The 51,644-nt window shown below is 50.5% G+C and overlaps 1 protein-coding gene across 1 annotated transcript; it reads left to right on the plus strand.

Moving 5' to 3' along the window:
* Positions 1 to 6,347: 6,347 nt before the first annotated feature.
* On the plus strand, positions 6,348 to 51,077 carry LOC136939648 (protein shisa-9). The gene is made up of 5 exons (XM_067232210.1): positions 6,348 to 6,898; positions 25,515 to 25,630; positions 47,581 to 47,697; positions 50,786 to 50,844; positions 51,054 to 51,077. Exons 1-5 carry the CDS (start codon positions 6,348 to 6,350, stop codon positions 51,075 to 51,077), a joined length of 867 nt encoding a protein of 288 aa, XP_067088311.1.
* Positions 51,078 to 51,644: the final 567 nt, after the last annotated feature.

Consider the following 51,644-nt stretch of genomic DNA (forward strand, 5'->3'; position numbering starts at 1 on the left):
TCTACCCTCCATCACTCCCCGTCTTTCTCCTTTCCACTCTTTTTTTTTTCTCCTTGTCTGTTTTTTTTCCTCCTTCCCCCTCCATCGAGGAGACCAGAGCCCAAACTAATCTATAGTGAGTGACAGTTACTGACTGCTGGACTGCAGGAGATGCCGGAGAAAGACGGGGGGGTAGAGGGAAGGGGGCATGGAGGGTGGGTGGTGGCGGTGTTGGGGCGGGGGGGTAAGAGGGGTAGAGATAGGAGGGAGGGAATAGGAGAGGTGCGTGGGTGGGGGGAGGGGGGGAGTCTTAGAGAGGGAGGGGAATGTATACGGCTGTAATGAATGCAGGCTACAGGCTGCCCGGTGGGTGAGAGAACTAAAGAGCGAGGGATGGAGAAAAGGGATGGGGTTGGCTTTGAGTAAACACGCCACACGTTTACTCCTTCATCTTTTATTCAGCGGGACGAGAGGGGTGGAGTTAGAGAGGGGGAGATAGGAGAGAGGACAGAAGATGGGCAGTGTCATGGCGACCGCCAGTTTGTTCCCCAGTCACTGAATAAACAGGGGAGCTTCTCCCAGCCAGCCAACTGGAGAACCAGGACATAGCAGATCACACACACATCTCACACACACAGCACACTCACAGCACACACACAGCACACACACTGCACACACACAGCACGCCTGACATGATAGAAAAACTTGGTACAACCGAGCTATCCTTTTCTAAGAGGAAGGTAAAAGCAGGATGTTGGCATATCCCTCTCTAAGAGGAAGGTAAGCGATGAGTGCAGCCTGGCGGATGGAAGAGTAAAATGATTAAAGACAGAACTCTCATCTAGCTGCTACCCTCTCTGCCCTCTATTCCTCCCTGGAGAGGCTTCCTATCATCCCCTCATTCTGCTGTTCCATCCATCTCATCCCTCTCTCCCTCCTTCCTCATATCCCCCCCTCCCTCCTTCCTTCCTTTACCCCATCTCCCTCCATTCCTCCCTGCCGGCCTCTAATGGGGAAAACGGAGTGCTCCATGTTGTGAACAGTGTCCTCTATATTTGTCAATATGCCAATATCTCTTTATGGTGAGCGCAATATTTCACAGAACAGCAACTTTGCTGAAAAAGACCATCTACTGTGGAACCTTTTGATATTATCCCAGGGAATGATGGAAATAAGAGATGGAGGAGGAGATTTATGCATGAATATTGGATATGTGAGGGATATGTGATGGGATATGTGTGTGTGTGTTTGTGGGAGTGTCTATGTGTGTGCTTAAGTGTAGTGTGTGCACGTCAGTATGCACATTGACAAAAACTCAAAGGGAATTTGGGCAGGAGAGCGTTGGACAGAGCGAGATATAAGGAGAGAGAGGGAAACAGAAGGAGAGAGAGGGAGAAAGGGTGAAACAGGGTGAGACAGGGTGAGATAGGGTGAGACAGGGTGAGACAGGAGAGATAGGATGAGACATGGTGAGACAGGGTGAGACAGGAGAGACAGGGTGAGACAGGGGAGATAGGGTGAGACAGGGTGAGACAGGAGAGACAGGGTGAGACAGGAGAGACATGGTGAGACAGAGTGAGACAGGAGAGACAGGGTGAGACAGGGTGAGACAGGGTGATACATGGTGAGACATGAGAGACAGGGTGAGAGAGGGGAGACAGGGTGACACAGGGTGAGACATGAGAGACAGGGTGACACAGGGTGAGACAGGGTGAGACATGAGAGACAGGGTGAGACAGGGTGAGACAGGAGAGACAAGGTGAGACAGGAGAGACAGGGGGAGACAAGGGAGACAGGGGGAGACAGGGTGAGACAGGGTGAGACAGAGGGAGACAGGGTGAGACAGAGGAAGACAGAGGGAGACAGGGGGAGACAGGGGGAGACAGAGGAAGACAGAGGGAGACAGGGGGAGACAGAGGAAGACAGAGGGAGACAGGGGGAGACAGGGGGAGACAGAGGAAGACAGAAGGAGACAGGGGGAGACAGAGGAAGACGGAGAAGGGTAGTAATGGAAGAACAACAGTTGCTCAGTTCCTGAGAGCGAGAAGGGGGATGACGACTGAGATAAAAGAATGAAACTGAAAAAGTCAAATGAAACAGGAGAAGCAGAGAACTCAAACAAAAGACTTTTGTCTCTGGCAAGAGAGAGAGAGACAGAGAAGTTAACACAAAACTGAATATTCAACAGGAGTGTAATGTCAATTGCTTTGAAATAGAATGAAATATTTAGCAGCACCCTTTTTTTTGCCGTGTATTCTGATGAGCATGCAGATTTGCCTGGTACACACTGAGACCCAAAGGCACTTCTCCCAAATCTAGTTCAACATTAAATCAGAGATTATTCAAAATTCTAAACATTTTGTCTTTCTCTCGCTCCTCTCTTTCTGTCCTTCTGATTCCCCATTTCTCCTTCTTGCTTTGTAAAACTCTCATCTTCTTGCTGGTTTTCTTCCTTTCCTTCCCTGGTTTATCTAATTTATTTTCTCTTTTCCTTTTCCCCCCACCTGTCCTCCCTTCATCCACCTTTCCTTTCCTCTTTCCACTCATCTGTTCAACCTTCCTTAATCTTCCTTTCCCTCCCTCCTTCTTGAACAATTCCTCTCCCTCCTTCGCTCCACTCGAGTAAAGCCTCCCTATTTAGCGGTCAATGTTATGTTCCCTTACCCCCTCTGACGTAGTCTATGCTCCTTTATTCTCTCTCTCTCTCTCTCTCTCTCTCTCTCTCTCTCTCTCTCTCTCTCTCTCTCTCTCTCTCTCTCTCTCTCTCTCTCTCTCTCTCTCTCTCTCTCTCTCTCTCCCTGCATCTCTCTCCCTGTCTCTCTCTCCCTGCATCTCTCTTCCTGTCTCTCTCTCTCTCTCTCTCTCTCTCTCTCTCTCTCTCTCTCTCTCTCTCTCTATCTCTCCCTGTCTCTCCCTGTCTCTCCCTGTCTCTCTCTCTCTCTCTCTCTCTCTCTCTATCTCTCTCTCCCTGTCTCTCGCTCCCTCTATATCAAAACCTTCTAGACTGCATCACACGTTACAGGCACGCTCACACAAAGACCAGAAGGTTCTGAGGCATTAACGCAATCACGCACACACACACACTACACACTCACACTCTTACACACTTGTACACATTGCACACTCACACACACTTACACACACTATGCACTCACACTCTCAAAAACTCACGCACGCTCGCACACAAACACTCGCACACAAACGCACACTTTGCGGCCAGTTTCCTCCGTCAGCACCATTGCACTCATCTGTTGAACCGAAGGGGGTTTAAGGAGGGAGGGAGGGAGGGAGGGCGAGAGAGAGAGAGAGAGAGAGAGAGAGAGAGAGAGAGAGAGAGAGAGAGAGAGAGAGAGAGAGAGAGAGAGAGAGAAGAGAAACACACAGGGGGAAAAAGAAAAAGAGAGGGAGAGACAGAGAAAACGAGACAGAGAGAGAGAGAAGGAGAGAGGGCGAAAGCTAATGGGATGAAAATGGATAGGGATAGCGGTGGTAGGCTGGCACGGGAAACAGAAAAGGTTAGACAGACGGGAGGTAAAAGAAGACGGGGGTAAAACAGAAGAGAGGACAGGAAGAGTGGGACGGAGAGAGAGGAGGGAGAATACAAAAACAGAACAGAGGGAGGAGGGTGTCAGTGACAGAAAAAAAGAGAGAGAGCGGGAGAGGGAGGGGAGGGAGGGAGAGAGAGAAAAGGGGAACGGGGGGAGTTAGCCAGAGAGGTGCGCTCATTCGCTCACGAGAGAGAGAGCGAGCGAGGGAGAGGGAGGGAGGAGAGCAAACGAGCAAGTGAGTAAGAGAGGGAGGAGAGAGCGAAAGAGGGAGGAGAGGGAGAGTGAGCGTGTGAGAGATTAACATTTAGTCCTGCCAGTGTACAGTAGTGCAGCATCCACGAAGGACTGGATACAGCCGCTCTCTGAGAGAGGGAACACAAACAGGCAGAGAGGAATACACTTCTGAAGACAAACAAAGAGGAGTTGATGGAATTAAAAAAAGCAATCTATTGCTTCTGGTTATCCTGTCTCGTCCAATTTCTGTTGGAGCATTCCACAAGCAAAGAGCATCCGAGAAAACACATACATATGATATATATCTAAAATTCCTATACATATATATCAAATTATGCCTGTTTTCATAGAAGCTGCATTTGGGAAACGACTGTCCCTTGCATAACAATTGGACCACGGCATTAATGTGCAGCATTTACAAAAACTGTTGCATATTAATGTTTTTTTTTTGCTCAATAGAAGAAAAAAAATAGGCATTGATGCAAATGGACATTTTTTAAAAGATCACAAAAACAAAACAGCTTGGCTGCAGTCCTATGTTTCGGAGGCTTCTTGAAAACAGGATTTTTCCCCCACTACCATTGCCACTGGTTGTTGCTTTATTTCCATTTGGGTTGGAGCAGGTTGGGGAGCCTGGGGTGTGTTGAAGGCATGGACCGCATTCCACAGGCACTGTAGCACCTTGTGTCTCTCCAAGCGACGCCACAGTTATCTGCTTCGCAGTTGAGGCTGGCAAAGAGACAGAGAGAGAGAAAAAAGGTAAGTTGAGAGAGAGAGAGAAGGAGAGAGGGAGAGAGAGAAGAGAAAAGAGAGCCAGACGAGTAAAACAAGGACAAGGGGAGCAGACAGACAGAGTAAACAAAGAACCCAAAAAACCTCAAACAAAAACAAGAAAGGGGATGATGGGTAAAAAAAGAGCTTCTTATGTTGAAGAAGTGGGGCAAGCGTACACAGATATGTAATTATCGCCAGCTGGCTCGCTCCTCAGTTAAGATCAGACAGGACAGAGAGGATCTGCTAGGCTCTCCCTGGGTAGGAACATTCATTTCAGCACGTTGTTACCCTCTAACCCTAAATCCTAATGTGTTTACAGGTAGCACTTGTAGGGCTCCAGTAGCCCCCGACACAGGCAGCAGAGGTGTGCTGGTCGTCAACCCACAGACCCCCCCCCCCCTCTAACGCAGGCTGGATGTTAAACTGAGTGGACAGCACCCACCCACCCACCCCACCTCAGAGAGTGACTGGACACCGTCTTTCTCAACCCAGAAAGCTGAACTGACAGTGACGGAACTGTGTTGCCAGTGCTTTTGATTGTGTAGGGCGTGTGTGTCTACACGTGTGAGTGTGCCTGTGTGTGAATGAGAGAAATTGCCCCAGGTGCGGAGGGACTCCTTTTGGACTCTGATCGGCGTGGGATTTCTGTTGGCCACCCCGAGTCTCACGGGATAATAAACAACAACTTCAGGCTGAGCTTTCATTTGAGACAACAGACAGCAGATATATTATCTCCAACTGAATATTTAGTGTTGTCCGTCTGAGCATTAAGAACTAGGCGTTAAGGACACACCTGAAAAAAAGAATAAATAAAAACATTGTTTTCCGGAAGGAGGAGAAAAGATGCCCACAACAAAAATAAAAAAGCTTCAGCTGAACATTCTTCTGGAGAGTCAGAGGTGGAGGGAGGCCAGTTAATCTGAAACAAGGCGGAAGGCGGACAACGACTCATATTATTATTTCAAGATTACGACTAGTGGATTACTCCTAAGCACCAGTGGTCGGCAGTTTCAGCGACATCAGCATTGATTGGTGCTCGACAGGGCATTTATCAGCTAACACACCGCCTGCGTCTCTTTCTGTCACTGTCTCTCCTGAACAAAGACGTTTCTCACCTGATCTCAGCTCGGTGAATCTGCTGCTGTGGCCGGCGCTGTCAGGAGCCCAGATCTCTCATTTCAAGGATTATTACACCCTGTCCACGGGGGTGGGGGTGGGGGTGGGGGGGTGGGGAATGTTTATAAAAATGCCTGCGGCGGGTTCATCCCTTGGTGTCACCTCCTAAACAGGAGGTCACTGCTCATTCCTGGATTTCCTCTCACTTCCAACTGGTGTGGAGAAGGTAAACGAGGTGCGTTTGGCAGTGTGTCGTCCTTCTCAGCCATGCCAAGGACAGTGTGTGTTTTTACCTTGGACTGAACCACTGGGGGATCGTTCCCCAGAAGCATGGTGAGATCTGAGATTGATTTGTTTCCCCTGCTTGCTCATCGCCCCCTTGATGGCAATTTATTTCTGCACTCGGCGGAGCTTCCAGTGACTCGGGGCTCTAATAGGTCCCAGAATGGTAATTGAATGCTCTTTCTTTTTACAGGCAGTTGCTATGAATATAGCCTAATACAAAAAAGCTTCCCCGCTCTTCTTAAATCTCAATTGTGAAAATATACATTTTTTGGAGCGGCAGTATTATTTGCCAAGCAAAAGACAAGCCAATATTCTTGACACAGTATTTGCTTGCCAAGGATTGCAGACTGACTGAAAAACGGAAAAACAACCTCTAACCACCACAACAACAACATTGACACAACAGCCAACATGGCCGTCCGTTCTGTCCTGGTCTGTCTGGCCCTCAGCCTCCTGCTGGGCCTCACGTCTCTGGGCCAGAACTCTGGGGGCACGTGGGCGAACGCTCAGGACACAAACCAGACGGCAGCACCCTCTATCTCCCCGGAGGTGACGCTGGCCACACCTGGCGCCGCCGACGTGGAGGACCAGACCATACCCTCGCTAGGCAGCCGTTGCCGAGGTTACTACGACGTGATGGGCCAGTGGGACCCGCCCTTCAACTGCAACGCCGGCATCTACATGTTCTGCTGCGGCTCCTGCTTCTACCGCTTCTGCTGCCAGTTCAAAGTTCACAGCCTGGATCAGATGGCGTGCTCCAACTACGACACGCCCGTCTGGGCCAACACCGGCAAGCCCGTCGCGCCCGTCACCGAGGTTCAGGAGGAGCCGGACCGGGATCGCACCCACATGATCGTGTACATCATCTGTGGGGTCGTGGCCATCATGGTGCTGGTGGGAATCTTCACCAAGCTGGGCCTGGAGAAGAGCCAAGGGCGCCAGACCGACATGACCAACTCCAGGTGAGTGCTCAGGGATGGGGACGGCCAGGGGTGGGACCCGGGTGGGGGTGTGGGAGGAAGGCCCGTGTGCTAAGGGGCGAGGGTAACGGGTGAGAGAGCAGGCGGAGTGGTCCGAATGGATCACCTGGCGCGAGAGGGGGAGCGGTCAGTCGACGCCAAGGCGATAACGGGTGTGGAGTCTATCTTTGAACACGGGGGAAGGGGAAGGAGTTGATTTGTAGCGTTGCTATTTTTGTTTTGGTGGAGGCAGCCGGCATGGGCAGTAGCTTCTAGCACACTGTGGTCAAACGAGGGAGAGGATGTTTTGGGTGGATATTGACAGCAGCCGGCTGGGGAGCTGCCAGAGGCTGACACGGGTCAGAGCGAGGGAGGGAGAGTGGGGGGTGGGGCGGATGAATGGCTGCTCGACTGGCTGGTTGACGTGATCTGGCTGGCTGGATGAGTGGCTGGATGCCTGGTGGATGTGAGCTGGCTGGATGACTGGTGGGTGGTAGTTGATTTGTTGGCTGGGTGTGACTGGCCATGTTGATTTTTAAGAATCGGAGCGCAACAGCAGTGCTAAAATACGACAAATAACTAGCTTTCACATGAGGTGTGTTTAAGGTGACGGAGGTGTGCTATACGTAGTAGCAGAACCCTAATAACATGGCTGCCGGTCACGCCAATGACAACAAAATCATCTTTTAAAGATTTCAAAAATGCTGTCCTATTTTTACACTCAAAACAAGTGGTCTCCATTACCGACATTTGTGCTCGTTCATTCAGCTATCCGGCCTCTCCCTATCCGGTATCTCTGATCTCGGTGTGTGGGCTGGTGCAGAGGGCACAGCCCCACCCGGGCAGATTGGGCTGTCCTCCCAGAGAGGTGAGCGAGAGGGAAGACAGCGATACCCGAGCTCTCCTCTGGATCTATGATCCGGAGCCCCAATGACACAGGCAGCCTGTGGAAGGGCGAGCTACTGGAGCGCGAGGGCCGCAGCGCTATGATTTACCACAGCGCAGCAGTGCCGACTGGCTCGTTATCTGGCTGGCTGGCTGAGTGAGTGGGTGTGTGGCTGGCCGGCTGACTGACTGGCTGGCTGGCTGGGTGAGTGGGTGTGTGGATGGCCGGCTGACTGACTGGCTGGCTGGCTGGGTGAGTGGGTGTGTGGCTGGCCGGCTGACTGACTGGCTGGCTGGGTGAGTGGCTTATTGGCTAGGTGGTTGGCTGGCTGACTGGGTGTGTGGGTGGGTGGCTGGCTGGCTGGCTGGCTGACTGGTTGGCTGGCTGGTTGGGCTGAGAGGTGTTTACAAACTTTGATGATTGTGAAGAAGAGGGGGCAGGGGGCAGGGGTGAGGGGGGCAGGGGAACACAGTGGTTAGGAACAGGAAGAGAAGTGGTGACTGGGCAGGGGTGGGCACAGGGATGGAGGCAGGTCCGGGAACGGGGCAGGGGCTGAGCGTGGTAGATCCCATCGATCTTGGGGGTAGAAACTCAATCAGTCCAGCCAGCCTTGTTTGTCCCAGTCATCAGAGACATTGATTGACAAAGACCCTCGTTTGAAGGTTATGCCAAAGGGAGGAGATATATGGAGCCGAACACGCACACATGGATATCATAAATCCTGAGGGCACCGCTCCGACAATGTGGATGGGTTGTAGAAGTGTCCCATAAACAGATCACCTCTCAAGTATTACAGCTTTATGTGAGGGGAATTGTCATTTCTATGAAGCCTTATTACATGTCTACCTGAGTCAGAATTACTGAAAACACGGAGAGGGAAAGGACCATGAACATAAATTAGCAGCAGATTGTCGTCATGTTAATAACATGCTGGTGCATGGCTAGTATAGTATTTACCTGTAATATCTGGTTTCTGTTAGAATGCGTATCTGGTCTTTGGCTCTAAAAGTATGCTGCTGGTATGTCTGTGTTGACAACAACAAAGAATTTTACTTGTATGTTTCTCTGGCTGCTTTGGTGGGAGAGATCCCTTAGAGGTGTTGTATCTGGTACAGCGTGCGTGTGTGTGTGCGTGCGTGTGTGTGTGTGTGTGTGTAAGGATAGCAGCCTTGCAGCAAAGCTTCACAGTGTAAGCGTCTGTGTGTGATGACTTTGGATGTGCCTTCTAAAGGCTGTGTTTACACTCTGCCCAAATCCCTGCTATTGAATGTCACTGAATACTGGAAGTAAGCCTCAGAAAGCCAATGAGTGAAAGAGGATGCTCATTGACTTTTCAGGCCGCAGTGTAGTATTTTAGAGTTACGTTATATGTTCAAGGTAAACCGAGAGCCTACTCCTGGAATTGTTTGGGTTCAATCTGATACTACAATGTATTGACATTTATCATCTTTTAGTGGGTCTTTTAGTGTCACTGTCATTGTCTTTGAAGAAACCCTGTCAGCTACTTGTAACAATAGGACAACACGCTGTTTGTTGTGGTCTGATGTTTGTTACAGTGCATGAGGCCAGGCCTCAGTGAAAGTGCCCGGAGACCCAGTTTCCTCAGTTGCAGTGCAAAATACCCAGGTTTCTTCCACGTTGTGTTGAACATCTCCACTCCACTGACGGCTTTGATTGCAAGGCACCGACATCCCATGCATCTGTGCTCGAACGGTTTCAGTGTTTATTGCTAAACTACCACCTCCCCCCCCACACACAGCCCCGTGTTGAAACCGCGTCCCATATCGTCGCTGCTGCCCCGCTCCACCGGCTCCTGAGAGAGTTCTCCGTGTTTGTTTGTTCCGCCAGCGCCAGCCTCATCATCTCCAGCACAATGTTCTCCAAAAACCTTGCCTCACGGCGTCATTAAAAATGTATCATCTCCTTTGATGGAACGATTTGGCTGTGGTTGGCATTGGAAATGATGAATGTGCCAAGTAGAGTTAAACTCAGTTTACTGGATCTCCTGCGTGACTTGGTCGACCTGGACGTGCAGCAGAGAGATAGAAATTGAGATTGAAAGAGAGTGGGAGAGAGAGGGAGAGAGAGAGACCGAAGGACAGAGAGAGGTAGAGAGAGAAAGACAGAGAGAGAGGGACAGAGAGAGAGAAAGAGAGGTACAGAAAGAGAGAGAGAGAGACAGAGAGAGAGACACAGAGAGAGAGACAGACAGAGAGAGAGACAGAGAAAGAGAGAGAGAGAGAGAGATGTGCATGTCTATGAATACAGATTTAGATATTGCCTCCCAACCTGAACCTGCTGGGCCCATTTTTACAATGCCGAGATTGACTCTGGTCTGCGCCATGTTCGAAAGTACATGTTCGAGAACAAATATATGACTTTTCGTATTTTTTATTAACTTTTGTTCACGTCCAACTTGGTGACACAGTGCTGACTGCAGCTTTCACACGTCTCCATTGTCAGCGACGCCTGCGGTGGTGTACATCGAGGCGCGTGTCATCCGCTGTGGGTACCTGCCTTCCTGTCGTGCCCTGGTCCCACGGGAGATGCTGTCCGTCACTCTGTGTCTGTCAGTGAGGCCCTGAGTGGTCTCTGCTGTTTGATAACGTCGAGGCCTTGGACAGTGACTCACTCACTGACAGCTGCAACCGCTGGTCTGATCTGTTCGTCAGTCAGTGTGCACCGGCAAGCCAACAAGGGAAGGGACGGGGGGATGGAAAGACAGAGGGATGGAGGGAGGGATAGAGGAGGGAGGGTGGACTAGTGACATATTGGAATTCAGAAGGATGTGAATGTCCTGCACACTGCTGTCGTTCCTCTGAGGTTTGATGAATGGAAGCTGTAGGGAGGAAGTCAGGCGAGTGCACCACCATTACGGCTCTGCTATGGGTCCAGGCCTCCCAGTTGCAGGCAGGTGAACGGCTCTGAAGGCCAGGCTTTGGAAACTACGTTTAAGCACCGATGCTCCTTAGGCCTTACCCCATACACACGCATAAAATACACAAATACAAACAGTACACACACATGAACACACACCCCCACCCCCCACAGACAAACAATTCAAATACAGCAATACCGTTGTTGGGGAGGTTGTGTATTGGCTCAAGGTTGGGTTTTAGTCACCATGGAGCGTCGGTAAGAACACTACAAGACAAGGCAAAGGTATTCTTAATTTCTTTTACCACAACAACTTTGGGTTTGTATATGTTTGTTGGTCTGTGTGGTTTAGTATTCAGCACACGCATAACATCTGTAACTATGTTAAACGTCTATCCTTTGGTTTTCATCACTCTCTGAACACAATTAACATCTATCGCTCCCATCGCCTCTCGTTATTGCCTTCTGCGACACTATTGGCTAACCCAATGCATGGCTCTCACATGCACAGGGGATGCAAACTCCCCTCCCATAGTTGGCCAAAGTATGCCTCTCATCTACTCTCTTTTACAACCGTTTTATAGTCTAGTAAAATCTAAGCCCAAATTGCGCAATCAAGTGGAAGAGCAATATGCCCATGCTGAAAACCGATTCAACACAATGTATGGTTGTGTGTGTGTGTACGTAGTGTATGTGTGTGTGTGGGAGACAAAACCTGTTATTGAGTGTGACATCACTTAGAACCCCACACCACACCCCGATGCAGTGTAGGGAGAGAGAGGGAAAAAAGAGAGAGCGAGGGAGCGAGAGACCTAGATGGCAAAGAGGGACAGAGAGCGAGACAGAGAGAAAGGGAGAACAGAGCAGAATTGTAAGGTACAAAAACAACCTCTCATCTGTTGTTGCATTGTCCCTGAGACCTAGCGACAGATCTTCGTCGCCACGGCATCCGTGGCGTCACCAACCCACTCAGGGCAACCAAATGTTAGCCTTTTACTGCAGTACAATCAGTTTTTTACAGAATACTGTACAGCTTGGTTGACAAAATCCTAATGAGCAGCTAAGATTTCTCTAGAAGATGTCTTCACTTGAGGCTTATCCCTCCTCCTGAGTACATGACACAACTTTGGATTCAGGAACTTCTGACAGTGTACATTTAGGACCGTAATTTGGTGTGTGTGTGGGTCTGTGTGTGTGTGTGTGTGTAATAGAGAGAAAGAGTCTGTGTACCAGTGCATGTGAGTGTCTGTCCATGCGTCCAGGACATGCAGTCCAGTCCAGCGCTGGTCCTCCTTTCCTCTCCGCCAGGCCTGGTAATGGGCAAGGCCTGGGTAGATTGACGCCGTGCCAGACCCGCAGTGACAGAAAATCAACGACTAACTTGTCGCGATTTGTTGGAGCGAACTCGGCACCAAGCACTATCAGTGGCTGAAGCTATGCCCTCTCTCTCGCTAAGCAGCTCCCCCCTCGCACCCATCAAGCTCTCCTCCCCCTCTCATCCTCCTCCTCCTTCCCTCCATCCCTACCATCCTTCCAGACTCCTCTCCAATCTCTCCCCGGTCTCGGTAATCTTCTTATCGTTATGCGCCATCGGCTCGCCATGGGAAGAAACACAGCCGGCACAGAAGAGAAAACAAAGAGGGAGATGATTATCCGAGCCGGGGAGCTCGGGAGCAGCTCCTCAGCTGGAGGAACGAGCAAAACCCCTAAACGTCGTCCTTCTCCTTTCCTCTCTTACCCCAGCACGTACACTTTCCTCATATTCTCCCCGTTTGCGTCCCTCCCTCCGTCTCCCCTCCTCTCCGCTCGTTGATCCCGCGGTCTTGTGGTGGCGCGGTACAGGAAGGGGGGTGGGGGGTGGGGGGGCGGGGGGTGACTAAAGGGGATCGTGAGTCCAAATAGTGTGTAAGCGGTGGCGCCGGCAGAGCCGGCAGGCCTCATTGGCTGTGGCGGAGGGAGACTGGAGAGCAAGGGGGACTGACCTGTCTGCAGGCCAGGAACGGGACTCTCTCCCAGAAGGGGGGGGGGGGGACCCGATGGCCAGGGCTGGAGCTGGGGAGGGGAGGGGCACTGCTGGATGAGAGCCGGAGCGAGAGAGCTCGTGAGAGAGAGAGGGAGAAAGAGCAAGAGCAAAATCAGGCTTCAACTTCAAGAAGGATGTGTTGATTGTCTCTATCCTCCATGTCTTCCATATCTGCGAGATGAGTTCATTGACTTGTGCTTTTTTTTTTTATAAAATGGCATGTGTTTCACCAGTATTTGTTTTCACCACACTTGACCAGTATGCAGACATATCTCTTCAACTAAGCCTGCCAAAAGGAGAAAGAGTGATGCAAGGGACAAGAGAAAGTGGAAAGTATTTTTGAAAAAGCAAAAACCTCCTCCTCTCAGTCTTCCATCCTAAAACCTCCAGGTACCCTAACCCTAATATCTCCTTCTCCAGCCCTGAGATGTGCTCGTCTGAAGCTGGCGTCTGGCTGCTCTCAGGGGGCCTTGAGGAGCAGCGCACACCTGTCCTGCCCAATCACAGAGCTGGTTTCTAACCTTTTGGGCTGGAAAGCTGCAGTCATTCATCTCGACTCGGCCACATTTCCGCCCACTCCCTCCCTCTCTCTTCTTCTTTCTCCCTCTCTCTCGCTGTCCATCCATCTATCTCTGCCTCTTCCCTGTCTTTGTTGTACTGGTTGCGGGGCTAGGCGTCGCTCCCTGTCCCTGGTGCTGGGTGTGGGCTGGGGGGGAGGGGGGGGGGCTGGGTGCTAGAGGCTGGGTGCTGGAGGTAGGGGCGTGATTGATGGAGGTTGGAGAAACCACGCCTGCTTTAGACAACGCTGTTTATCATCCCCTCCCCAGCTGGACTACAGAGGCTGCGATCACGATACCACAGATGTGGAGCGGAAGGGCCATTCCCGTCGGAGATATCCCTGGAAATATCCCTCAAGATATCTCCTCGATATCTCCTGCATCTCTTCTATCAGATGGAAAGAGAAGGATCCTATTGGTGATTGCAGCTAATCATTCATCCTGTCCGCTCTCCGCTCTCCTCTCTCCTCTCTCTCCTCTCTCCGCTCTCCGCTCTCCTCTCTCCTCTCTCCTCTCTCCTCTCTCCTCTCTCCGCTCTCCGCTCTCCACTCTCCGCTCTCCGCTCTCCTCTCTCCGCTCTCCTCTCTCCTCTCTCCTCCGCTCGCCTCTCTGCTCTCTCCGCTCTCCTCTCTCCTCTCTCTCCTCTCTCCGCTCTCCGCTCTCCTCTCTCCTCTCTCCTCTCTCCTCTCTCCTCTCTCCTCTCTCCTCTCTGCTCTCTCCTCTCTCCTCTCTCCTCTCTCCTCTTCCTCACTTCTCAATTTTTGCTCCTTACTCTTCTCTTCTTCCCTTCTGCATTGACCACTTCAAAAGTGTCATTTGAGAAATACTACCCCTGCCTCATTGGTCGAAAGCCTCCAGCCACCGGACAGTTTTCTCCCCCCGACCCTCCAACCCTAGTCAGGACTCAGCGCCATCCAGCCATGAGAGAGACCAGTTGGCCTTGACACGCGACTATTAAAGAATTCTGTTTAAATGTGGACATACTTCCTACTGATGCACAGCGTCTGATCTGTGCCCCTCAGAGGGTCAGAACCCCGGGTCTTTGATCCGAGCTCCTCCTTTCATCTCATTCCTGCCGTCACACACACCTCTTTAGTCAGACAAGCAGAACACACTGTACGACAGCGTTTTAACACGCACACACACATTATCAATTCTGCTTCTGAATAATTTATCCATTGTAGGAAGAAGTCAGGTCCATGTGGGATAAGACTTTTTATTGAATATAAATTGGAATTGAATTGATTCACATTTCTTCGCAATTCACAGCACTTATTAATATTACACCTAAGCTGTGAATGTGATTAATTCTGACAGTGGCTTACTGGCATTCAAACTACGATGAGTCAATCAAATTCTATTTACTCTATTTTGTCTCAGTGTAAACACAGGTTTGGTTTCACTGGCGTTCTTCGTGTCAAAACAGTTTTGCTTGTTTCGTACGGAAACAATTTGTTCTCTACATACACACATTGACAGTTAGCAAATGCCAGATTGTCAATATGCTAATTATACTGTGGCCATATCAACGGAGCTAATAACATCAATGTCACTGTAATGCACTTTCAATTACAGAATGATCCTGCACTGGTATACAGTGTGTGTGTGTGTGTGTGTGTGTGTGTGTGTGTGTGTGTGTGTGTGTGTTTCTGTGTGTGTGTTTGTGTTGGGAGGAGGGATTGAAACACAGTGCCGTTGAGCTTGATAAAGACCACAATATAATACTCCCACTGGCCTGGTGAACTGATTGTAAGTCAATGAGAAGCAAAATTAACCCAGCCCCCAAGTCCAGCCCCAGCCCCAAGCCCACATCCACAGCCCCAGCCCCAACTCCAGCCCCATCTCCAGCCCCAGCCCCCAACTCCAGCCCCAGCCCTACTGTACATATGTCACTGTTTGATCCAAAAAGAGAGAAGCGCACTGAGATGCTTCTGGGTTACATAACATGTGACTTGTCTTCAGAGAGAAAAAAACAAAAAGGGAGGAATGGCGAGAGAGAGAGAGAGAGAGAGATAGCAGTGGAGAGACATAGAGAAAAAGAAAGGAAACATCAGAGAGGGATAGACAGAGACAGAGGGACAGCAAGGGAGAGAGAGAGTGGGTGACGAGGGAGAAATCACAGGAGAAGTATGAGAGATCAAGCCCTGAGGACGTGTCCTCCTCCTCCCTCTCTTCCTCCTTCTCTCTCCTCCTCCCTCTCTTCCTCCTTCTCCTCTTCTAGCCCTCCTCCTCTCCCTCTCTTCAGCAGAGCCAAAGCACATGCTCTTTGATGAGTCGTAGTGCGTCTTGTGTCCTTTGCTGCCGGCTTTCAATGTGACTAACCCTTCGAATCCCCCCCTCCCCTCCCGCCTTCCTCCTTCCTCCCAATCCCCTACCCCTACCCCTCCATTCCTCACTTATCCTCCCCTCTCCCTTCTTCCCTCCTTCCCTCTTGCGTTTGTGCAGCATCAAACAGAATCTGAGTCACTCTGACATGTTGGGAGGCTTTCCCATTCATGGCACAGAGATCTGGGCAGAAGTGATCATGATAAATCACAAGGACGACTACTTCACTGACACCCTCAACCCCCCCCCCCCCCCTCCTTGCGTCTCTCTACCCCCCTCTGTCTCTGGAAGTGAGGAAGCTTCAAAAGGCTTTCTACACAAGTAACTCTGCGCACTTCTAAGGACTCTCCTCTCTTCTTCTCTCTTTCCCTCCCTCCCTCCCTCCCTCCCTCCCTCCCTCCCTCCCTCCCTCCCTCCCTCCCTCCCTCCCTCCCTCCCTCCCAAGACAATAATTCCAATCCTCCGTTTTGGCAGTCGCAAAGTGTTCGAACTTGTCAACAGGAAGTGGTTATTGAATGACTAAAAGACAAAAGGATTCCTAGTCTGTCCGTCCCCCACTTCACTTATCTGGAAAAAAGAAGCCAAGCAGCCTTTTTACTCCCGTTTGAGGCTGCATGTTGCTCTCCCCTGGGAGTGTGGCGTACTTTTTCCAAAACCTCCATGTGACATCTCCCGCCCTGCAGACTGATGACTGTGTGATGCGTTCACTTAGCTAGACCATGGCTCCCAGGACAACACGCAGGCACAGAGACACAGTGAGGACAGACTAACACTGCACCTGCATGAGTGGGACAAACTCACACCGAAGCACACACACACACACACACAAGCTATAAAAATGCATGCCGGCAAACAAATGCTGTACGCTTTGGCACGATCGGAAACTGTATGCGCGCACGCAATGAACACACACACACAAACTGACAAAACACAAGTACACAAACGCACACACACAGCCTCGTAACAGGTGGATGCTGTGCAACACACATTCCAGCTGGCGAGCAGACGGATTGGCTAACAGACCCCGCCCTTTTCCCCTCACCCCTCCCTGTTCAACCCACTGAAGCATGATTTGACCACAAATCTATACCACATCCATAGCTGGCATGTGACGCACGAATACTTGACATTTGTATGGGTGTGTGTGTGTGTGTGTGTGTGTGTGTGTGTGTGTGTGTATGTGTGTGTGTATGTGTGTGTATGTGTGTGTGTGTGTGTGTGTGTGTATGTGTGTGTGTATGTGTGTGTGTGCTGTTGTAAGACGGTCTGGAGGCTGACGTGCTGGCTTGTTCTGAATCAGCTCGAGGGACGTTTGGCCAAGTGAGTCAGCATGGGCCCTGTGTGGTACCTCTGACGCTCACACTGTCTCTGTGTTTGGGTGACACAGTTTGTGTTTATGTGTGTGTGTGTGTGTGTGGTATGCGGGTTTGCACGTGTCTGTGAAGGTGTCTGTGAAGAGTTTGAGCATTCCGGTATGTGCATGTCTGTGTATATGTGTGTTTGAATGTGCGTGTGTGTGTGGGTGGGTAAATGTGTCCACATACATGGTGTGCGTGACCCTGGATGTGCTGAGCGGGGCAAGACAAACCGAGCAGGCTCCTAGGGATGAAGGCCTTCATTAACAACCATTGATTTGGAGTCTGCATGCTTGGTCCAGAAGAACCCAGCCATATTCATCTTAATGATAGGAAACTAAGCAAACTGGTGGGTAGGAGGAGGGGAGAAGGGGGAGAGAGAGATAAAGAGAGGGGGAGAGAGAGAGAGAGAGAGAGAGAGAGAGAGAGAGAGAGAGAGAGAGAGAGAGAGAGAGAGAGAGAGAGAGAGAGAGACAGGGGGAGAGAGACAGGGGGAGGGAAGGAATCATAGCCACATAGTCAAAAGTTTGAAAAGATAAAAGAGCATTAAGAGCCTTAAGAGGAGAGATAAAGTGACAGATGAAAAGGTAGATGGATTTAAAGTTAGGTGTTCTCTAGGGATGGACGCACACATGAGCGCACACAAACTTTTTCATTTTAATACATGTAAAAGTTTCAATTTTTAACCATTTCTATTTAATACGTACATGTTTTACAGAATGTTGTTAATACACCATTGTACTAAACATTCTGTGGGGAAAATACAAATAGGTTTACTGTGAACACCTACTTTGAATAAAGTACCTTCAATGAAAGCTCTGTCTATCCATATCAACCCAAATCATGTCTGTGTGTGCCTCCATGGAAACTTCTGGGCTATCTTTAAGTAAGCGTGTGTGTTTCTCGATGTGTTCCTTTGTGTTAACCACGTCCTGCGTGTGTTCGTGTGTGTGTAGTGTGTGAGTGAATCAGAGGCCAGTTTGTCATGTTGTTGCTCCAGAGCCCTGATTCAAGCTGACAGGTGAAGCTGAGCGCGGCTAAACAGCACATGTAACACGGAGGGGATGAGCGAGAGGGATGGAGGGAAATGGAAAGAGAGAGAGAGATGGAGAGACAGAAGAAGGAAAGATGGAGGGAGAGTGAGAGATATGGAGAGGTCGGGTAAAGGGGATGAGGAAATAAAAAACAGAGAGGAATAGATGGAAAGAGAGACAGTTATAGAGCGAGAGAGGTGGAGGAGGGAGAAGGAGAGAAAACGAGAGAGGGCAGTGGCAGAAAAAAATGGGAGCGAGAGAACAAGAGAAAGAGCATGAGAGAGACGGGGGGGAAGAAAGGAGATTAACTATAAACGGAGATTGGGGTTAATTGGCATTTTATCAGAGGTGGCTGGTGGAAAGGAAATTTCTCCTGCTTCTCCCCCACCACCCACGGCGTCCCAGTATTGTCTGTTTCTAGTCATCTGTCAAGACGGCAGTATTAGTGCCATGCCAATCAGTCACTGTGACTGGAGCCAAGTCACTTAGAGGGCAAAACAGAGGAAGGGAGGGAGGGATGTTGGATTAGATAGAGGGAGGGAGGATGATAGAACGAAGGGACGTGGTAAGACTAGAGAAATGGAGAGACTAAAGAGGGAATAAAGGAGAGAGACTGGTCAATGAAAAACAATGAAAGTAAGATGATGGAATTGGAGTGGATGCCATTAGTGATTTGGTTCTTGTATGCTTGCAAGGACCGCATTGAAAAAAAGAATGGAGGGAACGAGGTAAAGATACAAACACAGGGAGCATGGCTGGAATTAAAAGCATGAGGGTTGGACAGGCTGATAAATTACAGTCATTGATGTAACCCACCCAGTAGATATGCACTCACTCATGTGTAAAGAATAGTGACAAACAGAAACGTGTGTGTGTGTGTGTTGGCTAGCATGATAAATGAGATACAACAATTGAGCGTGAGAGGGCCAGTCGATTAGGAAATTGTCCTGCATTGTAAGAGTGCTCTCACACACTTTCCCATGTGAGGATGTCCGTGTTTGAAGGCTGTGTGTGTGTAAGAAGGGCATGTGTGCGTGTGTGTGTGGTCCAAGGAATGTTTTCATGTTTATTTTGAGAGCAGCCCCTGTTTAACGCAATACTGTACTCTAGGCTTGTGTTTTGTTGGAGGTCAACCAATGTGTGAGTGATCGTGTGGGTGGGAGCAGGATGTTACAACGTGTGTGTGCGAGCATGCACGTGTGTGTGTTTGTTTGGATCCATTTTTATCTAGAGATGAGCACTGATAAGGCTAGGAGCAGGCATGACACATTTTATCAGAGAGGTGAGATTCCCTCATGGGACGGTCGATCGATTGGCCAGTAAGCGTTCAGCAATGCATGCCATTCATCCCCCCCCAAATCTCACTGCAACGTACAGATGGAACAGCCTCACAGTGAAATATGTTCTCCAGCCACACGCAATATACTGAGTTTACGTAACGCATAACAGCTAGTTAGGCTATGCTAGCCTACGCACGACGAGAGATAGACGTAACAGCCCACAGCATGTAGCAGCTAACACTAGCTACACTAGCTACGCTAGCAACCTAGCGCCATGCGTCACAGCCTGAGGTAGAATATGGGGTCGTTAGCTAGGACTGCTAATGTGCCAAGAGGCCATCCCAGGACGTATTACAATGCAATGGCGATGGAGCGACATGCTAAAGCTAATTCATGTGAGGTGCCCTGACTTTGAGAGCAGGCTGGTAACATGCAGGGACATGTCACGCATGGCCAGGGCCATGTTGGATGGACTGCTGGACGGGGGTATCCATTGAGGTTCCATTGATCTCTTGTCCATACTGGGCTGATGGATGTGTCTGAGTAGTATGGTGTTGAGGGGGTTGTTGTAATATAGATTATCGTTCTTTGCATGGTATGATCTCAATAGCCGTGTCAAGCAGTGATGGTGTGGTGGGGAAGGTTTTCAGGAAGGAAATTGCATGGTGAATGTGTCGGGGTGATGCTTCGGGGTGTGATGATAGATTAAGATCAGTCCCTACGGGATGATGAGCTGGGAAGGTTCTCATGGGTGGACGTCGGTCACGTGACAAACGGGTGTTGTCTTGGAAGGCCAAACGCAAACAATAACATCAATTGGCTTCTAAAATGGGTAACCATGGAAATGTGTGTTGCCGTGGGGATGAGTCCTCCCTCCCAAGGGTAAGAATCTCAAAAGAAGGACAGGTAGGCTGTGGGTAGTGTGTGCGTCCACGTGACAGCTACGCTAGTCCCAAGTGACATCATGTGCCACGCTATTGCGGACATGGGCCTAAGCTGGTTGGTGGTGCTGCCCCTCACATGGGCTTCTGGGACATCAGCTAGTGGTGCTGGAGAGCCTTGGTGATCATTGCAACAGGAAGATAAACAACGGATCAAGAGACAGGGATGTCAGTGTGTGTGTGTACACAGGTGCAGTGTTGCATGGCCCAAAATAGTCTTATTTTTATGTAAATAATTCCAGCAAACTTCACAATAAAAGTGTAAACTGTATTAGACTTGTAAGTACGCGAACCAGTGTGCCGCGCAGACAACCCATACATTTAGCCTGCACGCCGACACAAACACACACTGGCATGAGTATAGTGCCTCTTGGCCACAGAGCCATGCCAAGAGGCACTATTTGGCAGCTGTCGGGTCTTGTAGAGAAGGGGTAAGTAGACGGTCGTGGGCAGCTGTAGGCCCCAGTACCAGGACTGCTGGGCCTCACTATCTGGCAGCAGTGGCATCAGCCTCCATGGGCTCCCACGCTGAGCACAAAGCATAGCCGGAGGGGGGGGGGGGGGACGGGCGGGACACAGAGGGCCCAAAACACAGGGGAGTAGACTAGTAGTGCCCCCCGACTTCTCAGCGGGGGGCACAGTGAGCCATTGATCCATAAACACTAGCAGTGTTCTGCCGATTCTGTCATACAACAAAGACAGAGTGAGATGGAGATGACAAGTGTTCAGATGAGTGTGTGTGCGTGTGTGTATGGAGTGATAAATAATGATTAAACAGGTCTACCGAGGGACTGCCTGCTGAGCTTAATCTGTCACTAAGAGACAAATAAAATATGAATGGAGCATTACCACACATGCCCACACACACACACACACCCACGCTTACACACACACACACACACACACACACACACACACACGCATGCTTACACACACACACGCTCACACACATGCTTACACACACACACGCTCACACGCGTGCTTACACACACACGCACGTCACACACACACACATGCTTACACACACACGCTCACACGCGTGCTTACACACACACGCACGTCACACACACACGCAGCTCTTTCCCACAGTGCTGGAGGGTTCATATCTGTTTTTGTTTGTGAAAGTTTCTCTGGTACAGCTCCCACTTCCCACCCACATGTAGCCGTGGAAACACCCCCCCCATGGGAGATGGGGCTGACTCACCGTGAAGCAGGGTCTCATCACCAACCCCCCCTTGACAGAAAACTAGCCGGGGGGGGGGTCGGGGTAGGTTCTGTCTCAGACACAATACAGCCCTGTTGTGTTTACCGATATGTTTTGCACAACAGGTCCTGGGGACATGAAAGACTCTCTAAGCTGCTGTGACACTGAGGAGGTTCAGATATACAGTATGAGTACAGGAGGACACACTTGGCTTCACAGATGTTTGTTGAATTATGTATTTTTGTGTTTAAAGTACAGAGAAGAGCTCCCAAAGAACAGTCAGCCTAGTACAATGTTGTATTTTAAGATGTCACAGAAACAGTTAGATGTTAATAACCTCAATGTAGTATACTGTACCTGTATGTTCAACCCAAAACATTTATATGAAGTAATAACATGACAAAGTGCAGCTCCCCATTAGTATTCAAGAAAATTCCACCCATGGTTAGGATGTGTGTACTGAAGCAATGGGTTGGGAGTGCGCAGACAGCTGGAGTCCAGTCACGATCTTTATTAGATTGCCCGGCCGTTATTATTAATAAGAACCTGTTCTTAATTGACTAATCAGGTAAAATAAAAGATTTCCTGCATGTCCTCTTCCCCCATCTCTCCCTCTCCTTCATTTCCTGTCATTCTTCACTGTCAATCCCTATAAAGCAGAAATGCCCTACAAGATATCTTCAAAATTAAACAAGTAAAAGATGGTCTAGAGAGCTGAGGACTTTGACCTCCTCAGATTCAGACCCAAACATGTAACAGAGGTGTCACGACCCAGAACATCGACATGCCCTCTTGGTCTTACAATACATAATGAAATGTCAATAAATGCTGACTTGGACAGTCAGCTAAAAAGCTCCAGCGCTGTTTTTAAAGTGGCAAAGGCAAAGGCCCTAAAGCCTATAGAACAGCACTTAAGTCCCGATCAGAGTACAACTTTTGTACAGCAATGAAGTCCTGATCAGAGTACAATATTCTAGTACTGCAAGCCAATCAACAACTTTAAGTGCCGTCTGTTTTCGGAGTGTTTCAGGTATTTTACCTCTGTCATCATATACAGGGTTTACTTTAAGGCAATCTCAAATCTAACTGAGGAGCTGTTGTTAAACCTAACTCAGCGTGAAATCGCCTTCTAAATCATTAATCTACTACACTGAACGTTTCAATGTAGGTGTTTGTGGAGAGTCTCTCCTCGGTTTATCTCCTGCAGTATCCCGAGGTTAGATTCATTAGCTTCCTGTAGCGTTAAGACACACAAGGAGGACTAGCAGAGACGCATGTCTCTCTCCCGCTCTCTTTCTCTCTCGCCCTTTCATTTGTAATTATCACACGAAATTCATAGTAATTACTTTACCGAATTGTGACGCTTTAATTTAGACGCGTGCATCGTTCCTCCCCTCCCTGAAAACACATGCTGTGTGAACCTCAGCACGATTCAAGATAATCTTTTCCTATAAACGACTGAATGATCACTGATTGCGAAAGCCGAAGGACCGCCCTTGCTTGAAAGCATTCCGTCAGGATAGATCGTGGAATCCATTTTAAGCAATTACCTTCCGTGGTTAATTGCTTTTCGTTAACGCTTACGCAGTATATGGCTTACGAGGTCCTTCAATTTGTTACCATTATCAATTTTAACAGCCTAGTAGGTGCTGAGTTTCCACCTCTCAGATTTACATGTGTTGGCTCACATCAAATGTGTCCCGAGGCACTGCGATGAGGTCTACCCCCCGGTACTCTGACACGGCAGAATTAGGCACGTCTAAACCAAGAGAAAGATCATTTCGAACCCTAACACGCCTCAAGAAGTTCCAGAGTCTTGGAGAGAAGTTCCGGAGCTTTGCCAGCCCCTCCCACTCTCCCCCTCAGGCCTAAAACCGCCTCCACTTCTGGGCTTTAACTCTGTAAATTTTGTGCTGACACACTGCAGCTGATAAGGGTTTGCAAGAAAAAAGAAGAAAAAAAACATTATGGTTATGTTTTATTCATGAATCGATTCATTTCCTCTTCTCTTGTATTAACGCTCCAATCAATTTCTAAGTAATTAGACCGCAAATGAGCTTCATCTATAGCTTTGTCTGAAAACAACCTCCAGATAACCCTAGCCGAACAAAACACAGTTGAACTTTAAGACAGAGGAAAAAGTCTGTGTCTGTCCAAACTGCCGCTATAATGGCAGAGAGATGGAAGGACAGATCAGATATCAACACGTGCATGGGTGTTTGAGTGAGTACGTAGGCCTCCGTGTGTGTGTGTGGTAGGAAACATCCTCCACTAGCAGAGCGTCAATTAACACCTCGTCAGTCGCCATCAGAGCAGCTGTCCGACAGACACAAGCGATAAAAAACATCTTTAATTGAAATATTTCAATCTGGAGCACGGAGAGAAATGCTTTGCATTTTTTGCCAATCAAAATAAGCAGGACGCCACCAAGGGACTGCTGGCTTGTGAGCAAGGAGCGCTCTTTGTAACTCTCTTGGTGGGATGCAAACGACTGCAATGAAAACTCGGCGAAGGAGTTCTGTCAGCCCTCAGAAGCCTGTTTGGAGAGCTCCGCGCCTCGGCCAAACAAACACTTTCCCTGGGTGCTTATCATAAAAGGGACAGATCCTTGTAGAGGCTGTGGTTCCATCCGGATTCTCGGTGGCTAAGAGCGATTGGCTTGTACCCTCGCCGTGGAAACGCTTGCTTTGAGTTCCTCTGGTCGTCCTTGTATTGTCTGAGCCCCGGGAGGGAGATGGAGACGAGAGAGAGACAGAGACAGAGAGAGAGACAGATAGAGAGACAGAGAGATAGAGATGAGAGAGAGACAGATAGAGAGAGACAGAGAGAGAGATAGAGATGAGAGAGAGACATAGACAGATAGAGAGAGAGACAGAGAGAGAGAGAGAGAGTGTTTGTGAAACCTTGAAAGGGAGTTGGAGTGATCTCACATCAGATCACATATCCTCTCCTCCCTGTTGGACGGCTAGATGGCTGGGAGATCGGCCCTAGTCCTGGGGCTTTGAAGAACAGGGGGAGGGGAGAGAAGGGGAAAACAAGCAGGACTTGACAATGCAAGCACCGCAAGCTCTCCCTGAGAGTAAGGAAACATGAGGGAGAGGGAGGCAATGAAATCATGAGACCGGGATAGAGAGCGGGAGCGAGAGAGAGAGAGAGAGAGAGAGAGAGAGGGAGAGGGAGGGTGCTCCACATGCCAAAGGGAGGACAAATTAAATGGAACTAATGAGATGAGAGAGGACAGAAGCTGGCCAACATGTGTTGAGTGTGTGTCACTTGGGATGGTATGAGGAGAGCGTGTGTGCATGTGTGTAGTGTGTCCGGGCGCACGTGTGTGTTGATCAAACATATCGTTTGAGGGCTTGGCAGAGAGAAACCCCCCACTGAAGAGAATAGGGGTGGATGGAAGAGGACTGGAGGGATGGAGCACACCCTTCTGTGGCCTGGGGGACTCTGTCCTTGTGTGTCCCTGCCTGTCAATCCGGCCGTCGCTACGGCAACGGCGTTAACCCCATCCCCCCCCCCTGCATCCCACCATCACAGTAGTTATTGACATGCTGGGAGTGGTGTCTGGGCTTGCCAGCACGCATGAATGTCAGCAGCTAAACCAGCGCTTCCTGTCTCCGTGACCGCTGCGTTCTGGGTGCGTTCTGGCTGCGTTCTGGGTGCATTCTGGCTGCGTTCTGGCTGCGTTCTGGCTGCATTCTGGGTGCGTTCTGGCTGCGTTCTGGCTGCGTTCTGGCTGCGTTCTGGCTGCGTTCTGGCTGCGTTCTGGCTGCGTTCTGGCTGCATTCTGGGTGCGTTCTGGCTGCGTTCTGGCTGCGTTCTGGCTGCGTCTCCCCAGCCTTGTCCTGGGAGAGAGAACTCTGAGAGAGCTGAGAGAAGCACCCAGTCTCTCCTTAGGTCTCCAAGGTCACGACACACTCTCCAGGTGTCGACCTGAACGATGGTTTCACGGCCTCGTGGGTGTTTCTTCAATCTGGGACGTTTTTGGAAGGTTCGGATGTTCCGGTGTAACAATATGAGATTGTTGCGTTCGATCGTAGCGAAGTGAGCGATGCTGGTTTTATGTGTTACCTGTGTTGAAGGCTCACTCTCTCCCTATCTCTCCCTGTCCTCCTCTCTCTCCCCTCCCTCCAGGACCCTGACGGAGCTGTTGAAGCAACCGGGCGAGGCAGGGGGGGTGGACGGGACCGGGGGTCACCACCCCATCGGGAGCAATGGCATCTCAGGACGCTGCCTGCGCAGCAACAATGGTGAGTCTTCGAGGGGTCACCACTGGGGCTCGCAGCTGGGGCTCACACCTGGGGCTCACACCTGGGGGTCACACCTGGGGCTCACACCTGGGGGTCACACCTGGGGCTCACACCTGGGGCTCACACCTGGGGCTCACACCTGGTATTGTGTCCTGGGTCACCCCTGGGCCAAACACTAAACTACATATTTTCAATGTCTTCTGGCGTCCAGCTGCTCCAATATAGACTGGATTTGCACTGGTTGGATGTTAGCTGTTATATAATATTAATGGTGACGACCCAACATGGTCAAACCCAATTGCAATATTCAACATTTTCAACAGCACTCAACCCTGGTTTCCTGAGGATTCTTAGAATCCAATAGATAACTATACTATGCTGCCCTAGTACGACTGTGCTAGCACTCTCATCAGTGGCCTTTTAGCACTCAATATGCTAAATAGGGCACTCCACCCTCTGTATAGGGCACTCTGAAATTAGGATAGGGCCCTCCTGGACAGGGTATAATTACAAGAACAAGGCATCGTTGACACATGCATACACACACACAGCCATACACCAGGGCATACACACCCAGACACACACACACAGACATGCACCAGGGCACATACACCCAGGCACACACACACATTCCCTTGTTATTGTGTTGGGTGTAGGGTTGTAGCGGTCTGCTCCAAGGCTGAGTGGAGGGACAGGGACAGGTCGGTCATATTTAATTAAGGTGTAATTATCCATGTTCCAGTACAGGACCTGCTGACAGGAAAGCTCTCTCTCCATCTGTCTGCATATGAAAGCCCTCTGACACCCTCGTCCCCCTTCGCACAAACAGGAGCACACACACACGTGAAACAAAGACCCCCACACACACTTCCTTTCATCTTCACCGTGCCTCGTCCCACAAGTGACGTTGTCCCTACGTTCACCTCTTTCCGTGCCTGTTAGCATCCTTCGATTCCTTCACTCTGCCTCTCTTTTCTCTTGCCAAAGAACCCCCCCCCCCTAATCCCTTCCCTCTCCTCCATGTTGCACTCCCTCCCTCCCTCTCCCCATCCTGTGTAAGAGGGAAGTGTTGGGTCTCTTATTAGAGTTTAATTAAGTGATCATTACCTCAGGAGAGGCTGACACAGCAGGACATGGAGGCTGCTGAGGCCCGTCTGTCCCCCCCCCCAACACACACACACACACACACACACTCACTCTCCCCAACACACACACACTCACTCTCCCCAACACATACACACTCACACACTCACTCTCCCCAACACACACACACTCACTCTCCCCAACACATACACACTCACTCTCCCCAACACATACACACTCACTCTCCCCAACACATACACACTCACTCCCCCCAACACATACACCCCCCCCCTCCCCTTCTTCCGCCCCTCCTCCACCTCCCCCTCCGGGTTCCTCCACAGGTCCGGAGACAGAACCTGAACTGCCCCTCTTGGGTATTTATTAAAAACCACAGACCACACTGGGGAGGAGAGGCCTGTGTGGGGAAGAGGATTAGACGGAGGCGCGCAGAGGAAAGAGGAGAAGGGGACAGGCGAGGAGAGAGGAGGGGAAAGAAGAGAGGACGAGAGGAGGAGCACCAAAGCAGCAGAGGGAATTGGAGCAGATGATGGAGGAAACACCGTACATCTTCATTGGGCCTATCTGCAGAGAGCGATGCTGGCATGTTTGAGAGAGAGAGAACGAGGAGTGGAAGGATGAGGGCCCAGAGGAGGGAGCGATGAGGGAGGGCAATAGAAGACTAAATGACAAAAAGCAAAGTGAGGGAGAGGCGGGAGGGGGTAGAATGATAGATAAGGTTCTAAAAAAAAAACGTGAGAGATCGAGAGTTGGGGCGAGAGAGAGAGTACGGGAAAGAGAAAGAGAGGGAAAGAGGAGGGGAGGGAGAGAGAGAGAACGATCATGCTGTGACATTGTGTGAAATGAACCTTTAAAGAGAGGGCTTAGTAGGGTTCCCTATAGTCTCACACACACGCACTCACACACATACACATCGAGATATACACACACACTCACACATTGCTATTCAGGTCTATACTGTGTCCCTTGTAATGTCTGTGATTTAACTAACATGATACGGATAAGACTGTTGCTCGAGAAGGGGCTGTAGAGCACAGTGTGACCAGGGGGTTAGGGGAGGGGACCTGGCAGTGTGTGTGTGTGTGTGTGTGTGTGTGTGTGTGTGTGTGTGTGTGAGAGTAGGCATGTGGATGTGTGGATGGGGGTGTATGTGCACATGTGTCGGTGTGTATGCATGTGTGTGTATGTATGTGTGTGTGTGTATGTGTGTGTGAGTGGATGTGGGTGAGTGGATGTGTGTGTGAGTGTATGTGTGTGTGTATGGGAGTGTATGTGAGTGTATGTGTGAGTGTGTGTGAGTGTGTGAGTGGATGCGTGCGTGTGTGAGTGTGTGTGAGTGGATGTGTGAGTGTGTGTGAGTGTATGTGTGAGTGTGTGTGAGTGTGAGTGTATGTGTGAGTGTGTGTGTGTGGGAGTGTATGTGTGTGTGTGTGTGTGTGTGTGTGTGTGTGTGTGTGTGTGTGAGTGTGAGTGTATGTGTGAGTGTGTGTGTGTGAGTGAATGTATGTGTGTGTGAGCATGCTGCTGGCAGGGAGAGGGCCAGCTGGACAGTCCTCCTCTGGTGTGGAGCGCTGCCCTGAGGATGACCACTCAGCTCACATAGAACAGAACTGTGCGTGTTCCCCTCATACACACAGAGAGAGGGAGAGAGAGGAAACAGGGGAGGAAGAGAGGGAGAGTTAGCAAAGAAGACAAAGATAGACAGTAGAAAGGGTGAGAAATTGCCGACCTAAAGTGAGAAGCGAGTGCGAAAGAAAGAGTGGAAGATTAGAGGAGAGAGAGAATAGAGAGGAAAGCAGGTCGTGCCAAATGAGAAAAAGGAAGCAAATTAAATGAGTAACAAGGATCAGATGATGGGAACAGACTGACAGATGGACTGACAACAAAGAGATGAACAGATGGAACATGAAAGAGAGAGAGAACAAGGACTAATCCTACTCTCAGCAGTTGTCTGATGTTCCTAAACTGCCTGCTAGCAGTGTTCAGGACCATGGACAGCTTCTAGAGTAGACCAAGGCAGCCGAATGCAGAGTGAATGGCACACCAGAGCAGCAAAGTGAGTGGTAGACCAGAGCAGTAGACTGCAGAGTGAATGGTACACCAGAGCAGCAGAGTGAGCGGTAGACCAGAGCAGCAGACTGCAGAGTGAGTGGTAGACCAGAGCAGTAGACTGCAGAGTGAGTGGTAGACCAGAGCAGCAGACTGCAGAGTGAGTGGTAGACCAGAGCAGTAGACTGCAGAGTGAATGGTACACCAGAGCAGTAGACTGCGGAGATAGACCTCATTATAAGTCGAAACTTTAACCTTAAAAGATCAGCACCATGGACAGCATCAAACTGTTACAGTCTTTGCTTTACATCCATTCTGTCTATACAATCCTTGTTATGATTCCTGTCAACACATAGTCTAAGTTTAAAACCATAACATGATTCCAAGCAGAGACTGCTCAGGTGTCCTTGAGGCAACATCGACGACCTGCAGTTTCAGAGCAAATCTCATCTGCCAAATGTTTTCCTGGCTGGATAAACTAAGTGTGTGTGTGTGTGTGTGTGCACGTCTGTATGTGTTTGTTTGTGTGTGTATATGTGTGCATGTGTGTTCCCCTTTTATGTGTGTGTGTGCGTGTGTGCAGTATTCTCCATTGGCACTGTTTCTGCTTTCTTTGTAGATAGGCTGGGATTTGCATTTGTGGAGCGTGTGTAATTTGCATGTTTCAGCCCAGCCGTCTGCCAGGGGGAGAGAGATAGTATCGGAGTGACACTGGAATCAAAACAAGGAAATGAGAGTTATGGGAACCAGAGGAGAGGGTGTTAAGTGAAAAAGACGTAGAAGAGGAGGAGTTTTGTTGTGTGTGTGTGTGTGTGTGTGTGTGTGAGAGAGAGAGAGAGAGAGAGAGAGAGAGAGAGAGTGTGTGTGTGTGTGTGTGTGTGTGTGAGTGAGAGAGTGTGTGTGTGTGTGTGTGCGCACATGGCACACAATTGTGCTATTTTCATTTCCTTGCATTTTCTCTGTGGTGAGCCTCCACATGGGGCCAGTGCCAATTACATACATACTGAGAGAGAGAGACACTATCATACTGTGCTCCTCTAGAGAGAGAGAGAGGGAGAGAGACTATCATACTGTGCTCCTCTAGAGCGCGAGAGAGGGAGAGAGAGAGACTATCATACTGTGCTCCTCTAGAGAGAGAGAGGGAGAGAGAGACTATCATACTGTGCTCCTCTAGAGAGAGAGAGAGAGAGAGAGAGAGAGAGAGAGAGAGAGAGAGAGAGAGAGAGAGAGAGAGAGAGAGAGAGAGAGAGAGAGAGAGAAAGTGGGAGAGAGAGAGAGAGGAACCACAGTATGTGTGAGAACGAGGGGGGGCTGTAGGGCTAGGCAGTGGGAATAACAGTCACACCGCCCCTACATTATGCACATAGACACTCATGTACAGTGTGTGTCTTCTGCAATCTGGGTGCCCCGTCTTGGTGTTAGCAACACATGTTATATATATGTGGATGTCAGTGTTCAGTCACACGTTTTGTGTTTGCAGGCACGCAAGTCTACTCAGAGCTTCTCCATCAGATCCACAAGCATGGGAATATGTCAGGCCGCATCAGTGTCTGTCTGAGTGACGTCTACCTTTGCCTCCATCCCTCTCTGTTTATAGGATGTTGTTCTTGTTGTCGCTGTGTTGAGATGTGTCTGCGTGTGCGTGTGCGTGCGGCTGAAGGAGCCAGAAATGTTTGATCCCAGCGCTCCGTCGCAAACGCCTTTCCAACGACCCCTACAGCTGGATGTACACAGACCACCCTCGCCTCCCCCCCTCGCCTCCCCCCCCCTGCCTCCCCCCCCTCCTGCCTCCCCCTCATCTCCCCCGCCAGCTGCACTCATAGATCTCCTCTCATCTCTTTGTTCTTCTTCTTCTTCTTCCTCTTCTGCCTCCTTTCCAACCCTCCCAGCCATCTTCAGAATGCGACAGAAGGAACACTTCTCCCCTCCAGTGTCCCCCTTCATCACTCCTGTCCTCCGCCCTCTCTCCTTCTTCCTTCCCCTATCCTAACTCTCCCCCCAGTCTCTCCCCTTCAGCCCCCCCCACGACTATCTCTAAACAGCTACCCCCCATACAGCCCCCCCCCCCCCTACCCCAGTTACAGTCAGAGTCTGGGAAGTCACGAGAGGGTGGAATGGTGCTGCAGACAGAGACAGAGAATTACAGGATTATTATTATCACGTCTGGCCCATTCACAGGGCTCTGGAGCACCAGTAAAATTAAACCGGGCCAGACCCCAGAGCTGTTCTGGGGGCTGGTGTCTGCCTGGCCTTTCAGAGGCTGAGGAGGGGATTAGGATGGGGCTGGGGTTTGGGTTGGGGCTGGGGTTGGGGTTTGGGTTGGGGCTGGGGCTGGGGTTTGGGTTGGGGCTGGGGTTGGGGCTGGGGCTGGGGCTGGGGTTTGGGACTAGAATGGGGCTGGAGCTGGGGATAAGAATGAGTCTGGGGTTCGCTGCCCTGCTACTCTACTCCCCAGTTGGGGACGTGGACTGACAGAAATACAGCAGAAGTGCCTCAATGCACCGTTCGTAGGAGGGAAGGGGGCGGGGTTTAGATGGAATTGATCCCACGTCGGGGTTCTTTCAATCAGTCATCTGAAGGACGAGCTCTCCCTGGCTGGAGCCACTGGTGTGGATCTGTCATGGCGTGGGGAGGAGGATGCAGACAGGAGCCGTACAATCAAGACAAACGACGTCTCGGCAGCCTCGCCGCTCTCCACCCCCCTCCCTCCCTCCCTCCCTCCCTCCCTCCCTCCCTCCCTCCCTCCCTCCCTCCCTCCCTCCCTCCCTCCCTCCCTCCCTCCCTCCCTCCCTCCCTCCCTCCCTCCCTCCCTCCCTCCCTCCCTGCGACTCTTCGGATTCCGCTCCTCCTCCTACTCCTCACCCTCTTGTCCCTCCCTCTGCCTCTTCCCTTCCCCCCACCACTCTCCCCTCCCTCCCTCCCTCCTCTCCCCCTGCCCTCCATCTCCCCTCCCCTCCATCCCTCCTTCACTCCCCCCCACACTAACCACTCTGTCCAGCTCAACGGATCGGCACAGTTCTATAGCATGACCTTAAAAAAAGCTGAGCGAGGGTGTAGTGGTGTGTGTGTGTGTGGGGGGGGCGGTGGAGAGATGGTACGTAGTGGTATAGTTGGGTACTTAGCGTGAGAGAGAAGACAGGGGCGGCAATGGGGACGGGTGGAGGAAGGGGAGGGAGGGAGGGGGGATGGGGGATTTGGTCGATGCGGCGTGTGTCTGCGCCGCGGCAGATAGCACAGCTAGGCCGGGCTGAGCTGAGCTCCCCAGCAAGGGAGGTGCGTGCGTGGCTATACATTAAATGAGTGGGATTAGCCCTGGCTGTCCGGACGCTGATACAAGGGCTTGTGGGCGACCGAGAGCGGCTCGGGCCCCATTCTGGCTCTCTTATTCCGTCATAATGAGACCTAACCCTCTCATTGATGAGCTGACAGGAGCCGGGACGAGTCCACAGCCTCCCTCTGAGCCTCAGGGCTTACTGTCCCAGCCTAAGACCTGGGTCAAGTACTGTGCGCAAATGGAGTTAAACACTTGTTAAATAGGGAGTCAGGTGGCTGAGCGGTGAGGGAATCGGGCTAGTAATCCGAAGGTTGCCAGTTCGATTCCCGGTCATGCCAACTGACGTTGTGTCCTTGGGCAAGGCACTTCACCCTACTTGCCTAGGGTGGAATGTCCCTGTACTTACTGTAAGTCGCTCTGGATAAGAGCGTCTGCTAAATGACTAAATGTAAATGTAAATACCCCCACATTATTGCGCTTGCCCAGCAGAGCTGAAGTGATGAAAACATCCCTCAAACGCACAACGCCCACTGTATCCGGTGCCTTTGACAGTACCACAGAAAGGACGTGCTGTACCTACATTTACATTTATACATTTAGCAGACAGTTTTATCCAAAGCGACTTCCAAGAGAGAGCTTTACAAAAGAGCATAGGTCACTAATCATAACAACGAGATAGCCCCAAACATTGCGAGCAGCCAAAACATGAAGCATACATTGTGGAAAAACAAATTAGTGCCAAAGGGAAGAACCATAAGAGCATGCAGTTAAACAAGTTACAATTGAACAACATGAAACTCCCTACAAGAGTGCAAGTGTACCTGTAGAAAAAACAATCAACAGTAAAAATATTTCACAGCGAGTACAAGAATTTGAAACGTTACAACTAACCAACAAGAGCAACAACCCCCCTATTTTGACTATCTGAAACGCAAAGCACAAGTAACTTTGTGGGCGGGACTCCGGCTCGGTTGCTATTTTGCCGGCGGGATAAATGACTTTGCGCCTGGCTCAAATCTAAAATGGGTAGGTCAGAAGTAGCTACATTACTACTTGGTGTGGTTTGGGAGTAACGTGCAATAAACCAATCAGAGCGTCATCTCACATTCCCTTTAAGAGCAGCGCTTGTTCCATGGCGGATTGCTATTATAACGGCGGATTTGCCAGGCGCACACCAGGAGCGGTTCACAGCCAAGGAGACCGACGTTCTAGTCTGGGCCGTAACAGATAGATAAGTGACATTGTATGGGAAAGGCAGAGCAGTTTTCTCATTGCACTAAATTGCCCGCTCATGCTGCTCATTCAAATTCTTATTCTTATTTTTATATACCTACCCTATATTTTATTTAAATTGTTTAGTTCTTGGAATTAGTTTAACTATTGTACTTTTTTACTTAATTTAAGACCCGTATATGTTTATTGTTTGCACCTTCCTGCCACAGTAAAATCCGTGTTTGTGTAACATAGGCTACATGGCGAATAAACCGAATTCTGATTCTGATGGAGATGGGAGAAGAAACCCACCCAAATTAGCGGTTCGGTTAAACAGGCGTGGGAGAAAATGTCGACAATTGTTACAAATCATGTTCACATACATAGAGATTTCTCATGAAAATCTTTTTATAAACATTGAAGAAATGTAACACGCCATAAATCAAAACAATATAACGTAGCTTCGCAGAAAGAAGATCCTGGCCTCGCCAGCAGTGTGCACGGACCAAGTTTTTGCCCTTAAAATTGCAATTGCCATTGACTTTAGACCGCCTCCTTTTTCGCTGAACCGCCCACGGGAGTGCAAGGTCATTTCGACGTGCGTCTGTGGAGGGAAAAGTCTGCTTTGCGTCGAGAACAAACTAGGAATGATACTTGCGCCGTTGACAAAGTCAATTGCGCTGGGTGCAAGATCGGGCCCCAAGTCTCTCAATAAGAGTCATTGTGATCCTGGAGGAAACTAACATCAGGTCCAGCCAAGCATTCCTAAGTGCCGTTGTACTCCCGGAACAAGTGCGTCTTTAGCCTTTTCTTGAAGGTGGGGAGACAGTCAGTGCCTCACGTCTGTTTTCCCTCAGATGTTATGCTTTGGGTTGACTGGACTGGGCAGGCCTTCTCCAATCTCTCATTACTCAACTGGAATAAAGCCAAATCATATGAAACCACTCAAGCGCGCCGCATGAGAGGAGAATCTCACAAAAGAGAAAACGGAGATCTTTGGTTGACGACCTCTAGTGCGTGTGTGAAGGTCACTCCAGGCGGGGCTTTAATGAAGCAGCCTGGCCATGCAGCATTCGCTGGGTTGATACCCAACCCACTGCAGATCTGCAGTGGGTTGGGTATCAACCCACTGCAGATCTGCAGTGGGTTGATACCCAACCCACTGCAGATCTGAAGTGGCATCCCATATTTACGCTACGGAAGCAGCCGGAGAACGCCTTGGCGTAAAGGTCGATTTCTGGGTCGTGTGTGGGAGACACCCAACTGATTTGCAGTCACCAGCTATTCAAACGGACGTCAAACAAATTCCCAACCCTAAAACTTAGGTTTAGTCCGACCTCCATGCTTCAGGTTTTCTTGTTAAGAGTGAGAGCGTGTGAGGTGTACATGGCAGAACATACAGGAGTAGCCAACAGCAGAGCCAGTGGTGACAGTGAGGAGAGGAGAGGAAAGGAAGGGAAAAGAGAGGAGTGGAGAGAAGAGGAGAGGGAAAAGGAGAGGAAAGGCAAGGAAAAGAGAGGAGAGGGGAGGAGAGGGGAGAGAAGAGTAGAGGAGTGGAGAGGGAAGAGGAGAGGAGGGGAGGGCAGAGAAGAGGAGAGTTAACAGGAGAGGAGAGAAGAGAGTCAACACGAGGCCAGGTAAATGCTTGACACAGTGATTAAACAAATACTGTACTCCCACAAGCCTCTGTTACTGCTGCACTACTGGAGAGAGAGAGAGGGGGAGAGGGAGAGAGAGGCTGGAAACGCCACAGTCCTCAAAAACAGAACCAGTACACGTGTTTTAGGAGATGGTGCTTGAGTGGGAGAGAGAGAGAGAAAGAGACCGACAGACAGTGAGGGTGAGATAGGGAGGGAGGGAGACAGAGAGAGACAGAATGATAGAGAGAGAACTCCCCAGTGCCGGAGGTATTGATCTTGGCGACGCGGCGCCTGGAGGAGCGGGAGCAGAGAGTTGACGCTGATGCAGAGATCAGGCTGCATTATGGGGGATCAAAGAGGGGCCTGTCTGAGCAGGGAGGAGAGAGGAGGAGGGCGCGAGGAGGTGGGAGCAGGGGGGAGAGAGGAGGAGGGAGGGAGGTGGCAAGAGTTAGGAGGGAGGAGGGAGACTATAGGGAGCTATAACCACATGGCACGTCATGAAATGTGGCATCTCAATCACGCACCCTCTCAAAGGAGGGGAGGGGAGGACGGGGAGGGAGGAAATGGGGCATTAGAAAGAATAAGCGAGAGCGACAGAGGCTGAGAGAGAGAGAGAGTCTGAGCGACAGGGCGAGAGAGACAAGGAAAATGTAATGGAGGAAGAGACGGAGACCGAGCGAGAGAGAGAGAGAGAGAGAGAGAGGGGAAGAGAGTGAGAGAACAAAGAAAGAGATCAACATGAGTAGATGAAGTGTCAGGCGGGGGGGGGGGGGGGGGGGGGGGGAGGCGTAAAGGTGTGAGAGAGAGAGGGAGGGTTCTGATGAGGTGACAAAAGGAGGTGAGAAACAAAGTGGGACTAAGGGAGCAAAATTGGGAGGAAAATAGAAATATAGTGAGAAAGATGAGGACAAGCAGGGGAAATAGAATTTGGAGAAAAAAAAATCGAGACTGCTGGGTGAAATGGAGGGGGAATGGAGGCCCAGGATGAGGTGTGTGTGTGGGGAGGGGGAATATTCATAGGACGTTTAGGGAAATGTGGAGGAATGGATATCACTTTTTCAGTCTCGGGGGGAAAAACTGGCACCTTTCAACCTCTTCAACTTCAATTCTTCAACTCCTCCTCTCCTCTCCCCCCCCCTCTATCTATATCAGCTTGCCTTTACTACCTCCTTGGCAGATTAAATGTCACTGGACAGCTTACATGTGATGGGTACAGAGTGAGGGAAATGTCAAGCATGGTAAAGGGTGACGTATCAGTCTGTCTAGTAGCTCTGTGTGTGTGTGTGTGTGTGTGTTTATGAGAGTATAGAGGCACAACATTGCAATTTTCGTATGTCATTGAATGTGGTAGACTTGTAAAATGTGGGCTGGTAGAGATGCCTTGTCAGATTGTGTTTATGTGTACATGAGGGATCTGTGTGATAGAACTGGGATTGGATTCAATGGCTCTCGACTTCAGACACATGTTTACTGTGTTTATGTTTGTTTGTGTGTGGGCGTGTGCACGCGTTTTGTAACAGACCCTCAAGCGGTATACTCCATCTGTACTGCTTTCGTCAATAAAGAGGTGAATCACGGATTCAAAAATGTCAGCCAACTTGACCTTGGCATGTGAAGTCACACAGGGGTTGCTGTTCAGACGCAGTGGCACTGAAAACAAAACCTCCCCGTCAGTATCTAGTCTGGACTCATCAACATTATCACCAGATGCACAATGAAGCAGGTGCATTTTCTGAAGCACCCCTCCGTGCTGTCCTCGAATCCGAAAAGTGACTTGTAAGAAAAGGTGAACATGCGCTAAACGAACAGTTCCGGCAGCAGTCAGGGTGCGTTTGTGACGCCACGTTGTGTACAACAAGTGTAATTATCTGGAGACGGAGCAAACGCACGTCGCGATGAGGAGGCAGGGATGCTGCAGCGGCCCAGGTGTGACAGAGCCCGCAAATAAGGGCCTAGGGAGAGGGGGGGAGGGGGGAGGGAGGGAGGAGAGGAAGGGGAGGGGGGGAGGAGAGGGGGGAGGGGGAGGGAGGGAGGAGAGGAAGGAGAGGGGGAAGAGGGAGGAGGGGGAAGGGGGGGGAGGGGGAGGGAGGAGAGGGGGGAGGGGGAGGGAGGAGAGTGAGGCATGGAAGGGAGGAGAGCGGGGAGGGCGAGGGAGGGAGGAGAGGGAGGCAAGGGAGGGAGGAGAGGGGGGAGGGCAAAGGGAGGGAGGAGAGGGAGGCAAGGGAGGGAGGAGAGAGGGGGGAGGGCGAGGGAAGGGACAGGGTGGAGAGGGGGGTATATGGAGAGGGAGGAAGGATAGGAAAGAGAAAAACAGAGATAGGTAGAGATGTGGAACAAAGGATGGAACAAGGGAACAAGTAGGAAAAGGGAGGACTGGAGCAGAGAGGAGTGGAGGGGAGAAAAGAAGAGAAGAGGAAAGGAGGGGAGAAGGGAGGAGAGGAGTGGAGGAGAAAGGAGATGAGTGAAAAGGAAGGGGGAGAGGGGAGGGGAGAGGAGAGGAGAGAGTGGCAAGCACTCCAACAGGGGGGAAGGAGACGTGGAAAGAGAATGATTTTTATCCACTGTGACAGGAGAGCAGCTGGATGCTGTGATATGTACGTTCCTCTCAGTCTTCCTCTTCTTCCTCTCCTTTTTTAAACATGTCTCTTAGCCATCTGGTCTCCTCTTTTTCCTCTATCCAATGTCCTCTCTCTCTCTCTCTCTCTCTCTCTCTCTCTCTCTCTCTCTCTCTCTCTCTCTCTCTCTCTCTCTCTCTCTCTCTCTCTTCTCTCTCTCTCTCTCTCTCTCTCTCTCTCTCTCTCTCTCTCTCTCTCTCTCTCTCTCTCTCTCTCTCTCTCTCTCTCTCTCTCTCTCTCGTCCCCTAAACCAATTCATTTAATCTCATGCCATTACACCTTTCTCTCACGGGAGTACCCACCCTCTCTCCATCATTATTCCTCTCTCTCTCTCTCTCCTCTCTCTCTTCTCTCTCTCTCTCTCTCTCTCTCTCTCTCTCTCTTCAGTTCCCCACAGCCCCCCCCCCCCACACACACACACACACACACACCTCCCTCGCCCCAACAACCCCCTTCTCCCTAGGTTTCCCTGGCTTAGTGACCCGCTACGGCACCATACAAATCATCTAGCCTGATCATACCAAGTCAAGAACCAAAATGGGGAGGGGCAGAGTGGAAAGAGAAAGAGAGAGAGAGCGAGAGAGAGAGGGAGGCAGAGTCGAGAGAGAAAGAGGGATTGAGGTAGAGAGAGAGAGAGAGAGAGAGAGAGAGAGAGGGAGAGGGAGAGAGACAGTCCAGAGAAAAAGAGAAAGAGATGAGGGTGATTTGAAGGTCAAAAGACTGGGGCTGTCTGTTAATGTGTCTGCACTTCATCAATCACAGTTAGCAATGGTGGTGGGTTGCGCACGCTCTCTGACTACGAGACTGCATTGTATACTGTATGTGTACAATCCTGCATGTGTGTGTCGGTGTGTGTTTGTGCACGCACACCTACTGCATGTGAGAAAAAGACAGGGAGAAAGAAATGTGTTTGACAGGAAAAATCCCATCCCCAGAAAAGCTTCCCTTTTCTCAATGGGAAACATCCACCATCATCCTGAAAAGCTATTTCCAGACATTGTTATCCTATGCCATTTAGAACATACCGAACAAAGAGGAGGCCAGATCTACGGCATGTTTAAATGTCCTGGATGTGGTGAAGAAGATGAGGTGGTAAAGGTAGTGATGTCCCTGCGCTGAGCCCTTCTCGCACTACTGTGAATACAGATGATCTTATCGTGTGAGCCTTCTGTACACAAACACACCCCCACACCAGGGGATAGCATGATGGAAGGCGTGCTTGTGCCTCTCGTCTCATCTGAGACGTGAACTCGGCACGTTGCCTGTGCAATCACATTCTTCTTTGGGGCTGCAGAAATTAAGCAGGCAGCGTGGGGCTGGGGGTGGGGGTAGGGCAGGGGCAGGGGGTGCGGCTGGGGCAGGTGCTGGGGCAGGTGCTGGGGCAGGTGCTGGGGGAGGGGCAGAGGGTGGGGCAGGGGCTGGGGCAGGGGTAGGGGCAGGGGGTGGGTCTGGGGCAGGGGCTGGGGTAGGGGCAGGGGGTGGGGGTGGGGCAGGGGCTGGGGTAGGGGCAGGGGGTGGGGGTGGGGCAGGGGCTGGGGTAGGGGCAGGGGGTGGGGGTGGGGCAGGGGCTGGGGTAGGGGCAGGGGCTGGGGTAGGGGCAGGGGGTGGGGCAGGGGCTGGGGCAGGGGCTGGGGTGCAGGGCCTGCTGATGCGTGGATGCACAGAGATGGAAAAAGGTGAACTTCACTGTAAAACACGCAAGACTTTACATACACCAGTCACACAGCCCTGCATGAGTACTTGCACACAGAGACAGCTACAGCACATTCACACGCTCACACACATATAGACACACACACACATATAGACACACACACACACACACATACACATACACACACACACAGTGACTGTATTGTATATCTGAAGTGATACACAGCACCACATCTCCTGGCAAAGTAAGAGAATCAGCAGCATGTTGTGTGTGGGTGTGTGTGTGTGTGCACGTACAGTAAATACATGTCTGGGGCAGTGACATAACTGCTGTGGAGGGATCATAGCCGGTAGCAGGAGAGGCCCTAACTAACAAGCAGGGGGCAATGAGAAAAAACGAAACAACACTCAACTCTCAGTATCCTAGCATACACACACACACACACACAGGCATATCACTGTCATCCCCGCTTAACCATCAAATGACATCACAGCCAATCGTCCCTACCTCTGTGGTGAGGCAGGCCAGGGGGGTGCTGGGAGGCGAAGGCTCTTTACTGACATCACATCACATCCAACACTGTCAGACCATCTGAACTGACTGGGTCTGAGGCTTACAGTTGAGACCAATTAGTGTCTGATTTATTTTGACACCTTTGAATCCATTCTGTGTTGACGTTCCTTATGTAATTATCACCAGGAATGGCTGTTGTGTGCAGAGGTGGCAAGTTCAGGTTGGAAAGTAGAAGTGTAACCGTGTGTTGGTTCCGCACCTGTGCCGAGCCAGCTGATTCCAATCGAGCAGCTCCGCTAATTAGCTCAGTCCTCACAGCTGATTGGCTATCAGCTGGCTCAGTGCACGGGCAGAACAAACCTGGTTTTGGCCTCATCCCTGGCCTCATCCTCATCCTCCTCGTCCTCATCACCATCATCGGCATCTTTGTCACGTTCTTGTCGTTGCATAAGAGCTCCCCCCCGCAACAGACGACCCCTCCTCTTTCATCTGAGGGTGCTTCTCGCTCTCGCCCGCATCAAAGTCCTTCCCAGTAATATTTAATAGAGAAATTAATATGCATCCTCACTGCTCTTTCTTCCTGTGTGAAGTCATGCATAATGGATGGATTGCTCCACGGTTCTTGCTTGTACAACTTCAGGAAGATTAGGAAATGGGATGGTGGGACGAGGAGCGGGGAAGGGGGGAAAAAAAGAGAGAGTTGTCTTGCCTCTCTTTTTTTTCTTTTTTTATCTCTCTTTTAAATGTTTTCGTTTCCCGCTTTCTCTCTGTAACACTCCTTACTGCCCATTGGAGCGTGTTTCATCCAGGCCCCCCAGTCACGTCTGTGCTGAGCGCACAAGGCCTTGTAGGTGAACATGGTTCTCTCTGGAGCTTTGCAGTCAAAAGTCGTGGGTTTTCCCCTTAGATAGACCCCTGGTCATCGCTGTCTATGTCTAATTTAACCTGTGGGGCATCTTTGTGAGACATTCCATATCTGTGTCATGATAAACCGATGAACTCCAGGTTGAAAGAGTGAGTGGTTGGCCCACTAGCCATGTCCTGCATCTTTGCTCATGTTATGGAAACCCGACCATGTAAAACACACTTGTAGTTCAGATCGATAGACAAACGTGGAGGACGAATCTTGAGTGGTCGTGGTATAAGGATGTGGATGGAGATATACCAGAGCTTAGGAGGCAAACAACCTGAGGGTGTCTCTAACATACTCTACAAAGGCTAATTCCGTGTCGGTGTAAGTATTCTCTAAGGGTCATTCCAGGGTTATACAAACCCGCTCTGCAGACTGAGTCACTCTGGTACAGGCTGTCCTATCTAAGGTGTCGATTCTCAGGGTAGGTGTCAGCAAGATATTGCCAACCAGAGAGAGAGAGACTAAAACTTTAATTAAACACATTCCACATGCTAACAAAAGTGCTATTAGGCCCACTCACAGCAAGCATCTCATGTCAGTATCCCAGAACTTCAAATATTATTTCTGAAACTCCCATTAAAGATTTAACCTTGCTAATTGGTGGCACCACATAATGGGCTGTTGCGTAACGTGAGGTTTGAGTTCACAGCAGGTAATGTCTGTGAGGAGAGTTGAAGAGAATTGTACAATACAATTACCTCCACTGAATAATGAATGTATTTTGCAGTTAAAAAGCGTCAGCCTGAGGTTGGGATTGTGGTGGAGTGTCAGGGTGAGGTATGGCTGTGAAGGGACAGACACAGTCTAGAAGCTGATTCCAGGGAGAATTTTACAAATGTAATGAAAGTTTCTAGAGTACTGTGCTTGGTGCTTGTTTACGCAGAACTCCACACATAGTCAAGTATTTGGGTTTGGGAAGCATTTAGACACAAACAGCTGTGTGTGTTTCGTGGAAAGTGCTTTTATTGTGTAACTGACTGGTTTTGTGTGGCTTTGTAATAGTTGTGTAAAACTTAAGCTGTCTGTGTGGGGAAAAGTGTGTGTGTATGAACTGGAGTGTGTAAATGTCAACCATCATACAGTCAATAGTACATAGAGTTCCCTCAGCACAGCTCAACATTGATGACTCTTGGCTCTCTGGTGAGCGATGGTGCACTGAGGGGGAATTGACTTTAATGGACCATAATTCAGCATATTGTGTGTGTATGTGTGTGTTTGTGTGTGTGTGTGTCAAACAAAGGCAGGGATACACTCCTGCCTCTAAATCTCCAGGCTGTGAAGGGCTGACCACAGCAAAGCCTTTGTCCTGGCTGAGCTCTGCTCCTCTGCTGCTCCTCATCCCAGGTAGAGAGAGGGGGTAGAGGGGGGGGCGGGGGTAGAGGGAGTAGAGGGGGGGCGGGGGTAGAGGGGAGGCGGGGGGTAGAGGGGTAGAGGGAGTAGAGGGGGCGCGGGGGTAGAGGGGGTAGAGGGAGTAGAGAGAGGGGGTAGAGGGGGTAAAGGAGAGAGAGAATGGAAGCAGGGAAGGTGGACAACACCTCCAAACGTAACTTTAAGAGACAGACAGACAGACAGACAGACAGACAGGCAGGCAGACAGCAGGCAGGCAGGCAGGCAGGCAGGCAGGCAGGCAGGCAGGCAGGGAGGGAGGCAGGCAGGCAGATAAGCAGGCAGGAAGATAAGCAGGCAGGAAGATAAGCAGGCAGGAAGATAAGCAGGCAGGGAGATAAGCAGGCAGGCAGGCAGGGAGATAAGCAGGCAGGCAGGCAGGCAGGCAGGCAGGTAGGTAGGTAGGTATGCAGACAGACAGGAAGACAAGCAGGCAGTCAAACAGACAAGTAGACAGGTTGGCATGCAGGCAGGCACACATGCAAACACACAGGCAGGGTACTTAGCACTGAGAGGAGCAGCATCTTCACATGTTTTAATTGGGAGAACTCATTTCAGCCGCCAAGCCTTAGCTACAGTGGATTTGCGTGGATTTGCGGCTGTTTAAATGAGTCATTCCAGAGTACAGAGACAGAGTCTAATGATAGAAACACGTGTGCTTGTGGGTGTGTGTGTGTGTTTGTGTGTTTGTGTGTGTGTGTGTTTGTGAGGCAAGGTGTGTGTGACATACAGTGTGTGAGTATGAGGCAATGTGTGTGTGTCTGGGCGCATCCGTGTCAGGCAATGTGTGTGTGCCTGTGTGCGTGAGTGTGAGGCAAAGTGTGTGTGTGAGTGTGTGCCTGTGTGTGTGGGTGGGTGTGTGTGTGTGTGTGTGTTTATATGTGTGTGAGGCAGGGCAGGTGGGGCAGGGTAATGTTGTCTGTGCTCTGGCGTCCATGGCTAGGTGTTCTAATCTGCAGTGTGAGTGCATGAGAAGGCTTCTCAGGCCTAATCAGCTTACTGCACCAAACTGCACTGGAGGCAGAGCTGGGAGACAGACGCAGAGAGAGAAAGAGAGTGGAAGAGAGAGGAAGAGGTAGAGAGAGAGAGAGAGAGATAGAGAGGAAGAAGAGGGAGAGGGGGAGAGGTAGAGAGAGAGAGAGAGAGAGAGAGAGAGGGAGAGAAGGAGGGAGAGAGAGAGAAATGGGTGGATGGAAGAGAAAGACATGGTGGAGAGAAGGGCAGAGGGGGGGTGGAGAAAAGAGAGAGCGAGGGAGAATGTGGAAAAAAGCAAAGAGACAGATGAGAGATATATGGAGGTGCAGCGTAGGGGAGAAAAAGAAGCAGAGGGAGGAGATGAAAAGAGAGAAAGTGAGACGGATAGGGATGGAGGGGGGTGGGAGAGGGAGAGCAAGAGAGAGCGAGAGAGAATGAGAGCGTTTAAGTGATGCGTACTATGCGTGCATTTGGAGTCGCCCCCCCCCCCCCCCGTGCTTTCAGAACAGACTGTCAGTGACAGATGTCTTTGCTGTAGCTCTTTCCAAAACATCCTCCCCCACTCCACCTCTCTCTCTCTCCTACCCTCTCTACCCCCTTTCACTTTTTTAACAAATTTTACCATTCTATTTCTCTCTCTCTCTCTCTCTCTCTCTCTCTCTCTCTCCCTCTTTGTGAATGTCTTCATCTCTTTCAGGGGTCCGGATCTGCAGTATCAGTGTTGTACATGGACACTATTGGTATAATCACTCCTGACACTGCTGTACTGGTGCTGCTGTAGATCCAGTCCCCCCCCCACCCCCCCCAACACCCTCTCCTCCCCACCCACCCCCCCTCCCCACCCCCGCTGTGTCACAAGCTACCCAGCTGAAGGCCTAGCAGAACTGGGGGCCTTTGATGTTGAGCCCTGCTGAATTAGGCCATCACCCAGCAGCACTCTGCACACCAGCTCAGCCCTGTCTCCCTGTCTCTCTGCCTGCCTGCCTGTCTCTCTACCTCTCTCTCTCTCTCCCTCCCTACCTACCTTCCTACCTCCATGCTTCCATCCCAAATGTATGTTCAGGACACACAGACACACCCACACAAACACACACACACATATACTGTGTCTTCCTCGTGCCTCTACTTTCTAACTCACTCTTTCTCTATTTCCTTTTCTTTCTCTTTCTTTCTTTCTCTTTCTTTCACTATTTTTCTCTTTCTTTTTCTTTCGTTCCCTTTCTTTCTCTGTCTCTCTCTTTCATTCTTTGTCTCTCTCTTTCTCTCACAGGCTGTCTTTCTTGATCTTTCTCTTTCGCTCTCAAACTAACAAATGCATGCTGTGAAGCTTATCAACACACAAGCCTTAGAGACTTCATCAGTTCATCAGTCTATGTTCCGCCAGCTATGTACCACACAGGGGAGACTAGTATAAAAAACACTCACAAAAAACAACAACATAGTCAAAATATAATGGGGGGCACTTGACAGGGGCCAGAGAGAAGAGAATAATTAGAGTATTTTTCTCTCCAGACCAGTACTACCACCCAGTTGCCCCCAGACCACAGCCCCCAGCCTACTGCCCCTAGTCTCCAGCCTCCTGCCCCCTGTCCTGTTCCATATCATGTGCTGGCCACATGGTCTATCCTGTCCCTGTGGTAAAACTGGACACCAGCCAGAGATCTTTTCATCGATGCAATTAGTTGATGTTACCTCTGTAACTCTCCACCTCTCCATTTCTTCGTTCCACTGATGTTTAGCGAGAACAGGATTTATGAAGCCAGTTTTTGGCATCCTGACAAAGCCAGGGTGAGGTCTGGGCTGGGAGGTAGAGTTAGGGTGAGGGCTGGGCTGGCCTGGGAGGTAGAGTTAGGGTGAGGGCTGGGCTGGGAGATGGAGCCAGGGTGAGGGCTGGGCTGGGAGATGGAGCCAGGGTGAGGGCTTGGCTGGGAGATGGAGCCAGGGTGAGGGCTGGGCTGGGAGATGGAGCCAGGGTGAGGGCTGGGAGATGGAGCCAGGGTGAGGGCTGGGAGATGGAGCCAGGGTGAGGGCTGGGAGATGGAGCCAGGGTGAGGGCTGGGCTGGGAAATAGGGTTAGGGTGAGGGAGCAGTCATAGAGGAAGGTGAATAGAGGGAAGGACCTTCCTTGAGATGGTGGGAAATATCCAAAACATGCAACTTACGTGAGAGCCGGGGTAAAACGACAGAGAGAAAAAGGAAGCGCATGAGCGAGAGAGAGAGTCAATGCGGGCGAATGAGTGCAGTGACGTTAGCGGTAGCGAACTGTCGCACGAAAGCCCGTCAACTTTCCGCACGCACTCAGCACTCGGTGCTCTGCGCTCAGTACGCCTCATGATCACATATCAATTACACAGGGATGTGAGGCGCCATTTTTCGAATTCAATCAGTCAACTCTGGAGTCATTCCTCTCCTCGCCTCCTCCTCCCTCCTTCTTTTCTCGCAGCAGAAAGTGACGACTTTGGAAACTTTTTCATGTCAGCAGTTGACCCCCCCTTGCCCCCCCCCCCGCCCCACCTTTTTTGGCGCCGTTCGTGATTATCGCTGACCCTTTTTAGAATCCGTGACGCCCAACACCAGAGACACTTTTTATGTTGATATGCCCATCTTTGTTGTTGCTGTTCTTGTTGCTGTTCTTGTTGTTGTTGTTGTGGTGGTGGTCACACAGGGAACAATTAAAGCTGAGAGCTGAAGGGGAGCGAGTCTGAGAGCAGCTATTGTAGGGGCAGTGTTGAAGTATTGAGGCTTGGGGAGACTTCTGTAGATGGATAACAGAAGTTAATTGCTGATGTAACCATGGACCAAGCCTCCTTCTCATCTGTTTTTTTGATTTTGACAAGATGGCTGTGACTAATGTCTGAACAATTTGACTCAGCAATTTTCCAGTAGGCAGAGACGCACCCCTGAAAAAGCGTTTTCAGCCTCCTCTGCTTCCTACATTTGGGCACATCGCCAGACACACCAACACATGTGGCTCTCTTCATGTCAACATGTGCTCTTCCCATTGGCTGGGGAGCCAGTATTACCTCGGCCTATTGGTTGGGGCAGAGTGCCAGAGATGGCAGGCTTGGTGTGTGTGTGTGTGTTCAGAGCAGTGCTGAGCAGAGCGGCCCAGAGCGAGCCTCTGTCTGTCACTTCGGCTCAGAGGGTGTCGTGTTCCTCTGACTGGATTCTCAGAAGCACAAGCTGGTGTAAACGTGTTGATGTTGAGTGTACATGAATAGTGGATTCACTATTGTAGCTCCCATCGCTCTGCCATCTTGCTGGGATTGTTTGCGAACACAAATCTGGGTCTTTCAAGTTTTCCAATCTCAAGTTCATTTGCCATTGGAAAAAAGAACAAGTACATGGACATTGATATTTGTGGTCCTGCTCTTGACGGTTTTCTACCAGCGCTTGTGTGTGTGCAGGTGTGTGTACGTGTGTCTGCAGGTTACCTTCCCTGAGTAAACAGAAAAACATCTTTCTGAAGGCTGCACGCGGTATTGACTGATCATCTGCAGGGAGCTTTGCATGGGCGAGTGGGATGAAACCCCACCCATGACCCTCAACCTGCCCCTGACCTCTGACCCCCAGACCCTGCCCTCCGGGCGGGACGGCAACACATTAGGCTGGGTTTCCTCCACACGTCGATGACACACTGCATGCATGTGTGTGTGTGTGTTTGTGTATCAAAACAATCCATCCAGCTATGCTCCCTCTGGGCTCACAGGAAGAGGGTCTAGTATGCTCCCAATGAAGAGCTGTGATGACATGCTCATGTTGTGTGTTGCGCTTGTGTGTGTATGTGTACGTGTGTGCGTGTGTAGAATACAATATGTCGCATGCCAGTGAAAGGGATGTCCGTGACTGTCCCGACCCCAGACGAGACCACATTAACCCCTCACTCCGGTTGACCCCGTGGGGGGTGGGGCATGGGGTGATGGTAGTGATGAAGGGGGTGGGTTACCAGGGTTCAGACCAGGACTCTCTGGTAGTGACCACCGTGAACTTGACACAGTGCTGTACAGCACAGACAGAGCAGGGCAAGGCAGCAGTGATACAGGGCTAGCTACAGTAGCGTGAGAATGTGCTGCGCTACGCCTGTGACCTCTGTGTAAATTGCCTTGGGACAGAGAGTGTTTAATGTCCAGAGGATGAGTTCTTGTAACTGATTGAGCTGTGTGTGTGTGTGTGTGTGTGTTTGGGGAGGGGGTTTGACTAGTTAAACCCCTCCAAGGGCACTTCTCTATGACCGTGTTGCTCTGAACATGTATTGTTTGTTGTAAGCTGCTGTTGACGTGAAGGAAAATAGAGACACACCACAGATAAAACAAACACACACACGATGCTCCTGAAGGTCACTAAATCTGCCCCGAGTCCTCTTTCCTTTATTGCTTGGAGTGAATGACAGTTCTGTCCGCTTTTGTTTGATCTCTTTAACCTCTTTCCCCTCCTTCCCTCCCTCCCCCTCTCACCCTCCCCCTCGCTCCCTCTCCCCCTCCCCCTCATTCTCCTCCTCTCGCTCCCCCTTTCTCTCCTCTTCTCTCGCCCCCCTTTTTCTCTCCTACTCCCCCCCCCCTTGCCCATCCCTCCTCCCCTCCCCTCCCCCCCCCTCTCCCTGCTTCTCCTCCCCTCTTAGACCACAGCCACCTGAACAATGCTGCGCTGTCACCTCTGGGCCCAGCGATGGCGCTGTCCCACCCTCACAACAACCTGGGGCTGGGCTTTAACAAGTACACTTCCCTCAAGGCAGTGGGTAAGCGAAAACAAACACACTAACCCACACGGAAACATACCACAACCACCATCACACGCTGGAGCGCTGCTTGGACAGTCACATCCACAGGCAGCACCGAAGGTTAGATTAGTTATGTCTGCAGAGTCAGCCAGGATGAGCTGTCTTGATCCTGCCATGATGTACGTCTTAGACAGGAACACGCTCTCTGGAGTTTCATCTCATGTCCTTTGACTCACCCGCACAACTGACCCCCCACAACCTTTCAGAAACACCCCTTCTGCCAGCTACACCACCAAAAAGCTAGCCATTCTATGGCCTGGATGGGTCGGTATGTTTTCTGAGGAGTGACTTTAACCAATTCAACTTGGTTCCAGGCTTCCATGTATAAACTTCATTAAAACAAAAATGTTGAGCTAAACTCTACAATAGGCACTTTTTGCTTCACGTAAAAGGGAATCTTTAATTAACAAAGAAACGGCTTCCACACCAGTTCCAAACACAACCAACCCGCTGAAAATAGAAGAATGACAAAATAAAAGAGTTTGATTCAACCACTACTATAAATACTCTCTCTCTCACTCTCTGAGTCTCTGAAACACACACAAACAAGCACACAGAGCTGGTAGCAGCTGAAACACAGGCAGGAACAATGGTGCAGGACAGCGCTCATTGCTGAATGACAGTATGTGTCTGGACAGGTCTGTCGTGAGTAGAGACAACAGGGAGGGGGCTCAGTCCCTAAGCTACCCCACTGGCTACACACACACACAGGCACACACGTGCACAAACCTGCACAATTACACACACAGGCACACACACATACACAGGCACTCGAATACACAAACCTGCACACATACACACAGACACACAGGCACACACGTACACAGGCACTCGAATACACAAACCTGCACACATACACACAGACACACAGGCACACACGTACACAGGCACTCGAATACACAAACATGCACACATACACACAGACACACAGGCACACACGTACACAAACCCGCACACGTATAGCACTGACAGTCATGTGCAAAGACAGTGCCACACATGTACATCCACACATGGAGCACGTTGCGTGTGGCCAAACCCAATCAGTCTCCCAAGCTCTGACTGCAACAGTCGGAACTCAAATGCCAGGAAATGGAGTGCAGCTCATCTTATTATTCTGCTCACTGAATAAATAAGGCTGATTGCACCTAGGGGACCTTCAATAGAAGTGCCAAGCGATTCATAGTAGGTTGGCATTGGATTTACACAGTAAAACGCTTAAGAGACCAGTTCCATCAGCATGTGCAGCAGATTCTCTTTGTCTCTGGTCACATCCCTGCTGTTTGATGAGGTCTCTGTAAAACGTCTCACCAGAAAGAGCCCTAACTGGATCCATCCATGAGATGACGACTTGGTCCTTCAAAGTGTTACAATTTTAATTGAGCTGGGTGTTTCATTTTCAAAGCCGGGTGCCCCGCATGCTCCACTTACACACAAACACACACAGTCATTATGCACGCATGTATACCCTAGCACATACACACAATATATTATTACAGAGCACACTCCGACTCACACAACACACACACAGTAGATTACATATACATTGCACACACACACACAAACAGATTTTATGACATAGCACACACAGACTCCCACAACACACATACAGTGCTTTGCATATACATTGCAAACACACACACAGACACACACAAACATGTATTACTACACGGTACACACAGACTCACACAATACCCATCCAGTCCATTTCACACGCACACGCAGCACTAAGTACAAGTTGGCGTGTTGTGGTGGATGCCAGGGTCCTATGGTGCTGCACGCTGGCGCGCTCCTTCCTCAGGCCCTGGACAAGGGCACGCCTCCTGGCTGGTGGAGCACCGTGGCCTCGCACATCCTGCTTCCTTATTTACACCCTGCATCTCATTTGAATCCACTGATCTTTGGGGAAAGGTTGCTCTTTATTTCTCTTTCTTTTTCTCTCTGTCTCTCTGTCTCTCTGTCTGTCTGTCTCTCTCTCTCTGTCTCTCTCTCTCTCTCTCTCTCTGTCTCTCTGTCTCTCTCTCTCTCTGTCTATCTGTCTTTCTCTCCTTCTCTATCTCTTTGTCTCGTTTCCCTCTCGTTTTCTTTTTCACTTCCTCTCTCATAAACGGTGCGGGCACAGCCGTATGGTCCCGGGGACACACATGCGTGCACACACAGACACCCACACACACGCGTGCACACACAGACACCCACACACATTAACAGCACACTCGTACTGAAATGCGCGCAGATGGCAGGACGAGTAGAGAAAACAGGTTGACGCACGAGATGGCACAAAACTAAGGGACTGAAGCAGTCTTGAAAAAATTGTTGAAACACCCCCTCACACACCCACACCTTCCCCCCTCACACACCCCCCTCACACATCCACACCTACCCCCCTCCCACACCTCCCCCCCTCACACACCCACACACCCTCCCACACCCACACCTACCCCCCTCACACATCTACACCCTCCTCACACACCCACCCCCCCCCTCACACACCTACACCCCCCCTCACACATGCACACCTACCCCATCACACTTCCTCCCTCACCCCCCTCCCATACACACCCCCACACCTACCCAACCACACACACACACACTCCCCCCACTCACAACCCCCCCAACACACACCCACATCCTCATACACCCCCCCCCCACACACACACACACAATTCAGGATTAAGGACTTCTATCATCTCTTCACACGTGATTTCCGCCCTCTAGCAGCGCAATAAACAACCTACTGGTTTATCCTCCTCCTCTGGCTGTGTGCGCAAAGTCACGAGGAGGACAGAGAGCAGTTCAGAAGGTTCTGGAGCCGGTGCCAGTCTACCTCTGCCAGGTGTACCAGCAGGCCTTTGGACTTGGCTGTCCCAGAGCCTGTATCTTAATTAAACCCTAACGACTCGAGGGGCCTCCGCCTGGGAGCAAAGGGGTAGAGCGGAGGAGGGAGGGAGGGGGAACGTGATGGAGAGGGCGGGAAATGGACAGAGAGGGCAGAGACCCCCTGCTGCAGGCGCATATGCCCGCTCACTAATACGCTTCCTGTGCCACCCAGGGCGGGGCCGGGGCCCAGGAGAAATCACCGCCCGTCACGACGACGTCACCGCTCCCGAGGTCACTACAGTGCAAACTGTCAGTGCAGTACCATTAGCATCGTTGAGCCTACGGCGATATTGTTGAATAGTTCGCTTCACGGGCATTACTGGGACTTGTTTAGTCTTTTCTTTATCTTGTAGGAGCCCCCTCCCCATTAACATCTCTCCATGGAGACTGGAGTCCGAAATCCAAGACCAGTCTTGCAGGAGTGCTCCTTTCCCTGGCAGAGACTGAGACTGAAGCCAGACTGAGACAGAGACTGAAGCCTTGCTCTAGCTCTACTGGACTGCACCGTCATTATGTTATCACATTCCCCACTTCCCTTCCTCACGGGTTATTTCAAACACGGCCGTCCGTTCCAACCTGCTTGCCCTCCAAACGACGGAGAATCAATGGAAATGTCTCTCCAGCTGATTATGAATGACGAGACACCTGCCAGACGCCGCCGCTATTCTCCGACTCGAGCATTTGACAGGATTCCTATAGTGGGCCGGTCGGGAATCATGAGGCTTTTTCCGCTTTTCTTTCACAACCTGGAGAATGTGAAGTATGGCTCGTGTTGTGTATAGAAGAGCTGGCAACAGTACTGTTACCGTAGTCCTGGCAGCACTGCAGAATTTGGCACATGCCAACGAACAAGAAAGCCTATACCGCCGTTGCTTTGCACGGTCATTATCTACATAATAGACGACGAATGCCTCCCGATAAAAAATAATTTGCATGAAATATGACTTTCTTTTGATTTGGCTGTTGAACACGGCTGTCTTTGTGTGTGTAGTTAGTTCTCTAAAATGTTAGCAGCGGAGACATTCTTTTAA

The sequence above is a fragment of the Osmerus mordax genome, chromosome 3 (assembly GCF_038355195.1).
Source record: "Osmerus mordax isolate fOsmMor3 chromosome 3, fOsmMor3.pri, whole genome shotgun sequence".
Classification (NCBI taxonomy): Eukaryota; Metazoa; Chordata; class Actinopteri; order Osmeriformes; family Osmeridae; genus Osmerus; species Osmerus mordax.

Coding starts and splice junctions, on each gene's coding strand:
- LOC136939648 (XM_067232210.1), top strand. CDS start 6,348: ATGGCCGTCCGTTCTGTCCTGGTCTGTCTGGCCCTCAGCCTCCTGCTG. Junction 6,899..25,514: donor ACCGACATGACCAACTCCAG/GTGAGTGCTCAG, acceptor CCCTCCCTCCAG/GACCCTGACGGAGCTGTTGA. Junction 25,631..47,580: donor CTGCCTGCGCAGCAACAATG/GTGAGTCTTCGA, acceptor CTCCCCTCTTAG/ACCACAGCCACCTGAACAAT.